At 33.4% G+C, this 63,027-nt stretch overlaps 3 protein-coding genes across 4 annotated transcripts in view; 1 reads left to right on the top strand and 2 right to left on the bottom strand.

Moving 5' to 3' along the window:
* Positions 1-526: 526 nt before the first annotated feature.
* Positions 527-12,644, bottom strand: LOC129225552 (60S ribosomal protein L35a-like). Its single transcript, XM_054860000.1, has 4 exons — positions 12,555-12,644; positions 11,583-11,712; positions 4,740-4,892; positions 527-735 (listed from the first exon to the last, which is right to left on the bottom strand). The coding sequence occupies exons 2-4, from the start codon at positions 11,702-11,704 to the stop codon at positions 561-563; spliced, it is 450 nt and encodes a 149-aa protein (XP_054715975.1). The 5' UTR covers positions 11,705-11,712; positions 12,555-12,644; the 3' UTR covers positions 527-560.
* A 348-nt stretch (positions 12,645-12,992) lies between these two features.
* On the top strand, positions 12,993-32,280 carry LOC129234196 (40S ribosomal protein S7-like). 2 transcript variants are annotated; one of them, XM_054868114.1, is made up of 6 exons: positions 12,993-13,081; positions 13,337-13,411; positions 13,485-13,580; positions 18,952-19,133; positions 24,897-25,047; positions 32,165-32,280. In XM_054868114.1, the coding sequence occupies exons 2-6, from the start codon at positions 13,337-13,339 to the stop codon at positions 32,240-32,242; spliced, it is 582 nt and encodes a 193-aa protein (XP_054724089.1). In that variant the 5' UTR covers positions 12,993-13,081; the 3' UTR covers positions 32,243-32,280. The 2 variants fall into 2 exon arrangements, with proteins under 2 accessions (XP_054724089.1, XP_054724090.1); XM_054868115.1 differs by lacking the exon at positions 12,993-13,081 and adding an exon at positions 13,137-13,250.
* A 22,707-nt stretch (positions 32,281-54,987) lies between these two features.
* Positions 54,988-63,027, bottom strand: part of LOC129219056 (neurensin-1-like) — an 18,954-nt gene continuing 10,914 nt past the window's right edge. The window contains exon 3 of the mRNA XM_054853379.1: positions 54,988-55,737. Coding sequence (XP_054709354.1) covers positions 54,988-55,737 — 750 coding nt within the window. The remainder of the gene's footprint in view (positions 55,738-63,027) is intronic.

Raw genomic sequence — 63,027 nt, forward strand, 5'->3', positions numbered from 1 at the left:
AAATAAGAAAAAGACATTTTTTAGGTCATTCTGATTACATTATGAGTCTATAATGGTTGTTTAAGAAAAGTTAGGTGAAAAAAGACAGTTAAAATTTCTGTGCGTGCCACTATCTTATCCGATTTATAATTTGCTTAAATTTCATCAAGAACACACAAAATTAAGATTAATGAATAAACTAGCTTGATTGAACTCTGACACAACTGGATCGAAATCTTCTATCGTGCAAGTTATGAGCAGCTGAAAATAATGGTAATCACAGAACTGGAAGTATTCACTGCAAACTAAAACAAAATTTTAGAGGCAAATGCAGTTGTATTTCGAAACGTGTAAAAAATTTTGTACTACACTAATGTGTAAAAAACAACTGAAATGATTAAATTTTACAGTTAATCTATAAAGTTGGCAAGTTTAAGATTGGATGAACAATTAAAATTTTGTTCACATGAAAAGCATAATAATGCTAGTCAAATCTCACCTGAAATGTAGAAATATGTAATTAAGAAGTCCACACTCAAAAGTAAAATTACAAATATAATTAAACGTTTTATTCAGAAGTCTTAAATTCTAGATGGATACATCATTACACGAATTCTTCGACCCATTGCTTTAGCAGGAAGATTACTCCTGAACTTCGCTCTAACAACACCACTGTTACCATGTGGACGAGTCACTTTGCCCCAAATGGCCCTTAGTTTTGTGTACTTGTCCTTTTTCCCTGGTACTTTTGTTTTACTAAAAGATAAACAAACAAATTAAAAGTGGTGTATTTTCACTCATTATACAACATGCAAAAATATATAAAACCTATAATGTACTATAAAATTAAGGGGGAAGGGAGAAAGTGTAACTGGAAGAAAACTCAGACATTTGACAATTCTGCAGAAACACCTTGAAATGAGCACATAATTTGTAGCAGCTGAAATTGAAAAATTTCAATCATTATAAAAACTTTTAGACTAGAAGAACAAAGGAACCAGGGCTCATAGCGGGTGCAAAAAAATATGTAGGAATTAGATAGCAAAATATATAGCAGTTTTAAAGGGAAATTAAAGGAGTTTGGTATAAAAACATATAGGAATTTCGAAAAAGTATAGCATCTAATATGTTTGGAGCACTGTAAAAAAAAAAAGAAGAGCACCAATATCAATACAATTCTATATGCGAGCAAACGAATTTTTGTACTCACAGTTGCTTATATGAATCATGTTTGTTTAAGAAAATTTTGATTCAATTAAGCAAAATTCTATGTGCGTGTTTTTCTTTTTTTTTTTAACAATTAATCCACATACGAATTAAGAGAATTTTACTAAATTGTGGTCAAACGAAATATTATTAGAAGTATACTGCACACTCAAAATATCCATTTTTTGATTATTTTTAAAAAATTATCACAAAACAGTATGAAAAAGCAATTACGAAATTCAGATTTTAACTTACGTGCTTTGAAAAATGCATCTCTCATCAATTGCTTTAACTAGATAATAATTAATTTGGACATTCTTTTTTCAATGTCATAAATCTACTCATAGTCCTCGGTACTGGTGCCTCATTGCTTTAATGCTAACATTACTGATGAAAAGTCAATTCCATGTCTCTCTCGTCTCACTGGTTCTGTTGGACATATCATGAGAAAATCGTTACAAAAAGTGTGCAACACTTTGCCTTCCCTTCGTTTCACAATTTAGAGGGAAAAAAAAACTAATTTTACTAAACAAAGGCAAAGGAAAAAAAAAGGCTGCTCTAATGCATCAGGTTTTTTGGAGAGAGAGGGAGAAAAATGATGTCAGTCTCATTCACTTGATTCATTTAAGGGACATCAAGCGACATAATTAAGGGACATGCTTAATTTAAATATTCTGCAATTTTTTAATGTTAAAACTGGATTTCGTTTCGTTTTTGAGGAATTAATTCATAAGTGGCTGTTTAATTACCAGGTGCTCACTCCATAACTTACAGTTAATGTATGTATCTATATATATGTACACACATACTGTATAAAGGGAGAATTTGACCTAATCTGTCAAAGGAAAGTGGGTGTAAGAAGAGCCCAAGTGGAGCTTAGAACCATCCATTATCCTCTCCAAGTTGTACCTGTAACCGAGTAGATAAAAAAACTGAGATGAAGACCGATTTTTGGAACATTTGAAGTACTCAAAGTTAAATTGTTACCAAAATCTGAAAATGCATTTTCAAAAACAATCCTTCGAGCTACAACCCGTCATTTATACTACATGTAAGATTATATGTTCCAAATTAAAAGCTTTTAAAATTTTTACAGCAGTACACTTAAAGTTAACATGTTATACTATCAAAATTACAAAGTAAACTCATTAATTGAAAACAAGTTAAAAGTTTCAAGTAAAAGCATCTATATTTTGTACATTTCACAAAAATAATAAAACAGAAGTAGAAAGAAAAAAAAAAAATGGATGAAAGGTTTTTGGATTTTTGGGCAGCATTTAACATCCAATGAAAAAAATATAGGAGTTAGTCAGAAAATATAGGAGAATATCTGACAAATAGTGAAAATATAGGAAATATAAGAGATATAGGAGGACTATGAGCCCTGGGAACACATACACGTTTTGTTAAACGCAAGCTCATACTAAATTTTTAGAGCCAAAACAGTACCTTTACGCATTAAAACATCAACATTTGCAATAAATGGTGGACGTGTCTTAGGGTTACCAGGAATCCTCTTTTCAATACAAAAAGCTGTAAGCTTTGAGATTTAAAGCAGGGGTCAATCCAGGTTTTATTTTTTTTGGGTCCCCAGTTTGTGGAAAACATTTTTATTTCCTGGAAAAAAAGTTACACCAGGGAAACATTTAAATGTGGACCTAATTTTTTATCTAGATTGACATCTGAAGGGAGATTTTTCTTCTTCTGTGTATATTTAAGAAAATTTTCTGTTCGCCAATAAATTCACCAAATTCGAATTTTTTTCGGCGAATTTATGATTTTATCGCATTTGGCGCATTGGCGAATGCTTAGCTCGGTCCCAGAGTTTTAGAGGAGTTCTGAAGGAGTAAAATGAGATTTTGAAGGAGTACTTTTGGGCTGTCCTTAAATGTCATACTATTTTACAACATTTGATCCTCTTCTCCCTTTGTCACACTTCACCTTATTTCTCCTTTTGTCAAAAAATGATGTTATAATAACTGTGTGTCATTTTGGCACTCTCTCTCATCCCCTTTCAATTTCATGAACCTGTCTCCTCCTTTAAGGTATGACATCACACATAGATGACCTTTTTAGAATGTCAAAACTGTGATTTATGAAGCAGTTGTTTTCTTTAACAAAATCACTTAAGTATTTTTAAATATTTAAATAATAATTAGACAAACAGACTTTTGCTGTTGAGAGTATGGTGGGAGGAAAAGCAATAATCATAAAACTTGAACTTTTGAAATGTCTTAGCCATCTAATAATATTTTCACCTTCAACTTTTGAGACTTCTATAATCCAATTTGTAAATTTTTATAAAAAATAAAATAAATATATGAAATTACTACATTAAAATCGCCCTTGTGACGATGCAATGAAACTTAGTTGTCATTTGAAATAATTTAAATTACTGTCACAGAAGAAGATTATGTAGTCTTGAACTAAAAAAGGAGTTTTGAAGGAGTCTGAAGGGCCCTTCAAAAAAATTTCCTAAATGAAGGAGTATTGGAGGAGTTCTGAAGGACCATACGAACCCTGTTAATTTAAACACACACACACAAAAAAAAAAAAAAAAAAAAAAAAAAACTTCAACTCTAAAATACTATGAGCATTAATAAACAAAACAAGATAAGTTTAGAAATAATTCATTCTAAGCCAGGAGATTAACAGAATTTCTACAGTGGTTTGGTATGATAAACCCCCGCTAAGCATTTTCCACCATGCAAAATGCTATGAAACAATAAATTCGGCGAAAAAACTCCACTTCAAATGCATTGTTATTAAGTGTTTATTAAACCTGCATAGTTAAAATATAAGCACACATCTAAAAATTTACTAAATTTAAGTCTTTTAAAACTTTTGGAATTAGGCTCAAACTTCTAAAAATTTGGTTAATTTGTTGACTAGCAATTTGAGATCTCTAGCACAGGCTTTGATAAAACTCTTGTGCTAATAATCGGAAATTTGTGTACAGTGGAAAACATTTAGCACAAAGCTTAAGGGACCGATATAATTTTTCATGCCAAAAGATTTGTATTAAATCACAAAGTATTCTGTTCGGACTGCTATATAACTTCGCATTAACCAGTTTTTCGTGTCAAGCGCTTTCGTAGTAAATGCGTTTCACTATTCGTTACAATTTTTTAAACCGGGCAATTGTTGTTCACCTTAAATAAAAAAGCCATAAAAGGAATTCTCTCTACAATCAATATTTTTCAGGTGGCGATAAATTGAACAAATTGACTAGTGCAATCCTAGTGTTAAAAATAAAAAAAATCCTCACATCAATCACGAAGAGCCTTGAAAGAAAAATTTTGAATTAATCTAAAATGTTTTGCTTGTTAATGCAAATAACAACCGTTGACTCTTAACTCGGTTGAAAATATGTTACTATTTATTCTGAACACAACATTTTACACAAAATAAAAAAGGTTTTTCTTCTTACTTAGTTCCAAAAACTTATTTTGAATAGTTTAACACACAAAACTAATTAATATTCAAACATATTTCAGCAAGTTTTAAAAATAAAACAAGGAGATGAAACCGAAATAGTTAAATTGTTAACTTACTTTTTGGCTCTGTAGACAAACACGCATTTTTTACCTAAATAATAGGCAGTTTCTTTTCTTGTAACAACACCATCAATTTTTAGAAGAGAAGTATTCTCGTGTTGATTTCTCAAGCCTCTTTTGTAGCCAACAAAAACAGCTTTACAATATAACCTGCAAAAAAAAAAGCTTAAATTACACGGTTCATAGTCATTTTTAAAAGTGAAAATTAAGGACTTTTAGGAGATTGCCAGGGGGAGGGGACAAAGTACTTGATACATACTAGATATACATACACAAATGCATAACAAAAAGCAGGGAGAGGCGTAATTGACTGGGACGCCCCATTATCAGTGATTAAAATTTCACACATGAAAGAAATGAGAATGGTCAAAGAGCAAAAAAGAGGAAATCTGCCCTCTCCCCCCAAAAAAATTCTTAAAATGAAGTAGAAAAGGGACAATTTGAGATCAAAATATCCCCTAGAGTCTATGACAATCCAAAATTTTAAATAAAGGTTAATTATCCAGTTTTAAAGACAACATTTTCTTATTAATTATGCTTGAAAAGACTGTGTAGTATCCAATACAATAAATGGTATATATTGTTCTGGGGAGGGGGTAGGGTTTTGCAATTAAAAAAAAGTTTTTTTTAAACTTTTATTTCGTCTTGTAGTTAACATTTCAAAAATATTTTCCCAAAATTTCAAGTCGTTTCGAGCAAAATTCTCAAGTATTCATTCTCTGCTCCCTGAAACTGTAGCTCTGACAGCTGCTTAAGAATGCAGGACGCTCAGAGTGTCAGTGCAGCTTGCTTGGGGTTAAGTTTCGTAAAAAAGAGCATTTTTAACTTCAAATAGCTGCAAAACATTTTAAAGTAAAAAAAAAAAAAAAAAAAAAAAACTGAGAACATAGGGGGGAGGGGAATTGATTAAGTAATAAATACTTTGACTAAATTTAAATAGAATTTGATTCCAGATAAATGTCAGCCGAGACAGAACATCGTAAATCATCGTTTTCCACAGGTGCTCTGGGTAAAGCTTTGCCACCAGCTTGGTTGTGGATATTTTTTGATCAAAAATTTATAGAACATTCTTAAAACTATACATAATAATGCACAAAATGTTTTATTAAATTTATTCAAACCATTTTCTAAAAAAAAAAAAAAAAAAAAAAATCGTAAAAAAAGTGAATTTTTTGATGCTGAAAACCTTACCTCACTCCTTAAAGCATAGTATTAATTTCTCAAATTTCAGTCTAAAAAAAGATCAGGAAAATTAGCTCCACTTTAAACAGAGTCCGAATATATCATGATTTTTATTGACTATTTTGATCCAATAGTTTCAGACAACACAAACTTAAGTGCTTAAATAGTAACTGCTTCCTCAAATCACTGAACTATAATTATGACACATAAACTTTTAATGTTTAATTTTTTTATTTATTCGTAAAATTTATTTTATTTAAAAATTTATGTACTTTGAATGGCATTTAAATTTTAATGAGTTTTAGAATCATTTGTGGAATGAGATAATTTAATGCATAAGAAATCAAGTATAACATAACTAGTATTGGCTGTTATACTGGATATTGACTATTAATGTGCTCTGTAAAACTGATCATACATACAGCTCATATTCAAAACATTAGAATAATCATATTTTTTGTTCCAACTGAAAGTACCATTTGGTAATGCAGTATCTTTAAATGCAAATATGCAAACAACAATTTTATAAGAACTTATTATTTAACTTATTTAATATCTTCAATTTAGTTGCCTAGAATACAGCCCCATTAATGTTCCTTTAATTACCAATTCATAACTGTTAGCATCATTGATGAAATGCAGACGATTTTCTTTAAAATTAGCATTCTTAGAATTCTTTTTCAGGGTGGCGACAGGAACTGGAAAAAAAACTTCCCTGACTTTTCCCTGATTAAGTTCACCAAATATCCTTGATTTACGTTACCAATGATAATGGTTTCCTTTCTTTGCCCTACCTGAAAAGCATTGCATATTAAAAAAAAATGCAGTGTTTAGAACGGTTGTTTATTTTACGTAGCTTGGAAAGAAAATTCAAGTAAGGTAAAATATAAACTTTACAGATACAGAAGCAATCTTAGGAAGCTCATCCTAAGATTGAATACTTTGATTTTGAGGAAAAAAGATGCACAAATATGCGGCACTGTATAATTGTACCTCATTAATTTTACTTTTTTCGGACAAATAATTGGCGGAAAATTCGTAGGAAATCAAAATACTTCATTGCGCAAGGAAAATTTTTTTTCCTTCATTTGACCGATTTTACCTGAATTTCTGTTTTTCTTTCTTCAAAATTCCCTGATTAAATTGCCTTGACTTTTCCCTGATCTGTCGCCACCTTGTACTAACACAATATTCAAAAAATGGAATTCTATATGGACAATATTAAGACAACAACAATTATTCCCATTCAAGTGCATTAAATTTTTAAAACTCTCAGCACAGCCATCATTTGATAATTAATCGCCATGTTATGAATATTTTGGTAGTTTTCCGAAATTTAGCATATTTTGAATCCTGAAACTGTGTTGAAGTGGGGTCATACTGCAGTGCTAAACTTAAAAGTTGTATACGCACTTTTTATCAAAATTGAGCTTCAGTTTCCAAGTGATTCTTATTCATATTTTACCTAAACACAATGTCTTATTGTCTTTTATTAGTGGGAAATATTAAAAAAAAATTTGATATAATCAACATTAAGATATAGAGTAGGTGCCACTTAATGTGATCACTTTGGGACATAAACATGTTTATAAAAATAACCGCAACGAATCCCGGTGACATAAAATGATTTTTTTTCAAATTAAGAAACATTTATTTTTGCAACTGCGAATTACAATCAAAATGACTCTATAAAATGTAGGTTTAAATTATAAATTAGTAGAATGGGAATATCCAAACTATAAAAGAGAAAATAAAAATGCACAATTTTTAAATGCATAGTAATAGGTGAAATAAAATACGACTCCCGATCAAAAAAGTGTTTCAATGACGTTAATGAATTTTTTCATACGCAAACAAAAGGCATCTTAGGGGGAGTCAGTGGAGACTGAGAACGGACTTCCTGTAGAAAAAGATAGCATTGCTATTTAAAACTACAAAAGGCTACACAGAAAGTTAGTCTTGGCATTGTTTGCCTCTGTATTTCTGTTAATTGAGGACCAAAAATGGGGGGAAAAATGAAAGTTTATGAATACATGATAACAATGAACGAAAGACACTAATTACAATATCCGACCTTTTTAATAATGTGTTAATATACAAGGTGTTCCGGAACTTAGTGATTTTGATAACATTAACCGTGATCACATAAAGTGGCATCTACTGTATTTTAAGGCTTCAGTTCTTGGTGCCAATGGATAAAATTTTGAATCATCAAAGCAGATGCACTAGTTAAACCATATTAAACAGTGCAAAGAATTTAAGAATCATTTATGCAAATTAGCTCTGGGGAATAGTTCGATATAGATATTTACACCGTCGCCAAATTTTTGGCGATAAATTACACTTGACGCCAACCCTACTCTCCCTATTTGGACTTCGCCTGCACCCCTTCCTTCCTCTCCTCACGCACAGATTTAGCGGTGCTCAAGCATGCTCTACATATTCTGCCACAAAAAGCCGTGAGTAATACTGTTTTTTTTTAAATTTAAAACAATTCGTATCATTCATCATAAAATTTTTATCTGCGCTGCATTTTGGTTTCCCTGCATTTTTAAATCATTTTATCACAGTTTCAAAGCATGTGCAAAACCGATCTTAACTGGTCTTAAACCCGTTTTTTTTCTTTTTATAAACAACAATTTTACTTGAATTATGTTCTCTTGCACCAAATTTTATTATTTTGCTGCTTTAAATATCCATATTTAATTCTATTTGATGGTTTCAAATTTAACTGCGTGGTTTTTGGCTAAATTTGGCAGCTTTACCATGCCGATTTGTTAAAATAATAGGTTATTTCTTTGGTATTATCTCCTTTTGCTCCAGGCTTATTTTTATGTCATTTATTTCATGATTTGTGCTGATTAAAATGAATATTTAGTTTTTTAACTCTGTGGTTTTAGGCTAAATGCATTGTTTTACCATGCCGATTATGTTAAAATATGTTCTTTGGTATTATTTCATTTTGCCCCAGGTTTATTATTTTTATGTCATTTATTTCATGATTTGTGATGCTATAAAAAATATGGTTCACACCGCTGGGGTGGGTCCTCGTCCCGTGAACTGGATACGGTTAGCTTGAAATACTCTGAATAGCTAACCCAACCGAATCCCTAGCTTTAAAGTTTGCCAAATTTTTTGGTGTTAAACCCAAGGTTTTTTTTCCTCTTCTGTGCAAACAAAGAGGAAAAGTTTTTTTTAAAAAAAAAAAGCCATGGTTGTGTTTTTTTTAAACAAAATCCAAAAAAAAAACCCCCCAACTAAAGCTGGTTTTTTTTAAAAAGAAATGTGGGTTTTTTTGTCTTTTAGGGAAAATGGGGGTACTTGTTGCATATTGTGATGCAAGTATATGAACAAAGCGCAAAAATTGCGATATGTTGGGTTGCAGAAAATAATTCACATGAAAGCCTTTTAGCTAGAATAGTTTCCTCTGTACTAGGGCTGGGCGATACATCGCAAAACACCGGTGTCAAGCAATCATCGCCACGCCGGTGTTTATATTTACTGTTCTTCCGATACACCGCGATTCCCGGTGAAACGCGATGTATCACGATACATCGTGATGCGCCGCGATGTTTCCAACGGCATCAGAACGTCTGAGCGAACCACGATGCTTGCGAAAGACCGCGTTCGTTGAAACACCGCGATGCGTCGGAAGGAAGAACGGCCTCATAGTGATTCGGAGAGATTGCGCACGCTCGGGGCCTTCGCGATTCTCCCCGGCTCGCTGATACACCGCGATGCATCGGAAGAACTGCCTTCGCAGATACATCGCGGATGATTCGGCGAGACTACTCGCTGATACACCGCGATGCATCGGAAGAACTGCCTTCGCAGATACATCGCGGATGACTCGGCGAGACTACTCGCTGATACACCGCGATGCGTCACGATGCATCGAAAGAACTGCCTTTGAGAATACATCGCGGCTTATGATGACTCGGTGACTGAAGTCGAAGCATCGCTTCTCGCAGCCAATGGCGAAGCATCGTGATATTATGTCGATGGCAGGGCCGTATACAGGGTAGGGACCGTCGGGACAAATAACCCCCGAAATTGTAGGACACAAACTTTTTAGTCCTTCCCTTTTTTTAGTTTTTCCTTCTCCACTCAAAAGAAAAAAGAAAAGAAACAACCAAGACTCTGAATCTTTTAATCAAAACGTTTCCCCTTCACCTTGACCTTGCTACTTCTTTCTTTAAGTCAAACCCCTTCTCTGACTCCCCCCCCCCCCCCCCCCGCACAAAAATGCGCAGTGGACTGGGGTCATTGTTTGAAATGGGGAATGTCTTCCAAAATATGAAATTAAAATGAATCTTCTGTGTTTTTATGTGGCTCATGCTTTTGCAGACCTTGCGCCTTACCCCACCCCCTCCCCCTTGGTGGACACCCTTGATTTAATGAAAAGAAAATACATCGAAATATCGCGATGTATCGGAATATCGCGATGTTTACTCGCGATGTTAAAATCTGCAACATCGCCCAGCACTACTCTGTACAATCTACAAATATTAAGAAAATCAGACGTGACAGGACTTAGTCAAGATAATTTGAGTTATAATTGACCAGTTAAAAAAAAGATAAATATATATTTTTTAAATTTTTGAAATATGTTTTAAAGTTAAAAATTCATTTTTTATGTCTATTGTCTGTGGTGAAGAACAAATAAAAAAGTTTAAATTGTGAAAGTATTTAAATTAATTAACTTTTTTATTAAAACTTCTCAGAAATTTTTAAAAAACCCAAAAGTGGGCTAAATAATTGTTTTTTTCAAAAAACCCATTGGGTCCAATCCGGACAACCCTGGTTACAATTAGACTTCCGAAAAAGTGAACAAATTAGCTGTTTTTTCAATATTTTTGAAAATAAAAAGTGTATGCTTGTTGGATTAATTCCCAAGTGAACCCATTTCGCCAATTATTTCGTTAATTAATTTTGTAATAATGAAATAGCTATATTACAGTAAAAAAAAAAAGCGATTTTGAAAAGTTTTGACAGTTTCCCAGTAAAAAACCTTATATTTTTGCAAAAAAAAATCACTTCTGAAGTATTAAAATCCCCATTTGATTGCATTTTCCCAAAGAGTGAGTGAAAAAAAACCATACGTTTTCGCTTTGTTTACATCGGAAGTCCGAAAAAAAAACAACCCCTAGGGTTTTGCGCCAAAAAATTTGGTGAACTTTGAAAAAATTGCCAAATGTCTATATCGAACTCTTTCCTAGCTCTGCACTGGTAAAATTGTATATATATCCGTAACTGCACTTAATATGGCAATGCTTTTTCTTTTCTGATATGTTCAAGTCAGTTGAAACCATGAATAGACGAGTGACCTAAGCAATGGTTCGGCTCAACTCGAAGATTGAACGCGAGGCAAGGTATATTCAGTAAATTACCACCCATTAGCCAGGGCTAAAGCAAAAATACGTGAAATACACCGCCAGCTCAGTCATTTCCAGCCGAGGACTGCAGTTTCGTGCTTATTAGCACTCATCAGCCCAGCATAGGAAAGTAACTGAGCTGGAGATGGAAAACCTCTTAAGGAAGCCAAGAGTGCCAAACAAACTGGTAGCTAATACAATTAGCACAGACCAGACACGTGACCGAAACAATGATTGCAAGACCTCTGCGAAGGAGAATTGAGAAAAATAGTTGAAACTTTACCTTCCTGGTTTTACATATTCTCGGGGTTTAGGTGGAGCAGCTTTAGGTGTGGTTACAGCTGATTCCTTTTTCTCTTTCTTTACTTTTTTCTTTTCTACCTTTGCAGGCTTTGCATCTGCCATTTTTTAACCTACAAAATGGAGAAGCATTTTAATAAACAACTTGAAACTCTTTTCCTTGCCAGAAAAAGAAATTACTACTAAAAATCATTTTTCAAAGAAAGAAAAAACAGAGACATACAAAAAAAAAAAAAAAAAAAAAACATTAAACAGAAAAATCAGGAGAAACACTTCCTTGCCTACTATGTAAGAGTTGTACTATGTAAGAGTATGTACTTTACACTAGCCAATCTCTTCTGGATTATCTTTTGTCCCACCTATAAAGCAAAAAATTATGGCTGTAACACCTAAGCAGTTTTTAAAATGAATCTGTGCATCGCATGCAACATTGTCTTCCCAATGCAGACGGATCAGAAACTCCTGGAGTTCAGTTATTATTTGTATTAGGCTTTTATAATGAGACCGCTGGTAAACTTGATCCCTTGCCAAGTTACATCCTGAAAAATAACTTACGTACTTACGTACGCATTTGGTAAAAACACACGAATGCAGCAATAACCGCACAAAAGAAAATTGCATGAGGGTTACCTCATACATAAGCAGTAGTTGCACCACGTGCTTCCTTACTTATTATAACTAGATGCCTAATTGGATGATTATGATCAATATGTGAAGAAATCGGGAAATTAACAAAACTAGATGGGGTGAAATTACCAAGTTTTCAAAAATATTTAGCGAAATTCAGCGATTGTTTTGCACCAAGGAGAACGATGAAGCGACCACCATTTTTTCCATACGTGAACCAAAATGATCGGCTATCTTGATTGTATAGAGAAATGAAATTATTTACAGGTTTCATTAATTTGTTATGTTAATAATTAGTTCTAAAACAATATATTTAATTATTACTAACCTTTCAATACGTGGCCTTTTCACGTTTTTTCTTTCAAGCAAGCCCCAAACCAAATTGTAGGAATTGAGTTGTTTCCTGTCTTCTCAACATTAGTAAAAATATTTCTAGGCAGAACTCGACTTGGAGGAGTTTTTTTCAAGAAAATTTTCCGTATTATTAAAACCAATTACGAAAATTTAAAGCCCGATTCATAGTCAATGAAACAGAATGAAATGCTCTTTGAAATTACTTTTGCTTATTTTTCAAGCATCTTTTTTTGAGATTTTTATTTTCTAATTTTTATGGATTAACTTTAAATTTTGAGGAAAATTTAATGAGCAATTTTATTAATAAAGGAATATTTTATTATTTGAAAATTATTTAGTTTAAATACTGAATTAAAATCTTTTAATCAATGTATTAAATTTCTTTACATTTGTTGGCAGCAATTTCAGATAAAACATGGCAACAGTCCCCAGCGCCCTCTAGAGTTAATGGGGATGTTGCTCACGTTTTAATATTGACCGAAAATAATCAAATATTTCAAAGTAAATACCTAATATTTTATTTCAGCGAAATAATTGCTTTTGTAATCTGTATTTCTTTCGTAAATTTCTTTAAAGCTGAAGTGGTGTACAAAATTAAAGTATTGTTATGGATGATATGCGATTGTTATAGGGTTCACAAATAACCTTCTTGTGAAATTTCATCCTGATCGTAACTTTTCTTTTTATCTAATGAAGTTGAATGTTCTTATATTACCTGTAAGAATTGAAAGATTATAATTTTGAACTTTTTTGCAGATGTATTCTATTGGCGCTAAAATTGTCAAACCCCACAATGAAAAGCCGGATGAGCTCGAAAATACTATTTCTCAGGTACTAAGCTTGCATGAATTTCGATTTTTGAATGTGATTCTTGTTTCCTTTTTCTCATAGTTGTTTCTTCTAGGCTCTCTTGGAGTTAGAGTTGAATAGCGATCTTAAAGCTCAACTTAGAGAACTGTATATAGTAGGAGCTAAAGAAGTTGATGTCAATGGTAAAAAAGTAAGTGAAATCATATGCACCATTAGAAGATAGAAATGTCTATTGTTTGTTAATATCAATTTAGAGATCACTTAACCATGAAAAGGATTATTTCTTACTGTATATAAGGTACTTCATGAATGCTGTAATTTGAAATATTTAGTTTGTTTCATACATGTGCTTGTTTCCATGTTTGCCATTTTATTTGAATCTGTCGAGGACTGATTTATGGAAGGGAATTACGGGCTATTTTATATTGATTGTATTAAATATATTAATTTTTTAAGGTAAAAAGTAATCCTATGTAGTGTATGATGAAAGTCAAATATGAGTTCTTCTGTGAAATACATAATGGGACGTAATTCTGACACTATGAAATTGCTGCAACTATTTCAAAATCAAATGCTATCAAACTCATTCATTTTGATTGTACTCTTTTTTTTTTTATCCATTGCATTTATTTCGACATTGATTGTTAAATGTCCATGCTATTTAAAGATGCGTGACATAACAAGTCTCATTTTTGTAATCTATATTTTCTGCTATCATGTATTGTTTACTGTGTATTTTGCCATATGCTCATTTGACCAGTTTAGTCTATTAACCAAATTATATTTAACAAGCGAGTTTCAACATGAAACGTGCCACGGCATGATTATTTGATAATATGTTTTGGTAATTTTTAAAATTCCGGCAATGGCTTTATTGTGACATTGCTAAACTTGATTCAATAACTTAATTATTTTACTGGTAAGACTAATTTCAGGGGAATAAAGAAACAAAAATATGGTCATCAATGAAAGCTACCTACTGGAGGTTTAGGTTACGATTTTAACTATCCAAATATCACCAAACAGGCAATTGCTTCTTTAAAATGTAAAAGAGGAACAATTTTCACCCGTCATACCTCGACGGGAGATTTTCTAGTTGAATATACAGTAAGAACCCTCTAAAGCGGACACTGCAATATAGAGACGCAATAGAGGGGTGTCTGCAGGACGGGTTTACTACTGTTATTTGCCTTGGAATTGGGGAATTAAAAATTTTATGCATAAGAGGGGCGTCAGCATTTGAGGATTGTCTGTTAGGAGGGGTTTTACTGTATAACAATTTCTGTGGTAAATGGATATTTTTGAAATCAAAAGCTCATTGCTATCGATGCAAGAAGTGTGTGATGAAAAACAATCATGATTTTCACCATGAAATACATTATGGGACGTAATTCTGACACTATATTATATTATATTTATTTGTTATAAAGAAATTTTCAACTTGCATGTTGCTCTTTGTTTTTGGCAAGTTCATTTTAATTTATTAAATTAATTGTTTGGTTTTACATGCATAACTCGGTAGAGCACTAGTTGATTATAGTTCTTGGATTAAGTGTTAATTGATGGTGTACTCTGTACATGTTTACTTATGTAGTGTATGATGAAAAGCAATTATGAGTTTTAGTGAAATAAATAAAGGGACGTAATTCTGACACTACTTTTTTTTTTGAACTAGCCTTCTGTTAATCATGATTTTGTTCCTCATTAGCCGCAAAATAGTTTGCCTTGCACGGATACTTGATAACTGACGATGTTTAAACGAAAAGCCGAAAGGCTAAATTCCGTAAGTCAGTCAACAATGTTACATGCTTATACAAGCAGAGATAATACCACACAGTGGAAGATGCAGAATCAAATGTTAATGTGAAGAAATGGACATTGGAAACTTGTTTAAAATCTTACCAAAAATTTATTGGTCCATAGAAACTAAAATAAACTAACAAAAATAAGTTTATAAGAATAAACCCTGGCCATAACCCTTTCAAGGGCAGCGTCCCCGCCTTGAGAACGCATATTTGACAATTTTTTTCCAAATATATATAGCTCTCTGCAAAAAAACTATCGATTTGTTAAAGAACCCTTATAGTTGCTTTTTCACTCAATAGATGTCAGCACCATTGAAGTCTTTTTTCCTTCTCTGAGAGAGGTTTGAAATGTGCGGATTTTTAGGGTCAGAGGATTTTTTTTTTTTTCAGTAGTAAGACCCAGAGTTAAAAAATATTAGTCACAAATTTTATTTTTATAGGCTCCTAAGACTTCATAAATGTCTTTACCAAATTTTAATAGTGCAAAAACATTGAGAAATATACATTTATTTTATACGTCCTCACTGTGAAGACTTTGCCCCGGTTCAGTATGTCATTTCTCATCAGTCAATAGATGGCAGCACTAGTTCCCTTAGATTTCTCTTTAGCTTTATAATTATAAATATTGCATATAGATACATGCATATTATTCTGCTTTTAACTTTATCTTCACTGATTGCGTGCAATTTTATTTATATATGCGATCTATTACAACCGTATTATATTCAAGTATCTGTTTATAATATTATATATATATATATATATATATATATATATGTATATGTATATGTATATATATATATATATATATATATATATATAGTACATTTATATTTATATATAAATATATTTATATGTATATATTTATTTATACATTTATACTACTTAAAATGGAACCAAATTATAAGAATACAATTGTTTTCGAAAATGCTAAATTATTTTTGCGTTTGTATTTATGTATATATCAATTATATCCATCGTATTGCATTAGAATATGTGTTTATCATAAGATTAAAAGTCAATAAATCAGTAAAAATGTAAATATCATAGTTGAATTAGTGCCTGTAAGAGCGCTTTTCCTATGCACAGCGTTTTGTGCTTTCTCTGTTCCAGACGGGCAGCGTCCTCGTCTTGAGAACGTATGGTTCCAATATTTAAAAAAAATTCTAATTTTTTTTCCAATGAAAATCAGTTCAATGATGCTAAAACATTATGAAAAGTGAGTTTTTTTGTAGATTTTAATTTTTTTTCAAGTACTGCCCCTCAAAGGGATAAGCAGAGGTGGAGTTCGCAACTCCCCAACACCTACCGGACCTAACATACAAGAGGCTGACGAACACAAAAGAGAGAGAACGATTGGAATCGTTCACTATTTATACTTGCCTCATTTGCATATGATTGGACATCAAAGGATGCCAACCTAAAACTGAAACTTGACACATGCCGAAAGAATTGAGGAGTTAATCTAATTTGAATAAAGTAAATTTTATATTACATTACAGTAGGAATAAGAACGCGGTTAAATATCGCTTACCGATGTCTATCAATACTGTCATATTTTTCCTGTAAATTTTAAAGGCAGTGGTTGCTGCACCCATCATCGGAGCGGGATTTAATGAGCAAGAGAATGCTCAAGACTAATAACCTCCTAATGCGATAACCTAATTAAATATTGACTAGAAATGCATAATTAAAAAATAGTTGAAGACAACTTAAAAAATAAACCAAATTTATTTGGTAATTTAGTAAAGTTAGTATAAGATTATTAAAAACATTTGAAAATAACGCGAACTAGAGCTGAGCCATATCAATCTATTAACTATCTATTAAAATTAAACCCGCATTGTTGCTTAAAAGCAAACGAGCGCGCAAGTCAACTAGCCAGAGAGAAAAACGCCGAAGAAGTCAATTTCCTACATGAAACCTTTCCTTTTATCCTAAGTCAACTCATTAGCATGCGGACGCCAAAATCTACTTCTGATACACGCCAGCATAGCGCCTGGCCAATGAGCATTAGGCACGTGCCTATCAGTTACGATGCTTCGTCGATTACGTAAAGATCGTGACGTCGTAGATCGGCGACTGGGCACGTGCGAGATATGTCTTCAGGCATCCGCATTAGAAGGTAGAAAAACATCGTTGAAAAATTTCTCCCATACTAGGATTAGGCAGTTGACTGATACTACCATGAGATAAACTAATTAAAACTTGTTAATTGTAATTTAAGAAGAGCTAGGCCAACACCAACCACTTCCGACCATTGTGCATGCTTGGTTCGTGTAAAAATGTCTACCGTCATGGAACGCGGTGCGAGTTTCAAATCGTACATTGAATTTGAAAATTGTTTAAAATAGTTCAAAATGAAAAGTTATTCGGATTTTTTCATCGCTGATTGCAGAACTTTGAAAGGAGCTAGAAAGCGCTATCCAAATCGTGTTGCTAATGCTTGTCTCGACATAAAATACTACTTTGTCAAACTCGCGTGTGTCCACGGAGGAACAACGACATCCATATAAATTCATAAGGTCCATTTAAATCATGTCCGACCCAAAGCAGCGGCACCCGAGGGCTTGGAGTAGAGATGGTCAATGTATCACAGCGAATAATTAAATTATGATTAAAGCATAATTACAGATCATGTATGCCGTTTTAATATCTATATTATTTCCAGAACTATCATTTCGCTCAGCGTATATATCTTAATTTGCATAGTTGGTCATATATTACTCGTCCGACCGCTTAGAATGTCATTGGGAGTCTTAATTTGTGTGGTCGGCCATACATAATTCGTCCGACTGCTTAGCATGGTCATTGGGAAAGAATCTTAATTTGTGTGGTCGGCCATACATATTTCATCCGACCGCTTAGCATGGTCATTGGGAAAGTATCTTAATTTGTGTGGTTGGCCGTACATAATTTGTCCGACCGCTTAGAATGTCATTGGGAAAGTATCTTAATTTGTGTGGTCGACCATACATAATTCGTCCGACCGCATAGAATACCATTGGTCGGCTGTTGAAATTAGATCCCGTCCATCGTAACGCCCCCTTGGTCGGGTTCATAAAACAGTCCTGATCCCAAGGCAGTAATTTCTACTCTGCGCATGCGCAGAAGGTGGTCGGTGCTTCATTACATTTCCGGCAGTCAGTGCAGCAACCACTGCCTTAGATTATATTTATTTTGTTATACAAGTAAATTTTCAACTTGCATGTTGCTCTTTGCTTTTGGCAAATTCATTTGAATTTATAAAAAAATTCATTGTTTGGTTTTATACGCAGAACTCGATAGAGCACTAGTTAATTATAGTTCGTGGATTAAGTGTTTACTGATGGTGTACTCTGTGTACATGTTCACTTATGTAGTGTATGATGAAAAGCAATTATGAGTTTTACAGTGAAATAAATAAAGGGACGTAATTCTGACACTACTTATTATTTTTTTGGATTAGCCTACTGTTAATCATGATTTTCTAGCTCATTGTTTGCAAAATAGTATGCCTTACTGATACTATCATACTTTTCCTGTAAAACTTAAAGCTGATTTTATGGGTGAAGGTTCAAACATTTTTCCTTCTAGGAAATGTTAGATTCCCATTTTGCTTTTGGTGTTAAAATCAAGATTTAAATGTAGTGTGTGATGAAAATCGATAATGAATTAAACTATGAAATATATTATGGGACGTAAATCTGACATTACTTGAGAATGTATTTACTTTTTTGTTAAGCAAAAATTGATAAGTTTTATTCTTCCTTTTAGGCACTAGTTATTTCTGTTCCAGTTCCACAGTTGAAATCATTTCAGAAAATTCAAGCTCGATTGGTTCGAGAACTTGAAAAGAAATTCAGTGGAAAGCATGTCGTTTTTATTGCTCGAAGAACAATATTGCCTAAACCAACTAGAAAAATGAAAGTTAAAAATAAGCAAAAGAGACCCAGAAGGTAAAAATCTGAAACCACATTAGTATTTTGTTTTTTCTGTGTGGTATTTTTCTCGGTATTGTTCGAAATAATTTGATTTTGTTTTCATTAGCTTACATTGTTTACATTATTTTGTTTTCATTAGAAACTTATGCAGATTCAATGTTGCAAATTGAGGCTTCAGCAATTTCAAAGTTCTTATTGTAAACTTCCAACTATCTACTGAATTAGTGGCACAAGTGCCACGAGTTATAAAAATCGTCAATACAACTAATCTTTTGAGGAATCCTCAGATCACTCTTTATTTTCTTATATTATTATTGCAATATGTAGACTAAAAATCAAGGTTTCTTTTCTTATTTATATGAAATATTTCATTTTAATCTTAAAAATTAGTCAAAACTAATGTGTATTTCTGATTTATTCAACTGTAGAAGTAGCTAACAGACAAATTAGTAAAACAGCTAATTCTAAACTAACTCTTATAAAATTGATAAAAATGAAATATTAGATATAAATAATGAAAGAAACCTTAATTTTAAGTCCACATATTGTAATAATAACTAAAGAGTGATTTTTTCGAAAATATCATATTTTCAAACCCTGATTTTTGCACAACAGAGCTTAACAAAAATAAACAAAAAAAAAAACTAGGTTTAAATTTAAAAATTTCAAAAAAAAAAAAAAACAACTTAAAAAATGCATGTTCCTAATTGATGGTTGACTCATGGATAATCCACCCTGTGGATAATCAAGAAGTTACTATGTTTTGTCTGCTTTTAACAGATAATATTTTAATTATTTTTTAAACATATAATGTTTAAATTTCCACTGGTTAATTATTGCAAAAATTTCTGTGGCATACACAAGGGTTAATTCGCTGTTTTAAATTTTAAAAGAATGTTTCTCCTGGTTTATTTTGCTTTTGTTTATTTTTATATTTAATGCTAAGTATTTCGATACTTTTGATCAGCTTTTCTCAATTATTTTTGACCTAGTAAACCAGCAACATGAAGTGAAAAGGATTAGCGGATATGTAATAATAACAATAAATAAATGGATAAATGACTAAATATATGAAGAAAAAAAAAACTTTGTATTAAATGAATGTCACTAAGTATTTTTTTGTAATAATTATACAGAAGTAATAAACATTGGTGAGAAATCATAGCACATTGCAAATCTTTATCACAAAATTATACGTCCGTTCGATGGTCCCCGCATATAAGGCCACTTTTCTGAAGTTCTGGCTCATTAAATATAAATAGTCTATTCTGGATTATCCATACACTGTTAGGTCTTAAATACCATAATCGCTTCTAAGGTCACTTTGTTCTTGCTTTGGGTGATTTCAGCAGCACACGCAGTTTGATTAGAAGCATTTTCCTTCACGAACAATCCTGGTGTTGGTAAAATGTCATTGCTGCTGTATACGTATAGTGTCGTAAATGCAGTAGAAAATGTAACTTAAGTAACACTAAAAAATGAAGCAGTGATACAAGCACAAGTTCCAAGAGCATAAATAATGAAAGATAATTTTATAAGGTATGAGAGGGCTCATAAAATTTACGATATTAAAACTTAAAAAGCATTGTAAAAAAAAAACTTCTGTATTTCTGATTATTTAAAGCAATGTAATTTGTATTGAATTTTACAAAGATTTACTATTTATGTGCTTCCTTATAAATAAATGCGTATGAATCTGTTATAACATCAATTATGTTATGTCCCAAAAAGGTGACTTTACATCAAGATCTGATTGTATATTTCACTCTTTATTTTTATAAAAAAATATGTCCATGGACTTATTTTGATTTGTTTATCTTAATAGAAGATGCTCATTAAACTGGGTATTGTCTACAACACAGGCCCTCTCAAAGTTTCTGGCGTTAAGAGTTTTTTTTCTGATTTGCTCAAAACCCTGACCTGTGAAATATTTTCAAAATTTAGAGAAATGATGTATACTAATTAGAGATGATTTTTCCTGAATTTCTCTGCTAGATAGTATCTGATCTCTACCCAGGTGTTAGGTAATAGAATTTGCTGAGGCCCGTGGGTGCAAGACCTTCCATCCTGGCAAAATTGCCGATTCAGAGGACGGGATGGAAAGAAATCGATGACTTCCTTTCAGGTTTTATTTTGAAAGAATTGAACTTTCCCGTTCTGTAACTACACATATGCGTCAACAAGTAGATTTTCTCGGTTTTCCGCCGTGGTTTTGTTTGCAATGTGCTTTTGGAGACGTGGTTTTTTGATTTGCGCCATTTGCGTGCTGAAAAAGAACACGGTACGAGAGTCCCTAAACTCATTCATTTCCCGGAATGTTATCAAAATGGCCTACTGTTGTTTTTAGGACTTCAAATTTAAAAAAAAAATTCCCCCCCCCCTCACAAAAAGTACAGTAGAGCAGTGGAAACCAGAGCCCTGACTAACATAGTTCCAAATTAACTGGCATAGGTAGATTTTTCAACGGATGTGAAGGCTTAATACTTAATATTCAACTTCAAACTTTCAATATCGTAACTTCACTTCATTTGATTTTGAACATTTTTGCAATTGGAAGTATACATCTAGAACTAACGGTTGCAAAAATAAAGGTCTTGCATGTTAAAATGGAGCACCCTGTGTATATCTTCTGTGTATTGTTACAGACAGGTGCATCTGAAATGTGATGATCGCTATCGACACGTGAGAAATACATAAGGTAAATGGGAATTTTGTCCAGACCAAAGGGAATATTGTTATACGCAGGTTTCACTGTAATGTCACTCCTCTTTCCTGAGCACCCATATGATTTTCATCCTTTATTAGATAAATCCAAATTTTATGCGCAGTTAAAAACTTCCCTTTTTATGTCAGCATTTTATATTTTTCTGCACATCTTTATTGCTTGCACACGATTTTTCTTTTTTGTTAAAATATTGTATTTTATTTTAATCATTATTTTGAGAAATGATGCATAATTGGTAGAGATGACAAACCATGAATTTCTCTGCTAGATAGTATCTGATCTCTGCTCTGCTGAGAGACGTTTTATTTTGACTGTAAACTCCCATCATCTACAGTAAAATAGGTGAAGAAACTACACTATAGTGAATGTAATTAACTTGCATACATATAATTACAGCTTATCCCTAAGCATGTTAAAGCCTGGCCTGTAATTTCAAATTTTTATATTTGGAGGAGGGGGGTGGTATATCGCCTCTATCACTTGCCTAAGAACACATTAAATTTTCAAATCAAGGGAAACCATGAACCCGTCCCCTTAAATGAGACCTGTTAAAAGCTAAAGAATTATTATTGCAAATAGATTAAACAGATCTGTGCATACTGCAGGGCTAGATGAAATTAAAAGTCTGTGAACTCAGGTAGTTTCTATTAAATTTTTTACAAAAAAAAAAAATTATGTGCTCCTCTTAAGGTTTGTATCGTGGCCAACAAGCAGTCAAGTACAACTATGAACCATGCTATCAGCATGGTGTTTTTTTTTCCCGAAGTTTACACCTAATTACATATAATTAATTGGAGGGACATCAAAACTAGGAACTAACATTTGTCGCTCGTCATTTTTTTTTTATAATGCACAAATTTGTTTTAAAATGATCAAAATTGTCTGCATACATTGAAAATTTCCTTCAAAGGGTTTTCACTTGTTCGTGTATATTATCTGGGTCTGGCAAACAGAATTTTTTTATGTGCATAGCCAATTATTTCAGATTTGCGTCAACATCCCTCAAATTGTTACAAACCATTTCTTAACTATATATATTACCGTATCTTTTATAAACAACCGACTTTTTACTGTTAGAAAAATCATTACTATTTAACATAAATTACTGTTATTAAGCATAAAATCAATGTTCCATAGCTGCCAACTTGTACGATTTAGCCGTGCATTGTAAGATTTTCGGACGTTTTGTACGCTCTTATGTTAGATTTGTACGAGAACTGTGCACTTCATTGGATAAACAGCATGGGGAACACTTTAATCTGTAAGAACTTACAGAGAAACTATTGTTTTGAGCAAGTTTCTTATAGACAAGTTTTGAAAGCTGCAAAGTCAACAACTTTTCAAAGGAAAAAAAGTTTATTTACTTATTTTTAAATTTTTTTTTCGCTTTTGCTTAAAAGCACAGATCAAGTAAAGGTGAAGATTTGAAAATATTATTATGCTTTTAATTTTAATACTTTGCTTAAAATGGTCAAAAAAGCATAGAAATATAGCGACTGCATACATTATGAGATTTTTTCAGTTGGCATGTTGGCAGATATGATGTTTAATGAGATGCATGAATTAAAACAGTACATAGTAGGGAACTTACATTAAGTACATTACTGCATTATAATAGCACTGAAAAGTAGATATAGTAAATTTAATCCTAATTTTTAAAATAATGAAGTTGATGGTTTATGCAGTGTAGGAACACCCATATTTCTGGTCTGATCTCTCCAATGAAACAGCAGCTTCCATTTTCATAATGTTTGTACTTTGCTCAGACACTACTATGTGAGCTTCAGTATTAAAACTTAAGTTCTGATCATTTACAAATTTCCTTTTCTTGTCGTGCTACCTTCGAAGCACTTTTTAATTGTTCAGTCATATCGAGAATCTTGACCTTTTCTTTAATGCTCAGAAACTTTCTCTTTTTCTTTCCACTTTCACGAACTTAAAATGAAATTGCGCGTTTGGGAGCCATTCCATTTTATCAACGTTCATTATGTAGAGTGAAGGGGGGAAAAAAACACGTTAAGAATAGGAGCGGTTATTTGTATAAACTAAAGCAAAGCGTTGTTAAGCACTTTATAATCGTTCAAGCATATTGAGAATCTTTACCTTTTCTTGCATTTCTCTTTTTCTTTCCACTTTCGCTAACTTTAGATGAAAGAGTACGTTTGGGAATCATTCTATTTTATCAACTTTTCATATGTAGAATGGAAAAAAAAAATGTTAAGAATCAGAGCGGTTATTACTAAAGCAAAGTGTTGTTTAGACTACTAAAATGTATGAACTTTTGCTTTCAGTGATGCTAAAGGGATGAAAATCCATTCACGAAACCAATGTTTAGTGTCATAGAAGCCCATTCAAACGCTCCGCCACTCCTTTCCAAAAAATTTTATGTTGCAGGCAAGCAATTTGGGTCAGCAATAAAAAAAATAATTACTCATGAAAAACTTGAGTTACAGCACTTTCGCATCAGTTGAATCGCGTTGTAGTGGGATCCGACTGTACATCAAATGCGTGTAGAAGAAAAGAGGAATTTTTTTGAAAAAATTTGGACTGGTCACTTAAGTAGTGTAGATCTAAAAATCAGCTTCCTCTGACCTGTCTAAAGTCATTGAAAAGGAGAGGAATGTAAGAAATATGAATTACTAAAAATTCGATAATTAAAAAAACTACATTCGGTTATTCATCACAAGATTTTTTTTTTTTTTTGAAGGGTTTTTTTTTTGGTTAGGTTCCCAACAGAAAATTGAGAGTTTACAGCACTTAAAAGCCTCAATTCACTTGAAACTAAATTTAAGTTGTCTGATAGACATTTTTTAAATTTAATTTTGTGTATGTGTGTGTGTGATCAAACAATTAAAATATTATAATGTATTATTTTTAAAATGAGATGTATGTCATGGTAGACTTTTTACAAAATAATTATATCATGAATGTTTGAAATAGATTGTCTATTTCCTCCTCAACATTCTTCTCAAAGTGTATGTTAGAAAAATAAGTATTCACGTTTGTTCTGCTTTTGATAACTACTAATTTTATTATTTTTCATTTTAATTTAGCCGAACTTTAACAGCTGTACATGATGCTATCCTAGAAGACTTAGTATTTCCAGCAGAAATTGTAGGAAAAAGAATTAGGGTGCGTTTAGATGGAAGTCGTTTGATGAAGGTTCATTTAGACAAAACACAGCAAACAAATATTGAACACAAGGTAATTCTTTAAGTGCAATTTAATGTTGTTTGGGGGGAAAAAATCCTACATGATGAGATAGTAAAAAGTTTCAAGTAGCTTTGATCCTAATGATGATTTTCAATCCAACTCTGATATAAAGCTGAGGAAAAATAAGTCTGAAGGATCTACCGTGTTGCATTTTCCTCCCTCACTCAAGGCATTTGCTTTAATAAAAAATGTAAATTATAAATAGTGGAGATGGTTGTTTTATTCCCTTCATGTAAATAAGATATTAACAGGGCTGCCTACTGCGCGTGGTTACTTCGAAAAAATGGCCTCCGCAAAGAAGTTCCTTTGCCCCTTTCACGGCCGAACGTTTTCAAGCTTAAATTTTGCTATTTTATCATAACAAACATTTAAATATGGGAAATTAAAGATGCTTATACTCAAAGATTGAAATAGTGTTTAAAGCAGCTTTATTAATTCAAAAATAGTAATTTTTATACTTGTGCTTAAAATGAGTTATTAAAGATAACAGTTAAGCTATAACACAATTTTAACGGCTATAAAACAATTTTAGACAAGTGGTTTTAGTTATTTTTATTGATTTTAATAAGAAATACCAAACAGCTCCGCAAAATTTCTCCTCAAAATCACCATGGATGCTCCTCAAATTGTTTCTCCAAGGTTGGCAACCCTGTATTAAGATTAGCAACACAGTGAAGCACAGTATATACGTTCTTGAAGGGACTGTTCAGAAATTTTTTTTAAAAAATTGATTAAATTTTTTAAAAAATGTACGATAGGTATAGGTTAATGTATTAGATGGGGGAGGGGGGTGTCTACCCACCTGGAAATGTCGGGGAAACTTTTTGTTCAGAAAATGTCAGGGAAAAGTCAGAAAAATTTACTTGTATGCAGAAAACCTAGAATTTTTTTAAAAATTATTACCAGTTTCAAAAAATTTGTTTTTCTGTTTTGCAGTTTAATAAAATAAATTTGGTCGAAATTCATGCAACTTGAAATTACTAACAGAAAATATTTCTTTTCTTAAACCAGTTAGGGGAGATGTTAAAACACGGTGAGCGCCTTCCGTCTCGCTTGTTCTTGCACCCTCCTGGTTGTGCCTTCAACCCCACCTTTTGTTTTTTAGTTTTGTGCATTCTAGTTTCCCTTGGAGGTTGAAAAGTTTACACCCCGCTAACAATGGTAGTTAGGTTGCTCTGCAACTACCTATGAAAAACTTTAGTTTCCCCTACCAGTTATGGATAAAATATTTTTAGCAACTAATATAAGAGGGTTAACTAGTTTACAGATTGTTGTTCAATTTCAGTATTACTTATGTGTTTGTGTAGTTCTTTATCTCTCTGGAGATGTTTTTATTAATTTATGTATGTTTAAATGCTTTGAAACAATTCCTCTTGAATTAGAGCAAAACAAAATAAAAATGTCAACAGAAAAAAAAACTTAAAAAAAAAAAATTTGGTTTGGAAAGGGGGGGGGGGGGGTAGAGAGCTAAGCTGTTGCACAAAAAGCTTTAGACATTTTCCTGTACTTAAAAATCTTGGGTCAAAAGGCAGAGGTTGCAAATTGAACCGAATACAAATACCCAGTCACAGTAAAATCAATGTTGAAGTACAGTGAAATTTTGGATGCAAAGTTTGGTTTCTTGATTTCGCTGGCATCAGAATTGCAAGGTTTTTAATAAGATTAAAGGCTGGCCCTTTTCTTATGTGAAGAGATGCATTTAATGTTTAACTGTTGATTGATGTGATTTCTTAAAAATATTCTCAGTCCCCCCCCTCCCTCCCCCCCCAAAAAAATGTTTTAGGGATGGATGAATGTAATAGTTTAAACCTGGAAAATTCAGGGAAGAATTTTTTTTTTTCAGGTAGACACCCTGATTAGATTCTGCAGGAACCAATTTAAAGTTATAAAGGTTAAGATTCAGAAAATTTCTAAGTGACCAGTGGCCACCACTTGCAGAGGGCTACAAAATGAGAGGAGTTTTTACTACTTTCATGAAAAAAACAAATAGAACTTAACAGAATTACATTTTAAAAGCTATAAACATGCTTTTTTTTTTCAAAATAAGTAAATAAATAAATGTAAATCAATCAAAAGTCTGCAGGAAACTGCATTTTAGATGAAATTTACAAAAAATACGATTTTCCTGGTAAAATTTCACTTTTCTAGAAAATAACTTAGAAACATAATTTCTGGCCCTTTTAATGTTTTTTTTTCAGATAGGCATCCAATTCTATTTTTGTAACTTAGGCCATTAAATAGTCTTGTCTGCTTTCATCTTGCGAATGACCAAACATGGTGACTATGCGAAAAATTTAAGATATGGATGTAATTTTAATAATTAAAAACCCTCAAAAACAATAATTTAGATGAAAGAGTCAGTTTTTAGCACATTAGCCTCTAAAGCAATATGGATAAAATAATATCCTGAAAATAAAATTTGAAGGAAAAAAGTTTGCATTTTTCAAAAAACTTGTCGAGGAGGGGGGGAAGGATTTATGGCACATTTTGCGGAATGTTCTATAGTTTTCATTGTATTGCAATAGGCACCCAATTTTATTTTTGGAAACTTAGGGACTAAAAGAATCTTGTCAACTTCCATCTTGGAAGTGACCAGATATGGTGACTACTAAAAAGATGAGATTTAGGTTTTTGAATTTGTAGCATAAAAATAATTATAAAATGTTAAAATCCTCATTAAACATCAATTTCAACTGTAATAGCTTTTGGCACATTAGCATCCAATGCAATAGGGATAAGGTGAAATTTTAAATACAAAATTTTTAATTTCTTGAGAAAACAGCTTTAAATGATAAGAAAAAATAAATAAAATGCTTTGCAGCGCATTTTGAATTATTTTCATTAGTTTGTATTTGAATAAGCATCAAATTCTGCTTTGTTTTTGCAAACTTAAGCACTTGTACTTTGCCTACTTCCATCTTGTGAGTGACCAAAAAATGGCATCTATGTTTCACACATGACTGAAAAGTATTGCTGTTCTGGTCAAAAAACAATCTTCCTTGATGTTTTTATCCTCAGGCATATGCTTCCAAAGCGATTTATTTTCTTCCATTCTCTTGAGTTTGTGCATAATTCCTGTTCATCTCGAGATTTTTTTTCTTGGGAACAACAGGGGGAAAATGGCAACTGAGGACACTTTTTTAGGTCGCCACTTTTTCAAACTAGGTCGTTATGTGGCAACCGTGAATCTTGACCTTTAAAAAGTTGTATTTAACAAAATGTTTTAACTACTGCACTGTATGTTAAAACCTAAGGTTCTAGTAGTGTTTGACCAGCTTGAACCCTAGCGTCAAAGACCGGGTAGCTTTTTGCGACTTTTATCAATTTTTTTGCTTTCTAACTAGGTCTTGGTAAAATTGCTTTTAATGCTTCTTATTTACATGAATGTGAACTAAAAACAGTTGTAACCATGTTTTCAGAAAAATTTCTGGTGGGGGGGGGTGTTTTATTATTTAAAATTTTTATACCTTTATTCAATAACTGGGTACCCATTACACTGCAGATCAAAACATAACCCTTCAAAATGCTTCTGATGTCATTTTTGATGGTTCTCATGTAAAATGAGCTCTTGAATCAAAAAACGACCACTTTCCCCCCCCCCCATCAGTCAACCGCCCCCTTTTATATCGCGCCCCCTAATTTTATTCTGTTTTCGGCCGTTACTTAGTAATTATTTATATTTGATAGGAAAATTAGCATTGTATTCACCATTATTATTCTTCTGAAGGATTAGAGAAGTTGTATAGTTCAAACAGCTATAGATAATGAACATTTGTAGCAAGTTGGAAGGGATACTATAGCGAGTATCCTTCCTCCCCCCCACCCAAACAAAAAAATGCTCACTCACTATTTTTACTTCCTTTTACAAAAAAGGAAGTAATGTATTCACGAAAAAAATTTCACTCAAAATTCGGCCTTAACCCGTTCGCACCCAGCGTCACGCGGACGCTACACAACAATTCCTCTCTTATCAGCCCAGCAACACATATCCGCTACGCGCTCTGATCGACGCTGACGTCCCAGCGTCACATATACGCTTTCTCGAAATGGAACGATTGAATTGAATATTTAAACGATAATAGATGGCGCTAAATGGCTATAACTTTGATCTTATTCGAGTCACATGGTATTTGACCTTCATGTACACGCTTTAGTTTTTTATTTGGGCCTCTCAATGGGATAGATTTTTTTTTTACGTAAATATCAGTGAATCACTGCTCTGCGCGAATGATTTATGAGGTCTCAATTGCTCTTGTTTATATATTTGCTTCTCTTTTTTTGTTACGAGTAATTGAAAGAGATATACATCTAGCTGAATAAATTATGGGGGAGGGGAGGAAGGTTAAAATATTTTTGCGTATGTGTTCCAGACTTTTGGGATTCCCCGTTCGATGAGAGTACAGGAAGGATTTCAAGCGGCACTGAAGTTTATGATTATTTTTGAATCCTTTCTGATATTGTTCTTCTTTATTTATTCTTTTTTATTTGGAGACTGGAACATTGCAATAAAAATGGTTAGCGAAGTGAATGAAAGGGAATGTTTTCGAGAGAATTATGAAGCAATTTTGAGACTTGTTGCGTGGGAATTTAACTAGTTTAAATTCGTTGACCTAAGTTGTTTTAATTAAAATTACATAAGGAACATATTTTTTTGCTACATTTCTTTTTCTTTGATTGCACACTCACAATGTCTAACTCTAACTTTGTTTTTGTGCACATATTATTTAACTTTGTGCACATAGTTAAAGTTTTAGTATTCTACTTATTTCACTCCCTTCTAATAATGTAATAGTCTTTATATTAATAATTAGTAATCAGTAGTACATTGTTACAGCAAATTTAAAATTTCAAGTCATTATTTTGAAATGCTGATTTTATATGAATATTTTTGTTCAGTTAGGCTTAACTGCTGTAAATGCTCGGGCCGATGGCGGCGTTCCATTTCGGAACGTTCGGTCCCGTAGCTGCGCTTTGTTTTCCATGCGCTGGTCCTCAAGGGGTTAATTTCCATTTTGCTCACCCCCTGAATTAATATTGAGTTTTTTTTCAACCGAATTACGCGGATAAGTGCCTAAGAACATATAAACATTCGAAATGTCCATTTTAACATTCCCCGAGTTAATTACTACGACTTTTCTCGTGATATACGGAGGTGCGTATGTATGTTGCATAACTCGAGAACGGTATGTCCTAGAATGTGTGAAATTTGGTACGTAGACTCCTAGTGGGGTCTGGTTGCGAATCTTCCCTTTTGGGTGTTTTTAAGGGGGTCTTTTGCCCCTTTTTAGGAGGAAATCATTGTTAATTTCGATGTTTACTCAAGTGGTGTTTTAATTTGGCGGACACTTGGCAATATATTTCCAGTCTTTTGGTCGCCAAGTTTTTCGCCAGCTTGGCGACAGAATTGGCGATTTTTTTAAAAAAAATCTGGTTTCAATTTGGCCACTGGTGGTGATATTTAGAGAGTAAACTATTGAATTACATTAAAATTGCCAATAATGGGAAAATGACATTAAAATCTGAGTAAAAGGAAGTCGTGATGCACACATCAGCTCGTTTATTTTTGATAAAGGTTCGTTTCCTTTATTTTCTTAGTGTAAAACCAAAGTATTGGACTCGCTTCCCATTCCTGAAAATTTTTTCACGCTGTTAACATACCAGTCACACTGCAGATCTTAGATGCAAAGAAAATATTACCAGGAGTGATTGTGTTCCGGTATTTTACCGCATTTTCGTCTTGAATTCCAATATCTTTATCTTCGAAAATACCAAAACTTCTATATTTTCAGGAAAACCCACTTTTGTAAAATTTAAGGCAATGTTTAATGAAACTCTCAAAATCCTAATTGAAGACTTTGTTTGGTATAAAGCGTAAGCTAGGGTCATGTTTTGTAAACTCTGGTATGTTTTGTAAGCTCTATGGGGATAATTATCGAAGAACAGCTGGAATGGGGGGTGGAATAAAGGCTAGATAAAAGAAGGAAGGAAAAGAAACGGTATTTTGCCTTCACAAGTGCCTCAAGGTCAAACTGAGAAGGGGTGAAGTCGGTGGCCAGTTTTATTTCCTTTTGGGGAAGGTAGGAAGAGAAAAGTGATAAGAGCTATACTCCTGTCTTTGTTCTTTATGGCAGTAGGAGGAATTAATCCTATGCAAATATTTTCTTTATTTTATATTCTGGTTTATGATCTTTATCTGCATGCGTTCTGTTGTTATTGAACTAATTCTAATTATACTTAATCATTGTTAATATGCTGTTCGTAAATATAAATTAGTTTGTTTAATTAAATTTTACTAGTTAACTCTTACCTTTCATTTCCCTACTTTTTTTTGTTTGATAAATTAATTCATTTGAACTTTGCATGTTCTCACTTAAAAAATCAGGTATCTGGATAAATCTGAAGATATTGGTTCCATCAATGCAGGATAGAACAAGTTTAATTGGGAATGGTTAAACAGAGTGGATTCCTACAATGAAAAGATGAAAATGTTGGGTTAAAGAATTGATAAGGCTGGATTTTGTTTTTGTGTTTCTTGCAACAAGCCCTTTACATATGCTAATGATGGTGTGAAGGCATTATTACAACATTCTTCTACAAATACTCATAAAAGAAACCGGGAATTGTTAAAAAATGCTGGTGTATTAGGCATTAGTGTATTAGTAAATGAATGTAATTGATGGTTAAGGATTCAGATACAGAGGAAAATAAAACATTAATTAAAAGAATTTAATTGAAAGAACACATTTTCTAAGACGAGAGTGGAAGAAAACGTTTCAATCAAATAGAAGAGGTGTCAGAAAAAAAAACTTTTTTCCTGCTCTAAATCTTCAAAATTCAACATGGGTACCTGGTTATTGAGAGTAAGGGAAAATTTTGGTTATTGACGCTAGGGTTAAATAGGGTATTTATCAATGCTATATGTTAAATGAATTTAAAGTCTTGCTAAAAAATTGCTTTGCACATGATTTATCTTGTATAATTTTCTCATTGTGAACTTACTTGAACACTACTAAATAAATGAAACTGTGCATATGTTGTAAGTTTTTCCATTATTTCTTTAAAAGGAATGCATTTTATTAGTGATGTTAATTTCTCTTTTTATTTTTAGACGGAAACATTTGCTGCTGTGTATAAAAAACTCACTGGGAAGGAAGTAACTTTTGAATTTCCAGAGCCGTTGTTCTAATTTTTAAGATGGACTTAAATAAAAAATATTGAAAAATCAATTTTGTTTTAAAAATTATTTTAGTATCTTGTGAATAATAACAGTTAAAAAATATACCTGTATTCTTGCTTTTCTTCTATATTTGAGACAATGAGAAGCAAAGGAATGTAAGTCATGAAATTAAAAATTTGGAAATAACAAGTATAAATGATGAGACCCCCCCCTCCCCAATCCTTTAGGGAAAGAAATAGTACTGGTAGCAAGGCTTGAAGATGATACTGCCCAGTATGCCTGACCAGGCATGTATTTTTTTGTTCCAATATTTTTTCCTAAATCTATTATTTTGTATTTATTGAAAAATTACCGTGTCCTTACTTGGAGCTGAAAATTTATTTCAAGCTCTACTGCTAAGATCAGGGTTGTCCTATTTTGTCCACGCCGAAACAAATCTGGAAAAAACCGCCCCGAACAAAATGTCATTTCGTACATTTTGTCAACTTGATCAGTAAACTGAAAGTTTTGAGTTAAAAATTTGAAGTTTGAAAATAATAAATACATAGATTTTTCCTATTCAAGTAATATTTTAATATAAAAATAGCATGCATAAATCTGTATATAAACAATTGATGGTAAAATATTTTAAAATGAAAAAAAAAATAAGGTCAGTTGAGGTTTATGTAAGTGTGTTAATAAATCAAATGAGTGTTCAAATAAATTGTAATGCATGTAATAGCATTTATAAAACAAGCACATCAGCTGTAAATTTTATGATGTTTATCTGTGATATGGAGGTTCATTGCTCATAATAAGTTCATTTATAAAATTAAAAAGTAGAAATAAAAGGTTTTAAAGGCTGAAGTTTCAAATTATTAAAAATCATATTAAAAAAAAAAGGAGAAACTACTTGATATTAATAAAAGAAATGTTGGCATGAAGTGAAATCTGTTCTTGCAATACAAATACGATGATCAGCAACAGGCTCTGACTAGGCTGTTCCTAATCAATTTATTAGTCCACGATGAAGATTAATGGACCTTTTAAAGCCATCTACCCTCTTGACTTTTTCTCCTCCGGTTCACTGTTCTGAGTACCCACAACACTACTAAAGTAGTAATTTTTCTTAATTTGTATGACATTAACATACAGTAAAATACGTTTAACGCAAAAAATGTTTTATGCTAACTAGTATAGCAATCCGGACTGTATACTGTGCACTTAAATATGTCTTTTAACACGAAATTTATTATAATGAATTTTTTTCCGATCCTTTCAGCTTCGTGTTAAATGTTTTCCACTGTATCCATAAAATATGCGAGTACATAAATATTTTACTATGTGGTGACAATAATAAAAACTCAAAATATAAGTTATAAAATATGTTTAGTCCACATAAAGCTTTGTTTTGTATGTATGTCTCCAAGCATTTCATTTGACTTCCCCTTTGAGTTTATTTTCTACTATTGTATATAGTGATGTAGATCGGGTAAATACCCAGCGGGTAGGTAAATATTTTTTGGGTATTTACCCAAGACCTGGGTAAATACTCAAAAACTAGGTATTTTACAGAAAAATGCAAAAAGTGAATGGGGATTTTTTTTTATTAATCTAAATATGAAATAATTGATAAAACTGATACATACATATGTATTACACAGTTTATAATATTTTTTATTGAAAGACTTGATGAAATTATGAAAGAAACACATCGTGTGAACCAAAGAATCTTTCTTTTCAATGTCGTAATTGGAGAAGATTTTTTTATTTTGTAACCAGTTAAGCTTTTTATTTTTTGTAGAATGGCTTTTTATATCTGAAATTTGGCTATATACATTGATTAGGCATATCCAGCACATTTAATGAGAATATCATATTAGGTTGCTAAGTTGTTTCACATAATAATTCTTTAAATATGTGATTAAAATACAATTTTTGGACAAAACTTTGATTTGTATATGGTTGGTTATATATACATAGTGGAATACATACAGAAAAGTATTTTAGTTGAATATAAATTTTTGAAATAAATATCCAGGTATATTCCCATTTTGGGTATTTATCTGGGTATATACCCTGGGTATTTCCTCCTAAAAAAATACCCGGGAATTTTACATCACTAATTGTATATAATTATCTAATCATGCCCAATAGCATATTCGCATTGTTAAATTTTTTTACTTTTAAGTAAAAGATTATCTAAAAGTAGCTGCACCAATGTGTGATTAAAAAAAATAGATTTATGAAATTCTAAAGCTAATGATTCTATTTTAATTAAATGATTAATTCATAATAGAAAATATATTAGAACAATATACTAATATTATACCATAACAATAAAATTATCTATGTACAATCAGTTAATTTTTCATTTTGTCAGTTTCTTCCGCATACTTATACACTGTTACTGTATTACATGCAATACCCTTTTTTTTAAAAAAAAGGTAACTTTAGGGATGTATTTATTTTTTTCCTTACAGTAGTTTGCTTTCTGATTGGAACTGAATGGGGGAAATTTACTTTAGTTTTGTTGCAAAATAAACCTAGAATTATCCCGTATGCTAGAAAATTCGAATTTCCTGGCATGCTGGATAATACGGTGCCTTCGGAGAATTCAAGTGGCAAATACAGTAGATTCCGGTTAATAGGACCACATTGGGACGGGACCACTTTGGTCTTCAAACCAGCTGGTCCGATTAAGCGAACAGGACCTGTGCAGCTTACTGAACATGCTATATACAAAACATTTAAATGCCCTTATGATTATTGTGAGCCCCATATGCGTGGTGAGCATACAAAGATGAAAAATCGCTGTTTACGAAACTTTTCCTAAAAAAAATAAATTAAAATGAAGCAAATAATTTTTGACACTGGTTTAACTTGTTCAAACTGGTACGGTTTTAGTTATTTCTTCTCGTTATTATGGATTCAATTCCAGAAGTAACTAAAAGGTGAGAGTGAAAAATAAGTGCGATCGGTCATTAAAAATTTCAATGAAATGTAAATTACTCATTTTAAAACTAAACTTTTTGGAGAAAAAGAAATTGCTAAACGTGCAAACAGGGCTGAAGAAAGGTGAAATTTTGATCTCTTCTGGAACAGTGCCGACATACGATGGAAATTTTGTTAACTAGTTTTCCAGTAAACATTGCTGGGTTTGATTAAAGCTGCAAGGAAAAATTATTAATTTTTATTGCACTAAGTATTAAGTTAGTTGACTTACTTGAAATTCGCTTCAAGCGCGCGATTTAAAATTTTTTTTAAATCAATTTATTCTTCTGATATTCCTTGGTTCGATTAAACAGAATTTTGATCCCAATAGGTGAATAATATTACGCTTGTGCATTGGTATTTGTTTTGGTTCTTTAAAATTTGGTCCGAATAAGCGGCTAACCCGATTAATCGGTGGTCCAATTAAGCGGATTCCCCTGCATAGGTTTCGAAGGAGAATTGAAGCAAAAATTTCAAAAAACCTCCCAACACAAATGAATATTGACACGAGAATGATAACATTGGAGCTTGAGGTAAACAACATGTACTTCGCTGAACAACACTTGCGAACCTACTGAATTTTTTTAAAGACTAGCTTTGCTCCAACGACCAATACATGGTATATACTACCAGATTCTCTCAATAGTCTAAAGTTGCAACACTGGTCTAAAGTTGTACGGTTTTACAAAAGCCTTAATTATGAGAGAGAATTTGGTCACTCCCTCGCAGTCCTTTCCTATTCCTATTCAGAGTCACAACTGACTTCAACTGTATTTATGTCGAGGACTGCATACTAAGTGCCTTGCCTCCATTATTTTATATACCGATAGATGGCAGCACCATCATCGGATCAAACAGTTAATGAGAATTTAGAACTAGTCCAAGAGCTAATAGCTACCTGGTGCTAGCACCCCCAGAGGTATCGTTTCACTTGGAGGACATTGAGACCACGAGCATATTTAACGTCGCCCAGTCCCCTTTAATGACGACGGTGGGTCTTCGACCAGCGAGGATCAAACCCGAGACCCTCCGGCCCCCGAGTCCAATGCCTTACCGATCAGGCTACCACGACCCCGCAGTCCTTTAGACTATTGAATTTTCGATGCTGCCACAGATCTTGTTTCCACTGTTCGAAAGTCGAATACTAGCTGTGATGTTCTATGGAGCTTCTCTTATGCAACTATCAATGAGCTTTACCCTGAACCGGAGTGGTTGAGAATCTACACCGATGACTTACGTGCGGAATAGCGAATCGACGCTGGTGTGCGGGTTTACTGCGACCTTTTTCTGCTTATGCCCTTATTGGCTGTTTTGCTTCTGTTTATGATGGACAAGTAGAAGCTTTACGCATTGCTCTAACCCAATTGAAAAGCTGAATAGAACAATTTTCTAAAGCGGTCATCCTGTCCGACTCCCCTTATTCCCCTTTTGCACCACAGTCGACTTCTATCAATAAATGAATCTCCAGTTTACATGACCTTGCCTCAAAAGGCAAGGTTATCATTCGGCAGTGGATCCCTGGTCAATGGGATTCTGGGTAACGAGAAGGCAGACTTCCTCGCAAAAAATGGCACAACTGTCGCCCAAACCTTTTTTTGGGATATATCTTTCCACTCCATGAAGATGGTAATCAAAGACTTGTTCCGGAACACACTATCTAGTTATTTTCGAGGGGGCAACTCATCCAAAATTTGGCTCAACTCCATCGCAGACATCCTGGACCATCCCAGGTTCAAAGCAGTTGCCCTTTTCAGGCTCTTGACGGGACATGATTGTCTTGGAAAATATCTCCACGGATTGAATATTCGCGATAGCCCTAAATGCATGATCTGCAATTTGGATAGCGACCTGGACTCGCCCGTCTTCTTGTCTACCCTGCACTTGTCTCCTCGACTCTGCACGGCGTTACTGGGAGGCCAGGGCCGTTATGGGCTAAACAAGTTGCTTTGTGATTCTTTGTTGTTCGTTCTGATATCTATTATTTGTGTTCTTATTTGAAACCTGCCATTGGAAAAAAAAAATCTTGATTATAAGCATCTGTAATTTTTCATATTTACAGGCTTGAAAACTTTCTGCCGGGAAATGCGGAACAAAAGACTTCTTTGCGGAGCCGCGGGGAATTTTTTTTTAGTCAATGCAATGTGTCTATTGGGACATTGCATTGTAAGAAAAAGCAACGTCCGAAGACTACACGCTGCTGCAAATTATCTCCGACTTTTGTTTAAGCATTATAAAGTTTTCTTTTAAAGAAATTTTGAGCGAACATTAGCGTAACCAGGAATAACATGACAAATACCACACGACAGGAGAGTTTTCACTACTGAGTCGAATCCAAAATCCGCAAAGGTCGCGGTCCCGAGCATTTCAGATTTGTGGTCCCATACTGTATTATATTTTCTTGTAACCGAACTGTTCTAATGAATATAAATTCAAAAAACGTTTTAAATAAGAAACTATTTAAGTCCGTTGTCTTTCATTACAAGTCATTTATTTTGTTTTTGTCACTTTAAAATTGAAATTACTTCAGTGCTTTTGTGTTTTAAAGTCTCAGTTTCCTTGAAATTAATTCCCTGACGAGGGTGCAACTTGTTATTCTACAATTTTGTAATACTACTCAGTAGGATTAGGGTGTTCCCTTTTAGTGAAAAATCGTTTTTAAATGCCTTGGGGGGTGCGTCGAAACCGAAACTTAAGTAAGCTGTCATGAGCTCTTGAATAATAACGTTGATATGTAGCTCTTTCATCTCAAAGCATTTGTGAACTTAAATTTATCTTTTACTCTTACTTTAATCAAGGACTATATTTATGAGTTATTTTGTTGAAGGTTCGTTTCAGACTTGAATCGTCTGTTATTGTTCTTCAATAAAAAATGATCAAATGCCCGAATACACCCTGAAAGAAGCAAGCGAAGATATTTACTAATTTCAAAATTAATTTTTAGAGTGGTCATCATCATTTCAGGATTTGTTGATGTTGATGCTAATTTTAAGGAATTCTGCAGATGAGTTGATGCTTTAGATCGTAAAATGTGTTTATTCTCGAAAGGCACGACGCAATGAAGTTTAGAAAAAGGAATACTTATAATTCGGTGAAAGGGAAATATATTAATGCACTTCATCTCAAAGTTCCATGACGCATCTATGAATTAATTAATTAATGACTAATTTCCTTTTGTGCAGCACAATTTCAATGCTATCAGCACAGAAGCTGTTCAAGTATATGTCTTTTCTACAGAAATTCTTCTTTCGTGCTGAAATTTCTTTTGATGACTTCCAAGATGTGCTTTATTGGATCTATTAGAAGTTCTTTGCTCGAAAGTCTGAAGATGATTCTGAATAATTGTTTCAACAACTATAAAACACACTAAATCAAGAAGAAATGTACAAAAAAAGAAATAAATAAATGCCATTATATATATATATAATTTTACAAAGTATAAAATACACAAATTTGTGAAAAATTTTAAGACACGATTTTCGGGGATGACACAGCTTTTTTAAAATACAGTAAAAATTCACTTCTTAAAGTAGAAATGGTAATACTATTATACTGTTAAGAAATGGTTTATAACAGTTCGAGAGGTGTTTACAAACGCCTAGAATAATTAGGTATGTTTACAAAAAGTCCTTTTCCACAACGCGCTGAAGAGTTGGTTTGTTTGTTTAAACGCGCTAATCTCAGGAACTCGAGACTCAATTGTATTATCTTGCACTCTTTTAAAGATGATACTGGAAGTGATTATATGGTCATCAGTGACTTTGTTGGTGCTTTTTTTTTAATGGAAATAAATTCAGACATGGATATTAAAAGACCGTACCCAAGAAATGACAACATATAATAATTGATCATGAGAGAAAAAACTGTCAGACAAGCCCAACCCTGCTTTTGTTAGAATTTCTAAATTAAGCGATCAACAAGTCGACAGCTTGAACTCAAAATTCTGAGTTTTTTAAGTCATATTTTTTGAAAAACTACTAAGAAATGTGAATCTTTTGCTTTTTTTGAGCAATCACGATTGCTCATTGTTCTCATTTGACCGTCTTTGATGTTCCGTGCCTTTTTTCAACCACCACCGCCACCTGCAGGCGCGGCTCCGTCCTCCGGTAGCCGCTCCTGGTCGGTGGCGTCCATGTCCTCACACGCACGCTCATACACATACGCACTCACACACATGCACACACGCCAACGTGCATACACATAGGTCTACGTACACACAAAAGCCTACACATACACAACTAATACACACGTCTCCGTTCAACAGGAGGGTAGACTTGGAGGGACAAGAGCCGTGTCTAGAAACAAGTGAATAGAGTAGTAACCAATGAGTAGAGTCCTGTCGCAACTCGTGATTGCGAAAAACATAATTTGAATTAAATTTAAGAATTCAAATTAATTTTTAATGGTTTGTTTTCTTTTTTTTTAAATCGATAGCAATGAGTTTTTTCTAAACTTGATAAACTTCATATTTTTAGCTAAAAAAAAAATCATACAATAATTTTGTTCTTTCTGGCTAAAGTTCCACGTTCAATGTTAAAAATATTCTAGTTCTTATTAACCTTAGCTATATACTTTTAGAACTTTTTCAGCAGTAAATAGCAAAAAGAAGCTCAAGTAGAGGCGTTCTCAGAACACTTCTTTTTTTAAGCATCCGAGCAATAAATCCATCGATTTTTTGGGACATTATTATGCAGCATATGATGGATGCCTAAAGAGAATTGTTATGCGTCATGCATACTTTCAATGAAAAAGACATTCGATCGTTTTAGAGCTAGTAACTTTACGGAATAATTCTGCCGTAAAAAGTAAGAAAATGTGAGTTTTATTTCTATCTCCCCCCCCCCTCTCCTCAAAATACAAATTTCTTTATTTTATAATCTTAAGAAGATTTTAAAATGTCAAAGAATGAGGTTGTTTCCTTCAGTCAAAAGTAATACTTTTAGTCACTGAAACTGATAGAAAAGCAAAAAAAAAAAAACATGAACCCAGAAAATACTTTCATTTTCCCAACAGTTATTTTTAATTAATTTTTCAAAATGTCTGATTTTTCAGACAAGGCGTGGTCTTGATGACGTCACAAATGATGCACTTTGGCTCAACTTTATACCGTGTTTCTGCGTTATAATAATCAAGAAGCGAATTAAATATTGCGCTTTACGCTTGCTATCAACCGTATCGTTGCCAATACACGTGAGTAAAGATGCGAATTAAATATTTTGTTCTGTGAATGGCACTGAATGGCATTTCATCATTTGTGATGTCACACGACAGAATCGTAAACAATGAAAGCGCAGTGATTTAAGTAATTTTTTAAAAATATTAAACAAATTATGTAAAAAATGGTCAGATCCTATGTTTTTAAGCATGCTCTTTCAGAAAAAAAGAAAAAAATACTTTTAAAATTTTGGAAACGACCCCATTACGCGACTTCATGAATCGTTTTTGAAGTGCAAGGCCTTCATTTTTGGATAAGATGCGCCTTCGAGTAAAAAGCGGTTGCTGCCAATGAGATATTGATCAAACAAAATGTCATTTATTGGAAACTTAATTTCGTCAAAACATCGATAAATCATCGATGAAAACCGCGTGAAATGAAATTCTCCTTCATTGAGAAGAAATGTTGTCCAAGTTTCCGTAAATTAACTAGATGCAGTTGCTAATGTTAAGTCTGTTTGTACCAGTAAAAGAAAAAAACAACATTAAATAACACAAAATTTGCGTAATACCGTATACACGTGTTTCGGAGTTTTAATGGATCCCATTTTCAATGCAAAAAAAGTGAGGTTTTGGATGGAAAGATATCCGATAAAAAGATGTTGGTACACCTTGTCTGTCTTTTACCTTGAAATTTCCGAAAGATGTGTGTGCAGTGATCTGCAAACTTTGTGTTGTTTAACGTTGTTATTTTCTTTTACAAGTACAAATTTAACACCAGCACCTTCGTCTAGTTAATTTACGGAATTTAGTTATATTTTCTTTTCTGCACAAAGGTATTTGTTTACTTCTCTGTTTACACTGCTTCAAATTGGACGAAAAATTGTTCCAATAGAAAATGTAGCATGATAATCACGTGTCCTTTCCGAGATCTTTCGAGCAAAAAAAAAATGGCTCGTTCAGTTTTGACTATTGCCTCAATATTTTTGAGGGGGAGGGAGGTGGCAAACCGATCGACATACACACATTTTCCCATCTCAAAACCATACTTCCTAATAGTTCATTTCCCGATACTTTTCTAATTATTTAAATTATTTTTGACCCTCTCTGTTCAAAGCGATGTTTTTTCGATACATTAAGCCTTCTTTTATGCCCTCCCCCCTTTTGTTTTTTGAAAAGCTTTACGGGAAAGTTGGCTAAAAATCGATTTATGCAGAAAGGAAACAGATCCCATTATGACTGAACACTTTTTTTATTCGTCAATGGTCATCATTTTCGTTTAATGTAGAAAGGGCAAAAGTCGCGGCATATGACGCTTCTGATCTTCGACATCTCCTGCTAATTCATAAGGGGTCGTCCACTTCGGGAAGTTGTGACAAAGAGGGCGGAGATGAAAGAAGTGTGACATCACACATTTTGGTCGAAATAAAGCCCTTTTCACAGCAATATGCTCGTAAAATATGGTGTCACGTGACAAGATGAGGGGAGAAGGTATGGTGAAGTGTTACACTTTGTGACAAAGGATATAAGGAAGACAGGGGAGGGGTCTAATATGTTGATAAAAAAAAAGGGTGGCAGTATTTATAGACCGCCTCGAAATGGCACTCATGCTTTTAATACAAAAACCCGATTCAGTTCCATGATAAGCTTTCTTTTCAAGTCGTACAAGGTAGAGCTCCTACATATACCAGGCCGAACTATCCGCCATTTTGGATCAAAAGTCGGAGAAATATTACCACACTAGATGTGTTTTCGCTTCCTTTCAGCTTCATTTTATGTTAACGTAACGCATTCGTTTTTGTCCCAAATTGACATTAGAAGAACAGAGTGCTATATTTTGAAAAAATAAACAAACCAACAAAACATCATCGAAAAACAAATCAAAAACATTTCAATTGGTGAAATATTACACATATTATTATTATTCGGTTATTTGTATGATTAATTAACTTGCTAATTAATTATGAAACTAGTATTACTTTATATTATTAATGTTCTTAGTAGTATTAGTGTAACTATATATTTTTATGTACTAATACTATATACTTGAATTTCCAATAAAGTGAATTAATCCTATGTTTGGCAGCGTTGCATTTTTGGATCTTAGCAATTAATTTATGAACTGATTTAAAAATGTAACAGTTGTATTAAAAAAACAACGAAAAAGCATATTTCTTCACACTAAATTGCTCCATAGCAATAAAAATAGCACCGAGAATTTACATAACAATGTTTACTGCTTTCGCACTGCCGAGTTTTAGCTTCGGATTTCCAGCAAATCGTCAATAAAATTGGTTTTTTATCTTGGGTTATTAATTTTGAAATTTAAAGAAACCAAATCCTTTCTGTGAACTATTAGCACAGTACACTGCGGCACATTCACTAATTCTTACGATCTTAACATTCTTTCTTGCGTCTTTTAATAATTCACCCTAAGGCAACGGCTCAAGAAGAAACGGTCACTTTGATCCAAAATGGCGGATGCGTCGGCTCCCTAGTTATAGGGGCCTTAGTACAAGGTTCTCTTTGAAAATAAACAAAAAGTAACTTTTGCGAAACGCTAAGTTCATTTAGATTAAGATCCCTCTTTTTACCAATTCACGAACAGGAATGATAAACTTGATCAACAACACGATTTTTCAATTTAAAGCAATGGTTTCCACATGTGGACCATCCAGCCTTGAATATGAATTACCACGGACCACCCATTACCTAGCAATTGTAACCAATTTCAAAGGGGATGAAATGCAAGTATTTCAAAAACAAACTTTTATAACTGATTAAAAATCTATTATAATTAGCAACGAGGCCGCCCCGATTGGAGATCACTGTGACCTTCCATTAGTTCAATTATATCGAACGATTTGGCAATTTTAATGCTTTTTATTACACAATTTGCATTATTTTTTAAAATAATGGCGCTTTAATGTCTTTTCTCATTACATGCATGTATCTCTGTCTGCATATGCTTATATTTCATCATTCTGTAAGTCTCTAAGTTTTATTCGGGAAATGGAAAACTTTCTCCCTTCCAAAAATTATGGTTCGGGGCACTCCTGATTAACAACGCAATCACGTGATCACTGTCTGTGGAATGTGTAACACCCGTAGATTTAGCACTGAAGTATTGTCCGTTTTCCACGAGAGGGCACTTGACTCCTTCCCCGTCACGTGGTATCCGATGATTCTATTTCGCTGTTTTCGGCAGAAGGTATATCGGATCATAGCATTTTGCTGTGAAAGCAGCAGTTTTTAAAATCTAAGAATAACTAAAATGACAACAGACAAGTGAAGCAAGTGCTGTAAAGGACACCGAGACTTTTTGGAACATTAAAATGTACGCCCAAGTTGAGGATGCCTGGTTTTGTCTCCTTTAGAAGCGCATGGATTGCTTACCGATCACCCCCGCGTAAAATGGAACTCTGCGTTCGAGGAGGCGTGGCGGAGTGCCTTCTCGTGAAAAACGAACAATATTCACCAGTTGTTGAAAGCTCGTTTTCTACATGATACAAAAATTATTTTGATTGTGCTAAGATATTTCTGTAATACATTAAAGCTAATTCAATACATATCTGATATTCATCAGGGCAAATACATTTTCGTCGCAAATGATTACATAACCAGAAAATATAACTTTTAATAAGTAGTCGTCCGACTCTCCCACGAACCACTGATTTGGAGCGTTCCGTTTATTTACTTTTTTTAGTAATAATGCTAGTCATCAAATATTTCTGAAATATGCGCTGTAATTGCGCTGAATGCTTATAAATGCCACTAAACCTTCACCAGAATATCAAGTTTTCTGAAATCTAAACCACTTGTTTTATTGTGTTTGAAAAGCTCATTCACTACAAAAGATGGTCCGCAAATTGCAACCGAAATGTGCGGCAGTTAATGGGATACATGCTTTTAGCGAGTAATCTAGTAAATTGCATGGAAAAGCGAAGAGTCTGGCAACTATTACGTAAATGATTCAAGTTTTAAGTATGAGTTTGGAAATCTGGAAACTTTGATGCGCGAAAGTGCTTCTAATGCTTGCTTCTAACTCTAAGTTTTGGTCTAGTACCTTTAAATTGATCATCCTGTAATTAAAAAAAAATATTGATTCAGTTTCTTCGATAGTTTTTTCTCTCTCCTAGGATATTATGTTAAAATGTATGATATTGATGGACTCATGACTTTAAAAAAAAGTTAGTGCTAAATTAAAATTTCACATGCATGGAAACGGTTAAAATTATGATGTTCACAATGGGGTCGTTTCCAAAATTTTAAAAGTGTTTTTTTCTGAACGAGCATGCTTAAAAGCATAAGATCTGACCATTTTTTAAATTATTTGTTTAAGTTTAATATTTTTTAAAAAATACTTAAATCGGAGCTGTTTCAATGTTTACGACTTATGCCGATGACATCACAAATGATGAAATGCCATTCAGTGCTGCCATTCACAGTGCAAAATATTTAATTCGCATCTTTACTCACGTGTATTGGCGACGATATTGTTGATAGCAAGCGTAGAGCGCAATATTTATTTCTCTTCTTGATTATCATAATGGGTGGAAACGTGGTAGAAAGATGCTTCAAAGTGCATCGTTTGTGACGTCATCAAGACCACGTTTTGTTTAAAAAATCGGACATTTTAAAAAATTAAGTTTAAAAAAAAAACTGTTGGGGAAAATGAAAGTATTTTCTGGGCACATATTACTTTTTTTGCTCATTCTATCCATTTCAATGACTATAAGTAGTACTTTTGACTAAAGGTGAGTTATGGACAAATGTGCGGAATATACCAAAAGATGTATTTAAACTATCAAATAGATATGAAAAAATGTTACCTCATCAATATCAACTGCTAGCAAGTAATATATCTCGACAATAGAGTATTTGAAAAATCAACATTTATTTTTTTTTCATAAACAGTACATCAATCAACCATCCTTACCAACAGTACAATAAATAATGGAAACATAACTCATGTCATTATACATTTAAAACAAATCAACATTTATATTGAATAAATTAGGCACGCAACACACTTGTTTTGTAAAGAGCATTTGAAATGTATTTAAGTTTCTCATTGCCGTTACAGGATAAAATATGCCTCATAAAATGTAGAGAAGAAGTGTAAATTTATGTATGTATACATATATATCTATACCACAGTTTTCTGTATATTCAAAATCTTAAATATATAGACCTTTTTCCTCTGTATACGAGTATTTACATAACACCTTGTTACAAAATATTATTATGCAAAACAGTAGTCATGAACTAGTAGTAGTTCATTAGTCAAGTTTTTCTTTCAACCTTTTTTGAACTTCCGTCAGTTTAAATCAGCAAGATGTTAACTTCGTGCCATTTTCATAGTTGAAACTTAGTGTACAATTATTCCTTTTGAATCGATGCATTTACTAGCTTCTTATTCTCCATTCCGCCCGTAAATTATCGATTTGGAAACGATGTGTTTTCCACGTCAACAGTACGTCATTCCATAGAAATTTTACGTCATTCCATCGAAATTTTGAAAATAATTTTTATCAACAGATGAAGACAAAAACCAAATTTAGTGGTTTCTGTTCGAGGATACCGTAAAAGTACCTTTAGAGTAGTTATTAATTTTTACTCCGCAGAGCATCCAATTGTTGCACAAAAATAATTTTACATAATCAATAATTATTTACAATTTTTGGATTTGACTTGATTTTGTAGTAAGATAAATATCTATGAGTGTCTTTTTATGCATTTTATTTTCAGAGTTTGTATCAATTGATGAATAGTTGCTTTCTTGAGAAGTTAGTGCTTATAATTGCCACAGTAGAATGATTTTTCAAACAAAAAAGAGTAGTATCATCTTACAGATTTTATTTAAATAAGTTTTTTGGAGCTAATTAAAAAAAAAAATTCAAAAGAATTTAATGTTAGTATCTTCATTATTTTGCAGCAGTCAAATTGTGAAATATTGTATTTTGTAAAATGTGTTCATATTACATAGCTTTTCAAATGTCAAGCTTGCTCGAAATATAGAATACTCACTTCATTTGGTGAAGGAGGGGAAGTAATGGTAATGTCTTCATTTCTTTTGGCATTAGTTTAAAAAAGTGATTGATAAAATTTTCGTTGATTAGGAAATACATATAGTGAAACCTGTGTAAGTTGACCACTCGCGGTGCAGTACTTTGGTGGTCAACTTATAAAGGGGGGGGGGGGGGGTAATGATTTTTTTTATTTTTTGTCATTTCTTGCACCATGTATTCATTTTTTTGAGTAATTCACCCTTATTCTTTCTGTTCAACTCACTTTCATTGTTTAACATTATTGAAAGTGAAACAATAATTAAAAATACTATTCAAATGATTTTGTTATTTTTTCCTTGTTTTTAATTATATTAGACACTGTAGTTTTAGAAAATCCATATGTGCCGGCTAATTTTCTCTGGCTTTCACCATTTTCAATTAATTTTAATATAATATTTCATACTTTTCATTAATCTCAAGTTCAACTAACTTTCTTTTTCAAGCCTTTTTCGTAAAACATATAGCACAAAACGCAATAAGCGCAACTCTCCCAGTTCATAAAGGCAAAATTAAAATGTCATATCTCTTAATCCCTTGCACCAGAAACATGTAACTTTACTCATTAGCAGGCCCGGGGGCCTTACAATGATTATATCTAGAAGGGAGTCGTTAACGAGAAACTGGTCAGAAAACCAGTTTTTCGTTGTGCGTGACGTCACTTTCCGTGAGGCACCATTTCTCCCTACCATGAAGCTATCCTAAACGTCTTGCTGCCGACTTTAGCTGCCGAGAAGGAGCATTCTCGTTTTCACCCGGGTGGCAGGTGGTGAGTTCGCTTTCTCGGGAGGTGAGAAGTGCTTCCTAGTCAAGATGGCGGTGGCTATTTACACTTGCGTTGTGATGGAAATTTTGCAATTGTGGGATTTCTAATGCTTGTAATTTTGCAAGAGGAGTCTAGGAAATATTGCAGCCAAGTTACTTTTAATAATAGTAACATTATTATAGGAACATGGTTTTCATTAAACACTGACGCATTGTTTAAATCGTTTAGTAATTTAAATATCTTCGTTTTCAAAATATTATGAACATGTTTTTCGTTATAAAGTGGTACGAACATATTTTTCTTAGGCTCATTCCCCGAATATGGATGTTTTTAAATGAACATTAATTATGATGAGGTCAAATAGATACATTTTTTAACAATTTCGATCGCGAGAAATGACTCATTTCTTTTTTTATATATTGGTGTTTCTGCCTTTAAATTACATGTTTTGATAGTTTTGACATGCATATTGCTGGATTCAATTTTGCGACGTTAAGCAACGTTGCTCTACAAATAGACGTTTTCTAATAACTGAGAATATTTTTACAGTCCCCCCAAACCTTTATTTTTTGTACATATAATTTTGTCTTAAAAAATAGCAGGGTATGAATGTTGGTCATTTTAATAGAACCTCAAGATCCTTAGAAATTTTTCACCTACCAAATATTTTTTAATTTACATTTCATAAAATATCAAGCTTTATTTTTCGAATCAAACTGCATTCAGTTTTTTGTTTTTTTTTTCCGCAGTATGTTTACGCACTGTTTTGTTGTAACCTCAGTACAAAATCAACGCGAAACACTTTCCATGTAATTAATTAAAAGAAACAAAGTTTAAACCCCACAGCACTTTTCATGTTAAGTTATAAGTTATACACTATTCTAGCCGAATTGATTTGCTGGACCACTGTTTTTTCATTAGAAGTAATGAGAAAGGGCATTGTAGTCAATTCAAAACGATAGTTTTTGAATTCCCCAGCTTTATTATTAATCCATTATTCTTCAAATTTGCATTAAATAAAAAAAGGTTTTTTTTTTCTTTTTTTTTAAAATATATTTCACCCTGTCTATTTGAAAATCTCTGATTGAGTAGATAGGAGTAAAAGCTATAACAGTAGCCTGACTAGCTCTCACCACTCAAAAAAGAACTTAATTTTGGGCCAGTTTATAACATAAGATAGAATAAACAAAAAATAAATGCATAATCATACAAAGAACACATAAACACAACACAAGTAATGCAATAAAGTACGTCTATTTTATAACGGAACCCAGGTATACTATTAAAAATATGCTACTTTATCCTAAATTGACTGCAATAGAATTGAGTATAAAATTGTTTAGCCTTTTCTTAAACAAATTTCGATTATTAATGGTTTTTTAAAAAAATGGGTAAGGTGTCCACAATCTTGGTCCGTAAGAGTTAATGCCATTAAACAATAGATTTGTTTTTGCGTTAATAGGTATAATGTTTTCACGGTTTCTAGTGGGGTCATTATGAACCAAATAAATTCTGTCAAATGGTTCTTAAAAGCCGTTTGTTTTGCTTTTGAAAGATAATCAACAGCGAGTCCATCGTTTATTTTTTCAAAAAATATAACAATTGCTTAGTTTTTTTTTTTTAATTAATAAAGATTCCACCTTTCTCAAGGCTTTGTACAGAATCATGAAATCAAAACAAATATGTGGCGCATGAAAGTTTATGAAGAAAGAGAATTCTTTGGTGTAAACGAAGATTAACAGTCACTAGTTTCAAACTACAGCAACCGTGCTTCCCAAATCGGCATTTCTAATTACACGAAACATAATCGTAAGGATGAGACTACATTGTCAACAATTTAGGGGAGGGGGGATAATCTTAAAACTAGACCATTGTCAAATTTTATTTGCTTACTTACCGTGAAAAAGTTTTGAAAACTGATGTATATTAAACAAAAGGCAAACAAAGAGGCACTTTGCATTTTAAAGTATTCTTTCGAAAGAATATTTTCAAAAGAAAAAAATAAGCCAAAAATAAAATTAATAAAATGCGTAAACACAAAAGAAAAAAAAAAGGTTGGTTATGACATATCAAGAAATGTATCTGCCAATTTGTTTGGCCATGAGATAACTCCTCGGATCCCGAAACGCCGTGGAATTAGAAGTTGCGGATCCCCGTTGCTGTGGACAAAAAAACTCAATTAGTACGAGAAACCGCAAATGCCGTGGGAAACGGAGTTGCAAGCCTCTTTTGCCGTAGGAAAAAAGAACTCCAGTCCGACTGAAGAGATTCCTTTCCCGCGTCACGAGTAGTTCTCGGAACGCTGGAAACAGGGACAAAATACTCACCCGATGCAATGGTGGTAAGAGCAAATGGGAGGAACCGACTATTTTCTCGGTTGTTCTCGGTTTTCGTGAGGGAGAAAACGTCGTCACCAGAATGGAACGTTACTTACGTTGTAGGGCCCCAGATCTGCGTACCGGTAGTCCGAGGGGCCTGCGTCCTTAAAGGGGATAACGGTCCTAGAAATTGAAGAAAAAATAGAAAAAACTAGCACTAAGACTTATTCACTTTACAAATAGACGCTGCTGGCCATTAGGGAGAAGCCCTACATATTTTGTTGCAGGGGGGCTTAAAATGTATAGATCCGGGCCTGCTCTTTTTAGCTCAATTCCTGTGTTGCCACAACATATTGCAACTGAAAGAAGACTTTGAACTTTTTTACTGACACCTATTTTCATTGAACAGAGTACAAAATGCTATCTCAAATAGAACAACAAATGAAAAACAAGTTTGGAGAATAAAGAGCAACATACGCTTTATGCTGCTGTTTAGTTAGTGAAATGCTAGTCTGTTATCAAAACATTAAAAACATTTTTGGAAATTTATCAAAAAAGAAAAAGAAAGAAATAATAATAATAATAATGAATAAATAAATAATAAAATAAAATAATTTGCTGAAGAAAGTTTAAAAAAATAAACCAACTGGTCAACTTACAAAGGGTTTTTTTACAATACTCCAAACCAAATTTAGCGTGCATTAGTGGTCAAGATAGACAGGTGGTCAAGATAGAGAGGTGGTCAAGTTACAGAGGTTTTCCTTCATTATATGAGATAGAACTAATTCCGTTCCTGACAAAAGCGGTCAACATAGACAGGTGGTCAACTTACAAGGGTGGTCAACTTTACAGGTTTTACTGTATATGTGGATCCCAGATTATATGCAGAATAAAATCAAAATATGCATGGAAATATGCACTAAAAAGTAATAAAAGATGAACAAAAAATTTTACTAAACTTTTTTTATTCACGCAAACAAAAGTTTTCATATCCAAATGAAAACATAAATGGTCTTTCTATTCTTGCATTCTTTTTATTTTTCGCAATAAATTAAAATTTTTATCGGCAATATGGGCAAAAATATTATGCGCATTAATAGTATGCACAAAAAATTGACGAGAAAATTCGACCTCAGAGTCGAGTGACCAGAGCAAAACCCTCAGGATGAGTTAGATATTTTTTTAAAATGAAGAACAAAATAGTTTTTTGTAATCTTACTTTATGAAAAAACTCCAAAAAATGCTTCAATATGCAGTTATTTTGAAAAGTTATCATTTTTAGGCAATATGCACTAACGTATAATAGCATATGCACTAACTTATAAAGAAGCAAAAATATGAAATTGTATATGCTTACATGAATTTGCATACAACCCGGGCTCTATAGTACACATGCATTGTTTTTTAAGCAATTGAGGTGTTTAGCGCCAAAACCAACTGAATCCATGAATGTACAAAAGTTTGTCTATTTCGTAATGTAATTTTTCTTCACTCTACAAATCGATTTGGAACGAAGCCCCATCACGTCGAAAAAGGCTGCCAAAAATCGTTTTATTTCAAAACCAGCTCAATGCATGTTATTACTATACCGCCAGTGTAAAAACGTACGGGTAACATCAACAACATTGTTAAAATAATTTGTTTAATCAATTCACAGTTTGATTTCACAGGCTAGTACATGGCATAAAAGTGAAAAATCACATGCATTAAATTTGAATTTGAAAGGAAAACGAAAAAGAAAGGGAAGAAAAAAAGTAAAAAGGCTATTTTTTTCTTCAAAATCTCAATCCTAATTATTTCTATCTGTAAATGATTATCGTTGGGGCAAACCTAACCAGTCAGCATTGCGAAACGTCTACGAGATCCTAATCACAGCATTACGACGCCACGACAGGTTAGGTTGCCCGGACTACAGGCAATACTACTGCTAATTTAAAAAAAAGAAGGCACAAATGAAGTCGTGCTCCGATGGTTATTCAAACAAAAATAAATTAACTCGGAAAAATTAAGTGTTGAAAGAGTAAAATACTTTTTGTTTCTCCTGTAAAATTTGAAAAAAAAAAAAAAAAATGGATTGAGCTGCTTTGTATACTAAATGAAAGGAATGCCCACCGAGAGGGATTAATGACGCAAACTGCGACATTCTAGCAGATGGAGGTGGGCACCTCTGAAAAAGTACATATTTGCGAACGCGTATCTTGGGGTTGCAAGAGTCCCCTTTTTTTGAATGCAAATAAAAGAGTTTAGGGTAGAAAAGACACCCGACGAAAGTGTATGAACATAAAAGTAACCACATGTGTAACACGAATGGTGTAAGCCTAAAAATATAAACACGTTTCTGCAATTTTTTTTGCAAACTGGTTCATATTATTACCAGCATGTATCGATGAATTCAATGTAGTGCGATGCAAATTTGCAATGGCGCTCATGTTTGCTTTCGTCATACAACGTTGGACTAATCAACGCATGTAATCATTTCAATTTAATTAGATCATAGAAGCATTTCTCTCTACTTAATTACGGTTAAGTAGGGACCAGTTTCGCTATTCCTCAATAAATTGTTGATAGCTAGAATTATAAAGGCTGAATTTATATTTCGATTTTTTAACCAGTCTAATATGGTTGATGAATACACAATTTAATTACATAAAGCAAGATATCTTATGTAGCAAAAATTCAGCAAGATTATTTTCTTACAGTAAGAGATATTCAGCCTTTTAAAATTTGGGAAACCCTTTGGGCTTACCGTTTTTTTTTGACGGAAATTCTTGAAAGGAAAAAATGTGACTTGGCGATGATGGATTTTTATTGAGAAGTATTTTTACATGTTAAATAATTTTGTTTTATCCATAAAATATTTACTTTTTTTCAACTTTGCTAGCAAACCACCTTTAAGAATTCCATTTTTTTTAAATTAAAATTTTGCAAAAACGGGAGATTTTATTAAGCAAATAGTGAGTACTTGCGGAACACCTGCCGAAGCTCCAGTCAGAGTTTTCGCTAGGCGGACTGCTATTTGTGGAACTTAGAAGAAGGTCTCTTCTTTAAAGGGTAGTCATAATTGTGAAATATATTTCTATCTTTAAAAAAACCTCATATGGGTTTTCCGAGACTCAGTGATATAAGCTTCGTTTCATATGCCGGAGGTCGTGGTTGGATTTCCACAAAGGTCATGGATGTTATTTCCTCTCTTTGTACTGTGCTTGTGCTTTCTTATCTGTAACTAAATAAAGAAGCCCCAACCTATCAAGGCAATGGAACTCAAACTTTCTATAGTGTCCATAAATATGGACACGTCAACAACAAAAATCTCATATTAAATACTACTGGTTACTCAGTAATTAGGGGAAAACGTTAAAGAGTTTTCAAAAAGGACAATTTATTTCTACAATCAGATATGAACTTCGAGACTGTAATGCAATTTTACTGGGTACGATCTCATTACCACATCAAATCAGGATTAATGATTGATCTTCTACAATACGATTATGTATAAACGCGTAATCACATCTTCAACTTTTTAAAATGAGTGGTGACGCAAATTTGTTGGTGGAAATTTCACGTACTGAGACATCTTCCTTTGTGAGCCAAAGGTTAAGAGCTTCTGCTTTCTATATTCAGAAAACGGCTAAAGCACCAGATTAAATAGCGAAAGTACGTGACAAAAGATACAAACATGATATCTAACTAGTTAAAAAATGTTTAGCACGATACGGCATTACTCCATCAACACAACACTAATGCAGCTACACAGAAATTTGATGTTGCTTATAAGCCTTTGTTTTTGTAGCAGGTAGTAGTATTTCGTTTAAAGAATATACTGAAATGATTAAAATATTATGCTTTCCTGAGGGAAATCTGTTTGTTTTTCAAATGGGAAGCGCCCGTGTTTAACCTGACAATTTGACGGTCGAGTCGCAGATTCAGCCATCTTATTAGTCGAAGAAGGTTTGGACCAGCGCTTTGACTTCACTTCACACTGCAGCCCCCCCCCCCGTACCTACCACTATTTGTGGTTTTGCCGGTTGGTTGGGGCCCTGAAGACAGCTCTCATTTTTTTTGATCCATACCAGAAGCCGAGCAATCCAGTACCCCCAGAGGTATTGATCGATGGTCAAACCGTCTGGTGAAAACGGAAGTGAGAGATTCTGTGATGAAGACATTTTATAGCATTTCCACTTCCAGTTTTGTAAGTGGCGCAGTTCAAGGCCCCAACCTGATGAGTTTTTTTTTTTTTTTTTGCAAAGGATCAAGTATAATTATTGAATGTGTAAAATATAAAGTTACATCCAATGCGTTTTGTATCCATGTAGAAAATAGGAATTATATAGCTCCTGTAAACGTCTTGTAGATTGGCATAATCAGATATGTACGAAATAAATGATATAAAGAACACAGCTTTGAAGAAGCTAAGATAGCTGTAAGATGTTGCTGGTAGAGTTTGTATTTTAAGAATAACTCTATGCTTGATTTTGTAGTTTGATATAGTTATTTAAGTTGAAATTGGGCGATTAATACTTTTTTTGCGATTAAATTCCCCCCTTTTTTTTCTGGTACCCAAATAATGCCTTGTTAGTTTTTTTAGGGAATAATTTTTTTAGATTTTTAGTCATTACTCTAATGCTACTATAAAGAGATTGTCTTTATTTTTTATTCAGTGTACTCATTTATTTTCAATGAATGAGTATTTCGTTAAGTTTGGGTTTATAGATAGACTTAAAAATGTTAAACACTTTTAATATTTTCATCGCACCATGACATATCAAAAAAACATCATATATCTATGTTAGGAAATATGTCTGAAACTTCCTTAAAGGTTATCATTAATTAACAAATTGTGAGCATTTCAATTTCATTTAAAAAAAACCGTTAACTAATATTTCTTTTTTTTTAAATGAAAGATTTGTTAAGAAAAATAATTCGAGCATACGATATGTTTAAACAGAGAATGTAGAATATTTTTTTCTGATCTTATTTAACAGTTTTCATTATTTTCTATTCCATCTTGAAGCATTTTTAAAAGTCCCGCCCTGGGAGATAGCTGGAACGTTCAACTGCATCAAACTGATATACATGCGTATATTTTGAATAACTTATACTTTAACCTGCTATCAGTTAGGCAAGACGAATGAGATTTTGAACACCAGGTTTTGAAATTTCTGGTTAATATCTACCAAGATTTTTTTTCTTTTCGAAATTAAGAGTAAGTTGTATCAAATTGTTTTTCAAAATTACTTTTATACTTTAATAATTTACAGTTATGTATGTTCAAAAGTTGACTTTACAAGTAAGGAAAATATAGATAATAAAAAAATTTCCTGCATTATTTTTATACTTCCGTGGTTTTTTAAGTATCTAGGTGAATCTTCCAGAATAATGACATTGACACAGTTTAGCTGCCTTTACTGAAGGTTTGTCTTAAGATTAAAAAATAACGTAGGTACATTTTTGAAAAGAGAGGACACTTATTGGATTCGATTATGGCAATTGGCATAAACCTGCATGAGTCATGACTAGTTTTTCCGCATCCATTCTTTTCGGCTGCACTGGTTTTAGTTCTTCAGTTGCTGGTACCTTTGTACCCACAGGTGAAGTAGGCCCACGATCAGGCTCAGTCATTGGAATCTCTTCCACTGGGTCATCACGTTTAGGCATCTTGGCGATCATGGCCAGGAGGACTGCGGCCACTATCAGCCCTCCCGTGCAGAACAAAGCAATTCCGACCACCTTGCAGAGCTGCAGATCGCGATTGAAGGCTTGATCCACACGATCTATGATCTCGATGTCTTCTTGGATGTTAACCACCTCCTTTCTTCTTGGCACCAGGAATCCGACCAGGATCGCTGTCAGACCCACGCACAGAATCAGCAGGCCAGTAAAGAAGGTCAGTCGCCAGCACAGCACTTGCTTGCGCCTCTTCCTCAGCGGCGTTCGAAAATTGCCACTGTAGAAGTGACATCTGGGTTCGTCTGGAACATTGTCCATAGCCATGGCTTCGTAGAATGTGTGAACGTAGGATCGTACACCGAAAAACTCTTGTCCTTTGCTATTTAAATCCGATTCTGTCTTGGAACTTCTGGACAGCAAAGATTGCGATTCTTCGGTCTCAGATACGCTTTCCAAAAGTTTGGGTTTTGATAGACTTTTAGCTTGTTTTGAGGCGTAACGTCTGCGTTTGGCTTCCTTAGGATTGCGAACTTTTGGTCTAGCACCTTTTGATTGATCAACCTGTAATTAAAAGAAAATAATGATAATTCGTTGTTGGTTTGCTTTTCTTCACAATATTGTATTAATGTATACGATGTTGATAGCAAAAACCCATGACAGAAGTTAATTAGCAAAATACTCTTATTATTCCCGAAAAACATGATTTAATAAATTTCGTAGTAGATTTCGCATGTAGTTATAAATTCTGATGTATACATAATTTTTATGTTGTGCAATTTCTTAATTAGGAAAGGCAGGGGGAAAAAAAACTGAAACATGTTTTGCTCATGTGTGGGATATTTTTGAGGAATCGCTATCAGAGGCTCATTATTTAAGTTTTAATAATTGGTAAATTTAATGGAAGTCATATGCTCTAAACTCAAAAACGGCATGCTTAGCGCTTCCCTTTGTGTTTACAAAATGCATATTTTTCACTGTCTCTAACAAATGATATAAAGTCATTTACTGCGTTTTATGTATCTACTTTAAATGAAACCCAACGAATTTAGATATGCTCAAATGCAGAAGACTAATTTTTGACTGATACGTAGATTGCCATGAAAATAGTTCATTTGCTTGCATTTCACCAGCTTATGTCTGCTACTCTGGAGCAGGGCTTCCCAAAATGTGGTCCGTGGACTCTTTGGGGGTCCGACATTTAGTAGGGGGTCCGCGCCAAACTTTGAAGAAAAAAAAAAGTTAATTGATATTGAAATAATGCTTTTGTATTTGAAAAAGTATTTTCCGTTGGAACGGTAAGATAATTAATTTTTTTGTTTGAAAATTCCATACCATTCAACTAGAAAGGGAAAAAACAGTTATGGCTCTACAGTCTACATGAAAGGAATAGTTGGCGTAAATGAGGAGTTATGGCTATTGAAGTCAATATGTTTCACATCACTGTTTAACGAAACGGGAAGCGTTCATCATTACGTGTTTCTCCTTACAGAAGTGAGGTGGTTTTCTCACGTGAAGACCCTTTCGCGATTACTGGATTTACGTTCGGACGTCTTACGACTGCTGGTGGAGCACAATGCCAAACTGGCCGACATTTCCAATGATGAAGGTTAGCAATGTATACTTTCGTAGTTGTCAGGTAATATTCATGAAAATGAAGGGGTTGAGTCCTTTCAAGGGAATAGCTCCATAACTTTTGATACTATAATGAAAAACTTCGCACTTTCAATTGAAAAATAAAATCCAGTTTCGGGCTGAATCTGTTGAGAAGAGAAAGGTAAAGTTTTTTCCTGTTTTGAATGATTTTTTTAATAATGAGGAGTCACCAAAGAGCTTTTTGCTTGATGAAATATGTGAACACTTTCGAAGCATGGAGCTGTCCTTCCAGCCCTACTTTCCGACATCTCAAGATACATGTTGCGAAATTATGCAGAGGTGGTCGAACCACTTTTTGTCTCGACAAAGCCATGCTTCTGTCGTAATGTCAAAATGAATGTTTGGTTGCCATAACTTCGAACTACAACTTAAAATCAACCTTCCAGAATAACTAACCCAATACTCAGCCCGGCTTCGTCCGTGAAACAAGAAATACCATCTGCTCATTAAAAAAAGTAAAACTAGAACTTTCATTTGTCACAACTTAATCTTTGCCAATACATATTTTCCATCTATGCAACCACCAACACTAAACACCAAAGCGGCCCAGATTGCAACTCGACATTAGACTCCAGATACCAAAAATTAAACCCAATATATTAAAATTGTCCAGCTAAACAACGTGTCACTATTCCAATGACTTCGATGTTCAATTTGAATTTTAAAGGGTTAAATTATACATTTATTTCTCTCGGTTCAATTTCATTCTTGTCCTCCAGAAATTCTGAATAAAGTTGAGCAGTGTAAACAACTTACCTAGTACATTTTTGAGCTGTAAATTTTCCTTCTAACTAGTGATGTTCATTCCAATTAAGTAAACATTACAAGTATCTATTCATTTTAAAAACAGAGGTCCACACTCAATATTGGTCTATGAAAGGGGTCCGCTGGCTATAAAGTTTGGGAAGCCCTGCTCTGGACGACAGATAGACATAAGGGACGATACAGATGAAAAGGTTTCTCACTGGAGACATGTCAAATTTAAATGAGAAAAAGTTCAAGTTTGTATTATTGTTTCATGTCCCTCTTGATCCAGGGCACCTAGACCAGGTCCATGATACCATGTCGCAGTAAAAGTTCCACCACAAGTTCATGCTCCTGCTCACTCCACAGCAGCTCCGCAGGGGCGCCAATACTTTCTAGACTATGATCAAGTAAAGCAGGAAGGTAACAAGAGCAAGATAATAAAAAGGTCGTGACCTTATCTACGAATTTCATGCAATTGATGTGACCACTATGTAATCTGTCCAAGGAAGTCTGTGCAGATCTTGTGCCCTCCCTGCTCGTGTAAAAAAAAAAAAATAATAATTTGAATTTTGACATCTTGAATTCAAACTATGTTTTCTCAATCACGAGTGTGTGTATGCAGGCGTGTGTGTTTATGTGTGGGGGTATGTGTGTTTGTGTGTAGGGGTACGTGTATGTGTGTGTAGGCATGTGTGTTTGTCTCTGTGTGCTGGCATAAATGTGTGGATAGTTGTGTGTATGAATGTGTGTGCGTGGTGCGTGGGGACGGGGTATGTGTATGTGTGTAGGCATGAATGTGTGGGTAGTTGTGTGTGTGTGTGTAGGTGTCTGTATGTATGCGTGTGTGTATGTGTTTGTGTTTGAGTATGTGTGTGTAGGTGTATGTGCTTGTGTGTGTGTGTTTGTGTGTGTGTGTGTGTGTGTGTGCGTGCGTGTGTGTGTGTAGTTGTGTATGTATGCGCGTGTGTGTAGGGCATGGATGCAACCTGGAGACGGCTTTCGCTATAGGAGCAGCATCGTGAGGAGCCGGTCGACGGTGATGGTGCGGGGGGTGGCGGTGGGAAAATAAAATGATAGGACACCAAAAACAGTCAAATGAAAGCTATAAGCAATCGTGATTGCTCAAAAAAAAAAAAAGTTAATTTAAAAACAGATGACTGAGAACTTTTTCAAACCCGATTAAATAAAGAAATACGTATGTATGAATATTCCTATTTATAGTGAAGCAAACATATTAGATAGATTGTTGTTTATTTGTTCTTCGAAATATTGTTTGTTTTGATTTAAAACATTTTTTCTAAATAAAACATTCTCCTCCCCCGTCATGCTCATTCAAATATTTAATGTATTCCATAGTGACGACTTTTTCTTTTTTACATTGAACTGTTGCCAAATATCTAAATGTGTACCGGTAGGAATTCTTGTGAGAAAAAAAAAATGTTGTGTTACTGTTGAATAATACCTTATACAGGGGTGCCCACCACCCTAAGAACAAGAGCGCACCCCCTGCATGTCACGAAAACCTCCGTAAAAGCAATAGCCCCCTAAATATGAGAAAAATACCCCTCAAAACACCCCCTAAAAATTTCAATGGCGCAGTCTGCGCCATGGCCCTCCCCCCCTAGGTGGGGAACCCTGCTTTATAGAAGAAATTTCTGCAGTAATAGTCAACATGTAAATCCTTAGTTGTCCATGTACGACGTAAAATCAAGTGTCAGTTTCGGTGGAATCGCATGTCGGTAAGGCTTAACGATTATGTAAGCAACTGGAACGAATTTTGAAACAACGTTAAATTTTATTAGATGTAATTAAAGTGGGCTTAAATTAAGGATTTATTTTGACAGTATGATGAAATTAATAGCGTTAACGAGCTTGGTGCTTTGAGAGGCGAAAATGACGCAATGTACGTAGGAGATTAGTTGGATGATTAGCGTTTAAATTTAAAAACATGGGCAATATCATTTCACTAAATGCATGCGGATTTTTTTTTTTTAATTTACAAATTGCAGTTCAGTAACGCTTTAATGTTTTTAAAAAGATGTTTGAAGAAATGCAATTACTAATACGATTAAAATGCTTCAAAAAGTGTTGTAAAAAAGCTTTTAAGTCCCAGGATTTGGTCCTGAAAGAAAAGTCTAGTTTCTTCAGCAAAATGTTTATCTCATTTCAATTATTTTTTTGTTACTGGGGTAAAGCATGATTTTATTTGATGCTTCACAAATTCGTTTGCTTTTAGAGTAATGAGTTTTTAGTTGTATTTAAACAATTAAAGAAATTTTATTCTGAATATTTTTATACTTCCATCCACACTTAGCTCTTTTAATAAATATTTTTTAACTTTCGGAAAATATGGCTCATAAAATTAAAATTACAGGCTGATGAAACCTTAACGTGTCTTTGACACGCACAACAAATAGAATAACCAATTAAATACACATTTTATTGAATGTATATAAAAATTAGTATTCTTCTAAATAAAATAAAAGGTTGTAGAAATGAATGAACAGAATGAATACACACCTATAGAAAATATTAATCAAAGTCAAATATGATCATATAATATAAACTATTTAATATTTTAAATAGAACAGGAATTTTTAAAGGAAATAAAGAAATTGCACATCGCAGTTATTACTTTCACAAGCAACGATAAAATTAAAAATTAGAAAAACCCCCGACTGAGTCGCAACTGTAGAGTCAAGAGGGAATATTGCAAATCCGTTTAAAAGCCTTATATTATTAAAAATCAATGTCAGGTATTGTATTTGCTATTAAATAGAAACTGGCAACAGATAAAAAATTTAAATCATTGCGTTTTATTTCCTTGTCGGCCAACAATGAATTCGGTTATCAATCGCGTGAATAAAGGCTTAGCCGTTATTAAAATCTGCTTTAAAAAAAACGTTATAATTCGAATTCTATGAAACATGGAAGTTCCAAACACATTCTATCAGACGGGGAAAAAAATTATCTTTAATTTGGTATTAAATTAAAAAAATAAATAAATAAATAAAAATAAAAGAAAACTATGTTTTCACTGCAAAAATCGCGAAAAACCTTTTAGAGGTTTTTAATTAATATCTTCGCTAATCAATGTCATCCAAAGACGCAACCTAGCTAAGAACACTCTCGATTAACTCTCCTTTCTAACATTTTTTCCCCCTTCAAAATTGGTCCATCCGTTTAGGCGCTGGAGTGCCACAGACAGACACACAGATACACAGATATACAGACACGTCAAACTCTTATAACCCCCTTCCTTAGTGTGTTGGGGGTTAAAAATGTAGGACGCTTCACAAATATGCTCTATTTTTCAAAGAGGGATTTTTTTAAAAAAAATTTTCAAAGAAAAACTTATTTTCTTAAATGCTAAACACAGACATAAAGAGGAACTTACGATCTTTTGCTGGTTGTGTGCCAAGTATTAGAAAACTGACGATTTCTCCCTTTTCCGTCGTGGATGAAAACTTTCGAACCTTATTTTATTCATTGCGTTATATGTTTTCTAGTTCTCTTCATCTTTCCATTTCTTGATACCCTTTGTCAGTTTTTTCTTTTGTATTTATAGCCCCTACCTCTTTTATTCGTTTCTTCAGCCTTTAGTTTTATTTTAGTTTACACGCTATTTCTGTCACAAAGTTGATGCGATGATATTTCGAATTCTTTCATGCGGTCGTTTTTATTTCTTTTTCTATTCTGTGACGAAATAAAATCTTTTTATTTGACTTGAAAAATGAGTCCCTGATATTGATTTCTTTGGAAATTTTGTCATTGATGTATATTGCTCAGAACTGTTATTTTAATTCATTCATTGTTTCCTAACTTCTATGGTTTCCTGATTTAACTTAAAAATTCGATTTTAAAAGAATTAAATAAGGTACGCAGGGTAATTCAACTAAAGAATGAACACACCCCACTCAATTAACAGTTTTTGAAATGAGGTTCTCAAAGATTTTTTCTTAGATAAACTGGCAACAGTAATTGTCTTTAAAGCAGTGGCACCCAACCTCGGTCAGTGGGCTACATGGAGCCTTCGAAGCCGACCCGTGTGACCCATTGTTTTCTTTAATGTTGCAATTCAAAAATCGTGATCAGTTACAATGCCCCAAAGTTAAAGACAAATACTCGGAAATAAACTGCTGGAAAATATATGTCAACTTCGCATTAGTAAAATAATAAGTTCATAGTTTGTAATTTTCTTTCCTTTTCCATAGTTTCTCATATTATCTAGAAATTATTTTTTAATTTTTTAAAATTTTATATGTGCTCTTGTACGCGAGATTCATTTTAACTTTAGGTACGGTCCTCCAGTTAAGAAAGGTTAGGCTTCACTGTTCTTTAAAATTCCAAAAAGGATAGAAATGGGAAAAGGAAAGAAGAACTTATGAAAGAAAAGAATTTTGAAAAGAAAAGAGGAACGCAAACCAGAAAGCAAATAAAACAAAAAAGGAGCAATAAGTAACGGGCATAAAATAAAAACTAAGTACAAAATAAATACAGAATATAAAGAAGCCTCGAGAAAATGAAGGTTGAAACAAAAATCCCACATTTTTATTGACTAGAAAATTTTGTGTTTGCTCAATTGGTTAGACATATTTGTATTTTCTGCTGCTTCTCCATTTTTCATTTAAATCCCCTAAAACACTTGAAGCAAAAACATAAAGGTTATCTCAGTATTTTTAAAAATTAATTTTATGCATTAAAAATTGCTTTTACCGTCACGTATCAAATGCTACATTTTTGAATGACATTTTGAATTGTTGAGAATAAATCTGTGTTTAAGTGTTCATTCACTAATCTAATTTCAGTAAGCTTCAGTAAGATACCGCCCTATTGCCAGGGCTAAGGCAGAAATTGCTGGCGATGTATTTCACGTACTAGTTTAATTTGTTTTAAAAAATAGGGTTTCAAAAGTTTTTTTATTAGATGGGTTGGCAACAGTAGCTTCCTTCTGTACAATTCCAAAACGGAAATGACTAGAAAATAATGTGTTTGTCTAGTGGTACGATGTGTCATTTATTGGGTTCTACTCCTTTTACATCCCCCCCACCCCACAAAAGAAAATAAAGAAAGAAAAAGAAAGAGAAACCAAGCAGAAGTAAACGTTCTCACATTTTTTTAAAAATGTCCACGAAATCCTGCACTGTTTAATAATATTACTTGGGAGCTCCGCCCCCTGCACGCTTCGGTCACTGGGACTGGATCCTAAGGACAGGAAGTCGGACTTCTTATCTCCGGCACCTTAAGGTTTAGAGGGGTGAGGCAGGGTGGAATAGCTTTCGCTGGATGTTCTGTAACCAACGGTTCCAAAAGCTTTCTATTGACCTGATAGACTTTGACAATCCAGAGGAGATAGAATTACTGGCACACATGCAGGCGCGCACAGATTTTTAATAATATATTTCGAATCTTTGAAAATCAGATGTAATCATTTACTAGTCAGTTTACCCT

This window comes from Uloborus diversus, chromosome 1 (genome assembly GCF_026930045.1).
Source record: "Uloborus diversus isolate 005 chromosome 1, Udiv.v.3.1, whole genome shotgun sequence".
Taxonomy (NCBI): Eukaryota; Metazoa; Arthropoda; class Arachnida; order Araneae; family Uloboridae; genus Uloborus; species Uloborus diversus.

Bases quoted from the DNA above. Each gene is read 5' to 3' on its own strand.
- LOC129225552 (XM_054860000.1), bottom strand. From the start codon at position 11,704: ATGGCAGATGCAAAGCCTGCAAAGGTAGAAAAGAAAAAAGTAAAGAAA. The intron at 4,893-11,582 runs GTAAAGTTTCAA...TTTTTTTTGCAG, and splicing joins GAATATGTAAAACCAGGAAG to GTTATATTGTAAAGCTGTTT. The intron at 736-4,739 runs GTAAGTTAACAA...TTTATCTTTTAG, and splicing joins TTTGTCTACAGAGCCAAAAA to TAAAACAAAAGTACCAGGGA.
- LOC129234196 (XM_054868114.1), top strand. From the start codon at position 13,337: ATGTATTCTATTGGCGCTAAAATTGTCAAACCCCACAATGAAAAGCCG. The intron at 13,581-18,951 runs GTAAGTGAAATC...TCTTCCTTTTAG, and splicing joins TTGATGTCAATGGTAAAAAA to GCACTAGTTATTTCTGTTCC. The intron at 25,048-32,164 runs GTAATTCTTTAA...TTTTATTTTTAG, and splicing joins AAACAAATATTGAACACAAG to ACGGAAACATTTGCTGCTGT.